Source organism: Rosa chinensis, chromosome 2 (assembly GCF_002994745.2).
Source record: "Rosa chinensis cultivar Old Blush chromosome 2, RchiOBHm-V2, whole genome shotgun sequence".
NCBI lineage: Eukaryota > Viridiplantae > Streptophyta > Magnoliopsida > Rosales > Rosaceae > Rosa > Rosa chinensis.
In genome coordinates this window covers 67,182,483-67,252,093 of record NC_037089.1, presented here as the reverse complement: position 1 = coordinate 67,252,093, position 69,611 = coordinate 67,182,483, and the positions used below count along the sequence as shown (strand labels likewise).

The window sequence follows — 69,611 nt, the reverse complement described above, 5'->3', positions numbered from 1 at the left end:
GAACCAAACGAATCTCAAGGAGCTGTGACAGACAAGCTACAGCCGAAAGCAGGTTTAATTGCCGTGAATCAAGGAAAAGAAAGGACGTGTGGGGGAATCAAACGAATCTCGAGGAGCTATAGCCGAAAGCATGCCATAAATCCAGGAAAAGAAAGGAATATTTACACGTGGGGGAGTTTCTTGGGCCGTGAACTATCATAACTCTTCTCCTTCCCGGAGAAGCTTTGTTAAAACTGTGTGCCTGTTGAGATTTCTACCCTATTTTGTGCTTTACATATACATCCTTTTTTGTCTCCTCCAGATTTTACTAAGGTTTGTCTAAGCGTGCAGTTTCAAATTTCTTCTACTTCCTCATGGCTCGAACCAAGATTACCCCTCGCAGGGGCGTCAATCAACGCCGTATTCTCTCTTTGGAGGAAGAAGGTCGTCAAGCGGCCACTAGAGCTGGGCTTACTCGTCCATGGGACCATCGTCCTATCCGTGAGCGTACCCGCAGTCCCCCTCCTCTGCCTCGTCGCTCTCCCAGACTGCATCCCGGAGAGTCTTCTTCCTCACCAGCTGCTCGTGCTCCTCGGCCTGTGGCCACCCTGGAAAGCTTGTCGGATTCGATTGATGATTTGCGCTCCTCTCTCCGCGATGGTATTATGGTGACAGATTGGAGAGTCAATTGCATGATCGATTACATCTCTGAGATGAACTGCTCTTTGATCCGCTGTCACACTGCAATAAACAAGCTTGCTCAGGAAGTCAATAACTTGCAGAGTTATCCTCCTGGGTTTCCTCGCAAGGACGCTACTGCATCACAACATGAGGACCCACCTCCGAAGGCTGAAACCAGCAAGAGGGCTGCCACTCACCAGCATACCGCTCCTCCAAAGGAGTAAATGGAGGTACAAGTCTAGGCTGAAAGACTTTAAACATTAAGCGCTGCATGGGAGGCAACCCATTTCAACTGTAGCTGTGGAGGAGACATCAAACGCAGATTTGCTTTCTTGAACTCTTCCTTCTATTTTATTTTCTTAAATTTTAAAGTTGTTTTAGGTTTCGTTGTGTTCATTTTCTCTTCTATGCTTGATTTATGCTTTGCATGATTTATATTTGTTTATACATTGAGGACAATGCATGAATTAAGTATGGGGGAAGGGTTATTGCTTTATTGTGTTTTTAGTAGTTAGTATATAAAGAAAAAAAAAAAATAGTTGATGTTGGATTGTGTTTTTAATTGATGTTGTGATACACTAAGGTACATTGGATTAAACATAGTCTTGAAAAAGGGTAGCTGTTTCAGTCCCATTGCACATCGAGACTCCCTGTTCCCGTACCTAAGTGTTGAAATTAAATTAAATTGTTGAAAAAGAAAAAAAAAAAAAAAAAAAGTTTTTACTTTTGTTTTTGTTTTTGAGTCTTAGGATGCCCTTTCAACTGTCTAGGATGATTCTATATCTCTGAAATCATGATTAAAAGAGGATCACAAAATTGAGATGATTTTTAAAATGGTATTCTTTGGTTAATTGAGATATATGAAAAATGCATGCATGTGTAGTGGATATGGATTTCGTAACCTTGGTACAGAATATGAGCATGTTAGGATGAGTTTTGATTCATAAAAGCCCATGTGAGATATTTGAGCCATGTCCCTTTTTCTTGGAGTGATAAATGAAAAACATATTCTTAATTTCTTGGCGATGTTTTGATGATCTCATTACTCTTTCATTTGATTGATTGCTTGCCATAGATTAAGTTTGATGGACTAGAGAATGCTAGAATTCGCTCTTGTGCTTGTTGAGACGTTTGTCAATACATGGCCCTGATTCTGGAAGGGATAGAGGCAACCTAGGAATTATCACCATTGCCAAATAAGCATGTGTCCCTATTTGTGCCCGTCATAGGACTCCCTTAGATAAACCCCTTTGAGCTTACATTAAGCATTTTCTTTCATCACCCTTAAATCCTTAACCCTGAACCTTAGTATAGCTACACTCCTACCCTTTGTTCTAAAAACTTAGTGGAGCTATATTTTGGGACTTTACTTGAGGATTTGGCATTGAGAAAGAAGATTGAGAAGAGGTGAAAGTTCAAGTGTGGGGGTAGACTTGTCCATGAAAAAAAAAAAAAAAAAAAAAAAAAAATTTGTGAAAGCCATGAAAAATGAAAAGAAAAGAAAAAATTGTGTACGGCTAGAAAAGAAAAGAAAGAAAAATGTTTATGGATTTTAGTCCCCCATACTTAGTGATTTTGGAGTTTACTTTGAACTGAAGGCGCACTACAGAAAAATTTGGCCTTTATCCATTCCACTATAGTTCTAGGGAATTTTACAATGAAGATTTGGCCCAACATGAAGACATTAGGCCCTTTTATGTTACCTCTAGGGAAAGTGACGTTTTTGCAATGCCTTGGTGGATTTCTTGAGGTCTCTACATCTACATGTGCTCTGCTAGGTTTTTAGGACACTTTGATAAATCCTTACCTTTCATTTCTTTAAACCTTGAGCCTTAGCCCCATTACAACCTTTGAGAAGACCTTCTTGATCCTTAAGATGGGACAGCCCTTGATGTGGAGATGAGTTACAAGAGTTGAACCTATGGCTTGGGTCCATCCGTGCAAGTAATTGATATCCTTCATGAGATCTTTTCAAAAAAAATTATATTCACAAAGTGCTTTTCGTTTCTTATATATGTGAGCTATTTGATTGCCTCAAAATATTTTCTCTCACATATAATTGAGTGATTATAAGCTTTTAAGCATTGTCTTGAATTCTGAGAGAAGAAAGAGTGGATATACCTTGTGAGGATATGAATCATACTTGTTCGAAGCATGCTTAACAGAAACCATCACCATTATTACAACCAAGTCCTACTTGTGTATGTGTGGATTATATGTTTTAATTAACTCTTGAATATCTACATATTGATTCTTGGTTGAGTGCTAATCTTGATGTTGTGAAAGTAGGAGATTTCTGAGACAAAAAGTTGAAGGGCAATAGAGTCATTGTTTTTGTAGAGTCTTTAATTTTCGTTGAGTCTTAGTGTGTGTCTTAGTGTGATTTTGCTAAGGGACTAGCAAAAGCTAAGTGTGGGGGAATTTGATAGGAGCATTTTAATGCGACGTTTTAACTGCATTTCCCTACATTTCTTACGTTATTTCCTTATTAAAACCCTGTTTAGGAAAGTTTCCATTCTTTGATTGGGAAAGTTCCTATTTGTAGAAAGTTTATATTTTTGTAGTTTCTATTTATCATTTTTAGTAAGTTTCCATTTTCAGTTTAGGAAAGTTGCCATTTTTCATTTTAGGAAAGTTTCTATTTTTCTTATTAGTTTCTATTTTTAGGACCTCCAAGCAAGTGGAAAATCTTGAGGAGGAAAATCAAAGTTGCAACCAAGTGGAAAATCTTGAGGAGGAAAATCAAAGTTGCAAGCAAGTGGAAAATCTTGAGGAGGAAAATCAATTCAAGTTGAACAAGTGATAAACAAGTGGGAAGATATTTTTTACAAATTTGTCTAACATATCTAGCCTTTCATTTATGTTCATCTCCACCCTCCATTCATCATTTTTTGGGCTATAAATACACTTCTCCTCTCACTCTCAAAATACCAATTCCTTCATCCATTCCATCTCCTTGTCTCTCCATTTCCTCTCCATATTTCTTTTCCATTCTCTAGTTTTCTTGTTCTTCATTTTCAAGCCAAGAGAAAGAGAAGCCATGCAATACATCAATTTCCTAACCGCCATCCACCCTTGTGTCGTCCCTAGAAGATTGCTTGCTTTCAAGGATCTTCAAGTTCTTCATTTCAAGGCTTTATCATTCATCTTTCAAGGTGTATTATATCCTTTCTCTTGTTTTCTTTGTTTGATTTTGTAAGAATATGAATTCTAGTTAACAAATAATATTAAGGGCAAAGTTTAAAGCCCGTTTATATGTTTTGAGATAAAGTTGTGATTTCTATATGTTGATTTTTATGTTGCTTATGTGGGTTTGTTTAATTAAATTTGCATGATAGAAAACTTTTGTATTTTAATCTTATGTGGTTGCAAACACTTAGGGTTTTGATATAATTGGTGCTAGGTTTAAGAACATGAAATCGACTTTTCGTTTTGTGTAAACTTGAATAAAAGTAGTAAAGGTTTTGTGCAAAGACCGAATTTAATTAAAGAGGATTGCAATTAGGTGGACTTTTCCATCCTAAGTTGTACACTTGAGTTGATAGCCTTTCTCTATGTGTAATGCGTTAAACATGACATGATTGACTAGCTTTCTAGGGCTTGATTGCATGTTTGATAGGATTAATCTAGGTGCTTTCGCTTAGGTTAATTAGCATTGAAAAGTAAAAAATGGGAATTCATTTGCTTTCGAATGTTTCACATGATCAACTCCTCTCTCATGACATTTAAAATCAACTATAGGAATTGTAATTGGATTTCTTGCATATGGATGTGGTTTTGATCTTTGTTCCTTGCGTTCCACCCTTGTATATATGTTTTTACGTTTTCTTTATTTTATTTATTTTAATTTTAATTTTAAGAATCATAATCCCCCCTTATTTGTGTTTACTTGTATATATTTATTCTTTATTTTATTTTTGTAAATAATACTTTATTATTTTAATTCTTTATTTGTTTATACAATTGTATATATTTATATTCTTTATTTTATTTTTGTAAATAATACTTTTCTTTATTTGTTTCACAATTACAAGTGTACCCTCAATCCCCGGAATAGAACGATCCCTACTTACTTATACTACTAACGATATTTCAGGGTTAAATTACGCGCTTCCCAAAAGCGACATCATGTAGCATGAGAATAAAGAAGGGCTTTTTTTATCATAAGAGATCTGGTATTTTGCTACAGCACTAGTGGAGTGAAATATATGGTCTGAAATTGAATTTCGGTGTTGAGTGGATATCGGATAACAAAACTATATATAGTAGTTTGGCTTTGATTTCTGTGGCAAACTTGAAACATGAATTTATCTTGACATAAGGTGATTTGGCTATGGTAGGTGAGGATATGGCTCATTGAAGGTTTTGGCTGATAGAGAAAGCATGTTTTAGCTTGTTGAGATTTGCTTGAAGATTTTTGAAGCCAAGAACATTAATGGAGTGATGGGTGAGAGAAAATAAGGGATCTAAACCCAGTCCCCAGCAGAGTCGCCATTTATGTTGGGGTGGATTTGTACAGAGGCTGATAGGATTGCTTGATTGGGTTGATTCCCACTGTTTACCCCTTCTGAGTTCAGGAACTGGGTCCAAAGCTTCAAGAAAGCTTTGTAGTGTCTTTCCTTATTCCCTTAACAAGGTTGGCCTGCTGCGGTGGCATGTTTCTGGATATGTAGCAGAAACTCTATATAGCTTTGATAGATGAATAGAATTACATGAAAAGGCTTGCAAGAAGGCATGTGGCGTGGGAGCTAGAAGCACATGAGTTGCAGAAGATGAGAGGATTGCTGTGGTGAGAGGATTGCTACGGTATTGCCTACTGCAGTGAAGAAGGAATGGATTTTTGGGGATGGCTTATGGGTATACGGATCAGCTAGAGCTTGAAAATGGTTTTGGATTGGAGGTTGGGAATGCTTGGCTTGTTGCTAAAGGCTTGCTTGAAAGGTGTGTTGTTTAGAGAATGTATTCTCTGTTGTTTATGTAACGTCATGGTTCAAATTACGAGATTAATAGAAAACCGAAAACTTAAAGATTTTGAGTCTAAAAGGGAGAGAAATGGAGTCAAACTAGCCTGAAGAAGATAATGAAGTCCGAGATTATACAGCTAATTTAAACTGTCAGATGTGATTGCGTCCACATGGCAAGCTCTAATTATATGTCAAAATATAAATCCAAAGATCAAAATTATTTGGGTCGTTGGATACAGCTTTTAACCCATGACGTTACATAAACAAAAGCTCGGCTAGCTCTCTCTGGGTCGTTAGATTCATCTTTTAATCCATGACTTGTTAGCTCAGCCAGTTCAGCCAAAAATAAAGCTCAGGAGTGGGGATATGTAGCCCAAGCAAATCTTCCACCAATCCCTCTTTAAATTTCGCACCCTCCCCCCTCTCCGCCTCCCAACCCAAACTCTAAAACCTCAGTAGCTCTCTCTCTCTCTCTACAGTCACTCTATCTCTCGCTAAGATTTTGGTTCTGCTGAAGCCACCGAACGTCGACGTTCCGTCAACCCCACCACACAGAGCGAAGATGAGGTGAGTCGCATAGTTGCTACTCCTCTCTCTGTTTGCTTCGATTCGGATCTTGTAGCCTCCTACTTGATATGTTGCTTCCTCTAATATATATTCTTGATATGTTCTCAAACTAGATCTGGATCTGATTGATCTAATATTGTGCAATTGTTCTGATATTATGTGTTTGTTGTGAAGGCGGTTGAAAGGGAAGGCTGAATTGAAAACAACAGAAGTGGAGGAGAAAGTTGAGAGTGCGAGCAGCATCTTTTATGCTCCCAGGATAGCCTGGTTGTTATTCTTGCTCATAGAGAAAGCTGGACTGAAAACAAAAGTCAAGAAGGACTGTCATGCTACCAAGCTTCCTGGTGGTGGAGCTTTGTTACTTTTCACGCGGTAGCTACCTAATATTCCACTACTGTTTTTGTCTGATTTCTCAGTTTGCCTTTGTGTTTTCATGACTGGTTTCATTTGGTGACTTTTGAAGGTTTCTGATGAACTCTGAAGCAGCTCCCACATTTCCTGCTGGAGCCTGGGTGACTTTCTTTGTGATGTAAGAGTTTCGTGTCCTTTGCCTAATTCAATTTCAATTTTTATCAACATACATTCAAGGTCGCTTTGTCTAATACTGTGCCTGTTGGACTTTGAAGGTTGTTGTTTAAAGGGAAGGCTGGAGCACTAACCACAAAGGTGAAGAAACAGAATGTTCATAATGTTAGCAAGAGCAATGACTGTAATGCTACCAAGCGTCCCCCAAGAGCCCTGCTCAATTTCATGAGGTAGCTACCTAATACTTCTCTACTGTCTTAGATTTGTATTGCCACTCAATTTAGGTTACTTTCAATAGAATCCGGAGGCTTTCAATTAACTTATCCTCACCCTTATACTATCTTTTACTTTACTTTTTATGCTTTATGCATCCCATTGTATTGTGCTATACAGGGAGCAGTTCCACAAAACCTTCAAACACACATTTCTTGGAGCGAAGTCTGGATTAGCAGTGAAGTTCAAATTCCTCTTAGCATGCACTTTGCTGCTCTTCACTCTTCCCTCAGTATATTCTGTTAATTCTTGGAAGCCTCCTCACTTGAGATTGGCTCTTAACAATCCAAATGCTTATTGCTCAATCTCAAAATATCCTTGTTTTGCACCCATCCCAGACCATTTTACCCTTCACGGACTCTGGGAACAGAATTTCGGCCGCTCACCTGCTGTATCAAACCACTTGACCTCCCATGATCTGCTCGGCTATGTTTAAGCTGAAAATCTGCTCAAGTTTTGGCCTGACCTAACTAAAGATCGGGCAAACGATGGGATTTCCAATTGCTTGTCCTTTTGGGACCATGAGTGGACAAATCATGGTGAACGAATATGTGAAGGACTTAAGTGGAGCAAAGAAAAATATTTCAGTGTTTCTATCCGTCTTGCAGCCAAATGCATCAGCGGTCTTACAACTATGTTCGCCAATCACAAGATTGTAAGCGACGGACAACACTTCTATTACCAGCAGCATATTAGGCAGGCTATCTTCAATGAACTGGGACTCTATGTCGTGTTGAGATGCACATATATGACGAACAACAAACTGGCTTTGGAGACGATACTTTTTTGTGTAGACCTCTCTGGAAAGTTAACGAGTTGCACCAAGTGGTACAAGCATGGAGAGTGCTATAGTAGATGCTATAAAAATGGTCATCTGCAGCCGATCATTTTCCCTCCTGCTCCTCTGGCGAGATCTAGATTGAAGGCTTTGTGAGGCAGGGTGGTTTCCCTGTCTGGGCACATGTCCCAGCCGTGTTTCCTTCTGTGTTTGGTTTTAGTTCACCCAATCTAAACCTTGCTTTCTCTCATCCCAATCACCCAATCTCTTGCTTTCTCTCATCCTAATCACCAGATCTGAGACCCTCCTCCACCGTCGAAGCTTCCTCGTGGATAACCGATTGCTTGTTCCTCCCTTCCTTTCCTCGGGTGACTGTCTAGTTTACCCATCTGTTCGGCAGTTGTCACAAGCAACCACAGGGTTGAAGCCCTGTGACAGCGGTGAGGCTGGGATCTCCTTCACGGGAACCCAAACCTCTTCGGATTGGGGAAAAAGAAATGGATATGGCATTCGGAAATCCATCAATTGGCGTCGGCGAGGAAGATTGAGGAAGATGTTGGTGGTTCTCTGATCTGGTTGAGGAAGATGAAGATTGTAGTTTTTGGGCTGGGCTTTGTCTCCCCTGTGTGGGATCTTGTTCATGTTTTAGGTTCACTCTGTTTGCCCTTTTGGGCTATGTGTATTATGCTAGGCTTGTTGCCTTTAATTAATGCATTTTACAATTTGATCTAAAAAAAACAAACTAGGCTTGTTTAATGAATCAACCATACATTTAGATCGCACTCAACCTCAATGTGCTTAATACATATCATTGGCGCAGGCCAACTGTAAATCATGAAGCAAGCCCCATAGTTCTGCACCTCTCTTCAAGAACTTCACCAATACCAATATTAGCAATAAAACCCCTACACTCACTACTAGAAATCTGACCTTTCGCCACAACCAATAATTTGTGGCCCTGGTCTATTAGGCACGGATTACAGTGTGTATTGCCTTTTACCCATGTACATTGCGAAGGCCATTGGCTCACAAGATGTCCTTGCTACTCTGCTGACCAATCTGAAGGTGCAGGAGCGTCAGAACCGTGTTTACACCACTGTCGCTATTGCAATAGTAGCGGAAGCATGTTCTCCTTTTACTGTCCGGCCAGCGCTGATGAGTGAGTACCGTGTTCCAGACCTTAATGTTCAGAATGGTGTTTTGAAATCCTCCTGTTTGATTACATTGGCAAAATAATGGGAAAAGACTATATCTATTCTGTCACAGGCAAACTGCAGCTTCTGCTGTCAAGCACATGGCTTGGGAGTAGCTGGATTGGGTTGCGAGGACGCGTAAGTTTCAGTAAAAATGATCACTGGTCCAAAAAGACAAGGAACCAGTAAGACTCGGACGAATGGTTGGGGTTAACTGCTAGAGCGAAAAGCGCAGTAGTGCATCATCGAAGGAGCACAAGTGCACAACGTCGTCGTCTCCATCATTGACCAATGACTCTAAGAATGGCCTGCAGCTAGCAGCTCAGCCATAAAAAAGCTGATGTCGACAGTGTAGTAAAAAAAGTGGGGTGGCAGTCAATAGTTACTATTTTCACGTGCTTTTGATTCTCTTTCCAAAACAAACACATAGAATCTCTTTCCCTGACGCAACAGAGCATTAACTGCTGGGCAAGAGCATGCCCTAGCTAGGGTTCTGCAGGAGGATTGTTGTCTTCCTTTTTTTTTTGGAGGCTTGCGATTCCTTTTCTTTGTGTCCACGCAGCTTGGGGATCGTACGGCTGCATTAGCTTTTGAGTTATATTGAATTGGCAGCCAGCTGATGATCGATGATCATGCACTGGTTCGTGTACTGCAAAAGCTTTAATGGCGTGTCTTACATGCATGCATTTCTAGGGGGAGATGGGATTTGATTTGAGTTTAGGGAAAATTCCACAAATGATCACTCAACTATGACTTATTCGATACTTTAGTAACTCCAGTTTTAAATATATCACTTTGGTCACTCAACTATTACACTGTCAATCACTTTAGTCATCCAAGGAGTATTTTTTTCTCACTTTAATCACTTCTCTCAATCATTCTAATACATATTTATCAATTTTTCACAATTGGTTGGATGAAAATATCATTAATATTGTGGCAAATAATTTTTTTTTAATGAAAAAAATTAACAAAGTGACTAAAGTGATTGACAGTGTAATAGTTGAGTGACTAAAGTGATATATTTGAAACTTCAGTAACTAAAGTATCGAATAAGTCATAGTTGAGTGACCATTTATGAAATTTTCCCTTGAGTTTATATACATCTTCTTGAAATTGAGAGATTATAACAGTGATTTGAAAAATTTTAAACCTTACCGCCTCTCTCTCTTGTTTATTACATTTTTCTCAAACTCATTTTTTTATTTCATTACATCATTTTTTTAACGAAGATTTGAGTCACTTCCTGGAAAGGATTATAGCATCAGAGATTATAGTCTATTGGTATGATTTGGTATTCTCTTTTACTGAATCTCATGTAGTTATTATTATTATTTTTTTGAATTTTTTGAAATTTTTAGAATAAAAAATTCTGTTTAGTTCGCAAGTTTTGTTTACTTCTCATTTCCAATATATGCATGTCAAAATGTTTTATTTTGGGAATCATCTTAAATAACCAAACCGGCTACAGAGTTAAATCAAAGTTAGTACGTGGTTGCTTTGGTTATTTAAGTATCACCGGCCTCTTATTTTTCTCTATCCTTCTAATAGTTTGTTGTAATGGGGTTCTTGTACTTGATTAGCACAAATTGAAGGGCCTAGCTTATTCTCTTGCGTGGTTCTACTAGTTCAAGTTCAAATTGGGGAAGACAGCTGGGGATGGAGCCGGTCCTGCAACAGTGGAAGACTAATGATCTTTTGCTTTTCAATCCGCCGGAGCTGGGGTCGAAAGCATTGGCTTTGCGTCCAGTAATGAATGGGAGCGGGAAGGAGAATATTTGTGTGGAATTCTCTTCCAAGCAGGCGATGTCAAATGGAAGGAAAAGAAGGGCTAGGTCAATGTTGAGCAGGTTTGGAACGAAGCTCTTAGCACTTCCGGACTCGTCGTTGGAGGATGGAGCGAATACTTCCTTGGTTGTGCAACACAAAAATGTATTAGTGGAAATTACAGTGTCAGGTTTACCAGGCGGTCTGCAGGAGATCCATTTCACTTGAGCATGATAGCTTCTTACTCTTACTGATCAAGATTGTTGGATGTCTTCTCAATGTGCTCGGTAGTCAGCGATTTGGCCTTCATTGGTGGTGGATGACAGAGATTGGGTCTCAGCTTCATATTCTACTTATCGGACTCTTTTATTTGTGGCTTAGGCTAGGTTTCTATCTTTCTTGAATGCACCTTAGAAAAGCATTAGGGAGAACTTAAAAGAAAAATGCTCTAACTATAAAATGACTCCTAGGAAAAAGGTGGTCTCATGGTCTGGCATAGACACCGAGTTTCACTTGAAATGTGTAATCGTTGTGGATCAAGAATGACACTGAATGACACGTACTTTTAGTCCAGAAAATTTATGAATATGCACCAACGACATTAAGGCAACCATACAAATAGCACACAACCTTGTTCAGCACAACCGTACGTAACATGTTGAAGTGCGATGCTCTGTAAAGAAAATTCTAGAAGAAAAATCACTCATTTATGTGTTGATCAATTTGAATATCAATTAGTATTTTTTTTATGAACTTGAAAGACTTCCTTACAAACGCACTACCAAGTTGGGGCTTCCGCGTTACCTTAATTGTCAAGTTTTCTCAGTTACTTTGTCCGAGTCATATTTGTAAACCCAGAATGAAAAATGTGCTTGTGAAGAAGCATTAACTTTTAATAGATTTCTCACTAGGTACATGGCACAATTAGGAAAACTAATCCTCATTACTTCAAATATTAAGCTAGTCATAATTTTTCATGTTAGAAAAATCCTTCTACTATCATCATACACAAGCCTAAGAGAAGACTTTTTGAAGTTTTATTACCACCAAGAATATTAATCACAAGGGAGCAACAAACACAACTCTCCAAGATTGTAAATCAACCAGCCACAGATGGGCTTGAGGTACTTTGACCAACTAATGTTTGCTATAGCGGCTTCCATGAAACACTGCAACAGCGAAAGCACTCCACAGCCGAACAGAGTAAGCATCCGACCAGTAAAGAGGGCAGCACTCCATACAAGCAGTGTGGAACAGCAGACAAAGTTGAACTTTAGAGCCCACAACACAATTAGAGATATAACCTGCACCAAGCAACAGTTAATTAGCAGGACATTTGAGACGGCCTACAACCCAAATATTGGCAAAGGTTGAACAAATGGCACAAATAAAAGATAATTGAGTGGCAAGTTGACTAATTAATCAGCGCAAGTCTCCTACCAAGAAACACTTTAGTGGCCGACCAATAGCTTGCAATCCTTTAACGCCAAAAGTTCGTTCTGCTATATGTTCGTCCAATAATGCATCCTGGTACACCAGAAGCAAACAGCCAAACAATCAAAATTAGCAAACTAGCACATAAGTCATTGAAAGCATAACCAGACTAGTATGTTTAGGCCAGTAACAAGATTCTATGCAAGGAATATATATATTATATAATATATATATATATATATATATTAAAATGGATGTAGTTCCTAGATGATAGTAAAAGGCCAGCAAAACAACACCAGGAAACACATAGTAATGAAATCACCACGGCTTCAAGTATTTCTGTGCACCACTTTTCAACAGCATCATCAGTTTCAGGCCATTTTTTAGTCACATGCAAGGCGCACGCGTGCACACACTTTAAAAGGCCAGCAAAACAACAACATGAAACACATAGTAATGAAATCACCTTGGCTGCAAGTATTTCTGTGCACCACTTTTCATCATCAGTTTCTGGCCAGTTTTTAGTCACATGCCGCTTGATGTACACATGCACCTGCAAGACAGTAACAACCGAGCAACTAAGCAGGTTTTCCAATATTACAGCATACGCACAAACTAAATTGGCCACTGCGGTATGAGTAACTATTATTGATATATAGTCAATATTCTTATAACACATTCAAAATAAATTCAACATGGTGGTATGATTACCAAAGGACATGGATGCTCGGTTTAAAAAAAAGACATTGCTTGGATGTGCTTGGATTTGAATCAAGCTGTTGAAAAGAAACCCAAAGGCTGATAATGAGACATGCCATTTATTGAGGCAAATGATTAAAAGGTTGATTGAATACCACATCATCCGAGCATGGTTTTTATAGCGGGAGAACAAGTGCGTGAGAGAGAGAGAGAGAGAGAGAGAAATGGAGACCAGTGCTATTAGAGGAAGGAGAAGAGCTTCAAATTCTGTAGACATTTACACTCAGAGATGATATTCAGCATTTTATAGCACCAAAGGAAAACTTCCACTAAGCATGAGTTGTGAATTGCAACTATGGGACACTGTTAAGTTTTTGTATAATTACCTCATTAATAATTGTCCAACATCTGATGATGAAAGAAGAAAAAAGAATTCTCATTTCCAGAACTATCAGTAGTTATGGAAAAATCTAACCAGAAAGGAGCAATAATGCCCATAAAAAACCAAAAAAAAAAAAAGGGAGGAAGAATGACTACAAAAAGAGCGCACTCAAGGAAACAGAGAGAATATGCACTCACCAGCCACTACAGAAAAGTTTAAAGTATACAGGATTTCCAATACTAATACAGCCATTGCAAAATGTGAAGTATGTTAGGCTTACCACAGAAAGTCCCCCTTTAATTACACTTTCAAGTGTAGGTGGAGGTGAAGTTTCAGGAATGGCCACTGTTATGACATAAATAACAGAGTATGCACATCTTACTGCATAGACCAAATCCTGGAAGCAATAGAATTTGAGATGAGCTAGATCACAAGTAACATTCAATACTGGTTCTGAAGCAGAACTCTGGAACACTATATGCTCTTATTGTGATGGGATTTAAAATAACTAGCCAGAAATGGAAAAGAAATTACAAGGAAATAACTATTATTATTTTCTTAAAACAGTAAATAAATAGATATAGTTATACCTTAGCAATAGGACTCAAAACCTTGCTAGGGATAGGAAGCCTCTGTGCAGCCAGTAGCTCTCCCTGAGTAAAACCAGTTCTTTCTAGGCCAACAGATAACCAAAAGGGCTGAGGGAAGTCCTTTAGATCTGACTGGAAATGTTACCATAGCATTCATAAATTAGTCTCAAACTGAGTTGATTTAACTGGATGAATGAGAGAATATTGTGCCATCTCTCTCTACATAAACATAAAATATTAAGTGATACCTTAAGTTTTCTTGCATCTTGGGCACAACTTCTTTTTGAAAAAATATATTCAGAAAACCACATTGACCACCCTATGGCCTGCATATATAAGACATAACATTACTGACAAGTAATACTTGAATGAAAAAGTACGATCAATAAACCAAAGAGTTCCTAAAAAGCAGGCCCTCTTTCTAAGAAAAGAAAAAGGACAATCTAAAAACGGATGTTTTAATATCATTGGAACACTTCGTGGCATGGCCCAACGATGTCGTCCATTTCTTTTCTAAGTAAACCCTTTAGGAAGGTAAAAAATTTAAAAAATTAAACCTGTTCAAACGGCCTTCTGTGAACTTTGTCTTGCTTTTTTTTTATAATTTTTTTTTTAACTTTTTTCATTTCATTTTGTTTTTCAGACAGACATATTATTACTTCTACAGTCTAGAGTCAGGTTACAAAGCTGAAGCGCCCCAAACCCAAGAGGCAGAAATTAACTATAAGACAAAGCACCCAAGAACATAAACATAATGCCACGCCATTAAGAAGTGAACTGTGTTATATACAGTATATATAAAAGCTTCACCTCCACATGGTGAAAAGACATCTCCGTTGGAACATACCGGAATGTACCTTGTTGATGTCTTTATTACAGCAAATAAACTGCCAACGCAACCTGACCACTGCATATGTAAATTTAGTTCTAAATCGGCATTTTTAAGTAGTGCACATCTGTCTACAGAGATTCTAAGTACAATGTCAGTGAGCTGATATCATTAATGGTCTAAATAAATATCGGGGCCAGTACAATGTCTTCATTATTGTTCAATGAGATTTTTAGATGAGTTTTTACAGAGGATATGTATCTGAAACCTATCAATCAGGCTCTTTTGTAAGAAAAATCAGATTCGATGAATGTTGAGTATTGTTACATACTTACATACTTGGTGCTTTGGTATCTCCTATCGTAGTCTCTTATTGTCCTTCCCTCGTTTAGTGCTTCCCTTGCTCCCTAGGTTCTCTGAAACTACAACAGCTAGAAACCTTATTTTCTATTTCTTAAATCTTCTATCTTTCTAAGCCACCATAACCATTATCACACCACCCTGGCTTTGTCCTACATCAGTAGCTTTCTGAGAATAGTATTAACATAAACAGGTCATGTGCCCAATCAAATAAATAAACCGTAAACGTATGGGCATGCTTCTATAGTAATGTATTGTGCTTTCTCTGGTTACCCACAAGCCATTATTCACTTAGTGAGTACCCGAGCAAGAACTGATTCAACTGTCATACGTATGGGTGCAACCAGACAAACTAACAAACTACCAATGTGTTTGCATTCACACATCTGATAAATTACTACAGAGCAAATTAAAGACATGATACATAAGCAGGCCTAGCAAATTAAAGACATGATATGTAAACTGAGTACCTGAGCGAGAACCAGTTCAACAAGATGATCGGCATTACTTCTAGCATTGGATATGACAAGTTCATGTTCTTTACCTATAAATAAGAAACACGAGCACATAAGTAACATGCATGTTCTGTCCACTTTTCACCATAATACAAACTTATTCTTAAACACAAACACACATGAAGCAATTAAGAAATAAATTTGTGTTACCCTTTAAATTACTGGTTTCCTGCTCTGCACACACGAGGATCTGCAGCAAGTAGAGTTAAAGTAAATCAAAAGCTAAGATTTCATTTCCAGCAGCATAAATGGAAACTTCCAAACCCAGTTATAAGTAACTCCTTTCGCGTAACCACATTATCACTACTACTTTAAGTAACTAATTTACAAAATCAATTGTAAATAAAATAATAGCAAAGAAAGTGAACGAAGAAATACTAAACTGAACTAGAGAAACAAAATCATATTTCCATTTTAAGGAAATACAGGAGAAAATTTTCTTTGAGGGCGTTTACTCTTTGCAACCATAGAAGTATAACAGTATATGTAAGATATTGATCTTTCCATGTTCCTAAACTAATGATTATTGATCCACAGTCTTCGAACTATTGCGACCCAAAGACAATTCGTAGAGTGTGATAACCCACTAACTCCTACTCATATTGGAGCTTAGACCAAACTTCCCGTGATTACTTATATACCTCAGATCAAACCAACATACAGTTCGTATGGAAAACGAAACAAGCTGAAGCAATCCACACACAGAGAAAAGCTGTAAATCAAGGATGCAGTAGCAAAATGTCCCCACCTAAAATCCAAACATACAATGCCAGCCAGCTCAATCAAATCTGGATCTTCTCGAGTTGCTCGAGCCCAGATGGCTGTATTAGGGGTCAGCTCCGACAAAATTGTCCTTACTTAAGGAAACAATCGCCACATCAGTGCAGATACCTAAAATTTGTCACTGATGCAGCTCTCTGTGTAGACTTACAAATTGACCCAATATGGGACTTGACACGAATGGCAAACAAAACTGAACTGTGGTAAACAGATCAATCAGCAAATCAACTTTCAAGGCAACACATAATAATCTGTATCACTTGACAAGTCCCTTGCACCATTGCTTTTGGAGGATAAAATATACAAAAAACTTTCAACCCCAAGCAAAGTCTTCCTTCTTTAGTCTGCATCCTAAGGTTATGGACTAGCTTATGTTCATACTTCATTCTTCAAAAAGCCAGCATAATTGTAATCATTGGTTCATACCACTGATACAAGTAAGATATAGCAGAACAAATCCGAAAAGCCGCAATACTCTTTGATATAAAATAAAATCATTGGCATCTAAAGACGTTCAATAAGCAACGATCACAAAAATCAATTAAGGTGTACCTTACCTTAACGCCACCCCACCACTCAATGAGGCCTAGCAGAACCCGCCAATCCAATTCTTTAACCACGGCGTTTATCCTTGTTTATGCATTCTTCGAGATCGGACAGATACAAACAAAGCAAAACGCCTGAAACAATTGAACAATTAGACTAAATCTACTAAAACCCTAAATCAAGAATTTCGAAATTCTAAGGAAAGCGGGAAGAAGAGGTGGTACCTGAACCAGATTGGCAAAGAGGCCTGAGACGCAGAGCAGCACCACCGGAATGAGATGAAGGATTAGCGGATAAAGGACCACGACCACTGAAAAGAGAATTCCGAGTGCAAAACCATCAGAGAAACGAATTGATTCACAATACACCGAACGATTCAAATCGCTGAGGAAAGAAAACTGTGGTGGACTCAAACCCCAGGGTTTCACCGTTTCAGAGTAGAGCGGGAAACATTGATGAAGACCAATATTTTTTTAAGAAAATTATATAGCTCTTTTTCTTTTTCTTTTTTTTTGGATTAGGGAAGTGAGTGGAAAAGACAACTGCACAGAAGAAATTTCACTCTTAAACCATTTTTTTTTTATTCTAAAAAAATAAAACCATAAATTTTTTTTAAATGCTTTTTAAATAAACAAGGGACATGAACGCATGATTAGTAATTTTTCGTATTACATCGGATAAAACATGTATTTACTTTTTTTTTTTAAATACAACTGTATTTCATATTTTTTAAAGGAATTGATTAAATTTCCAGTACTTTTGAAACCAAAAGTATTATATACGTACTATACACGATTTTTACGTTTTTTTTTTTGTATTTTACACATATTATTGAACAAAGATGAATATAAATTCAAAATTTTAATTCTTTAATTAGTTGAAAATATTTTGCTGAATTTTTCAACGAACTATTAATTTTTCAACGAACTATTTGATAAAATGTCCGAATAATACATGTACGTATTTTTCTCATACTATACACGTCCCGTTTTTTACTAACTATGCATAAACGTAATAAGCAAATTAACTTTCCACTACCGTTTTCAGTTTTCTAGTCTATTTAAATCTTTATTTCTTCAAAATTATGATAAACACCCAGTTTGTATTCTCATTCTAGTTACAGTTAAATCTCTATAAATGAATAGCATTTGCATTAAACAAGATACATATCAGTCATATGAAAATTAAAACCAACTCAAGAGCAGAAGCAAAACTCCTGTGGACAAGAGCAAGCAAATGGAAATGAAAACCCATAGCTGAAAATTGTTGAACAAGAGCCATCATAAATAAGTTTAATTGTCATTAAGCTTCTTTAAGAAGAAGAAAAAAAATTAGTTCTTGCTTTTCAAAAATGAGAGATGAATTCAAATCTCATTGGTAAGAAAGTGAAAAACAAAAAAAAAATTCACATGGGTTGTCAATGAATTTACTTTATGGTATTTCATATACGCGTTTTCACATTTTATCTGAAGATATTTTCTCATTCATAAAGGTACACATGTCTTGATAGTTACCTTTTGCGAACGCGTTTTATGGTTGAACATGATAAATGGCAAGATGAAACTTGAATTTTGAACGCTAATCAATGATGATATTTTCTCATTCATAAAGGTACACATGTCTTGATAGTTACCTTTTGCGAACGCGTTTTATGGTTGAACATGATAAATGGCAAGATGAAACTTGAATTTTGAACGCTAATCAATTATGATATTTTCTCATTCATAAAGGTACACATGTCTTGATAGTTACCTTTTGCGAACGCGTTTTATGGTTGAACATGATAAATGGCAAGATGAAACTTGAATTTTGAACGCTAATCAATGATAAGTTGGTTAATGGAGCAATGTTACTCTCCAAAGACCTAATGTTACTATCTTAGGTTAAAAGAGAGTGTGCTTTTTGGTTTTGAATATCCTTCGAATTATTATACTATGAATTTTTTTTATTAAGTTGATTACAACTCTTCATCTGTTGCTCTGCTCTAGGATGAAGTGTACAAAACTAAAAAAATAATAGAATACTTGTTCAATTTTGAAGTTTATGATTTAACCAACATCTCTCAATTGTCATTGGAAGGTCTGCTCCTCTGATATTCTTCAATTCTTCTGGTTTTGAGCTCATTGACTACTCCTTTAGTCGTGGGTTGGCGGGTGGAATCACATCGGTGGCATCGTATTTGATGATGTCTATTTGTCAAGTGGTGGAAAAAAAAAAAAACCTCGATTGAATGACAAGTACTCATATAAGGATATTTAAAACAAGGTTTAATTGGAAAAAAAATATTAAAGCATTAAAGATAAAAGAATACATACCGTATCCATTCACTGAGGTCAGACACTTTCTGTGTATTCTTGTTGTACACAATAAACAAAGCACTATTTATGTTAAAAACATGATAAAGCTCAGAAATCTCCTGGTTGTCTCTGTCTCTTCAAGGCAGCAATTCCATTTTCCAAATGCAAGATGGTGACAGAACCACCTGATTCGGGGTTCTGAAATACGCTATGCGTAAGTTCCAACCTAACTAGGTCTTTTGTCCGAGTTATGCTTAGGCTGCATCTTTTTCAAACAGTTCCTTATATACCCCCCTCCAGATCCTAGGACTGCATACTTCCATCCATGAGTCTCTGTTACGGTCATGGCCTTGCCATCCATTTTGTATGTCAATTTATGATCATCATAATTGACTGTAAATACAAAAAGAAAAGCTTTCTGCACCAAAAATAAATTATTAGCAACAAAAAAAGATATTGAAAGGGATTTATGTAAAAATATCACTTACCTCGTTGGTTGACCATCTCGCATGATCCTAAAACAGGCAGGCCATCTCGTACCATTCTCTTGACAATATCTTCACGGGAGTCATCAGGCTTAGCATTTGTATCCAAATACATTATAATGGCTCTGCCAATTTCAACATCTTCAGCAAATACAGCAAATGATGGAGACAATAACAAAATCCATGAGATGAAAATTTGGGTGGAAAAAAAAAAAACCTAGCCCGATTGTATGACAAGTACTCACATAAGCTTCTTTAAAACCAAGTTTTATTGGGCAAAAATCCAGCCGATGCTAGATGAAATCTCTAGAATTAGGCTGCACCAAAGTTATTCGGCACGATTCCATTCGTCATTGGCCAACAATATATTTAGGGAGATAGTCATCATCAAACGTTCTATAAGGCTGCCAAGCAATATCATTTTCCGCATTTTCTAAGGTAACTAGGATTTGATCATAATTCTTACTTCCGGTATCTATTGACAAGTTTTGTTTCCATGTTTGTTTTCCCAATCTCATCCAGATCACCTTTAAAAACGTTTGAAAATCCTGAAATGTGCTCCAATATATGCCCAAGCCATAAGGAAAAAACTATGGTCGTTAATTTCTTTTGTGCCATTTGGCAAACTTAAATGCAAATAAGAAAGCATTACGACTGTCAGCTATGTTGCGCAAGAACTTCAAATAATCCCGCCGCATATTTTGTAGTATAAAAAAACTGTGCTAATTTGTTTTGGATGGTGCTATTCACACGTACCCCTTCTATTTTCCTATTACTTTAATTCAATTTTTTTATATAAATTACCCTAACTACCGTCCCTTATAATTATGTTAATTTTTATTTTTTCTATTTGGCAAGTCAATCATGAATCAAACATCATTATACAATAAATCAAATTTTTTCACCTATATAAATGAAGAAAAAATAATACATTTATTAAGTGGAATGACCTGTATTATTAGACATTGTCTTTCCTAGGTAACCCAACACCCCAAACACTCTCTCATGCACCTCAATTAAAAAACAACTCATGTGAAGTTCATTGTGAACTTGTAACCATAGTTAGTAATTTTTTGTATTATATGCGAATAAAACAAGTACTTACGTGTTTTTTTCAAAAATACTTCCTTACTTCGTACTTTTAAAAGGAACTCGTTAAATTTATTGTATTTTTAAAGTCAAAAATATTATACACGATTTTTACGTTTCTTATATTTCTTCCATATTTTATCCATATTATTGAACAAAAATGAATATAAATTAATGTTTTTAAATAAAAAAATTATTTATTTATTTAATTAAAAATATTTTGCCGAACTTTTCAACGAACTATTTAATAAAATGTCTGAATAATACACGTACATATTTTTCACGTATTACACACATCCCATTTTTTACTAACTATGCTTATAACCCAAAAAAAAGGCTAAGAATCTTGCTGTATTATTCTAAGAAATATGATGAAACAGGAGAGCGCTCTCTCTCAAAACTCTAGCACTGCCTCATTTGGGCGACTTTCAGGGAGGTTCCCATCACCTCCACCATTCTCATCTCGACGATCGTGCCAAGCGGCTGATCTTTTCATTCCTCGCTTCGAAGGATTGCGGGCTGCACGTTGCTTGGTAGCATTCTTTGGTTGGCTCAATTTCGGACTGAGACCACGGCATGGACGTTTCCGTGGTCAAGGGAGGAGATCTGGGTTTGGGCAGTGACTTCCTTCCTACAGGGATTGGCGGATTTTCGATGGTGGAACTGGATTGTTGGTTGCGTTGGTGCAGAGCGGCGGCTGGGTCTTTATCTGGTGTTTGGGATTGATGCTGGCGTTGTCGTCGTTGAAGTGGCCAGCGATGGTATAGTCCAGAGTCAATAACAGCAAGGTCATTGCAGAATGGTGCTGTGGCCTTGCTTTGGTGGAAGGTCATGATTTTGTGGCTGTTGCAGGTGCAAATTGACGGCGGCGACGAGATTGGTCAAGCATTGAGTTCGGGTGCCATGTTCTTGGGTGTCCAGATTAGTGTGATAGGGTACTCACGAGATTTATGGAAGATTTGGGTTTAGGACCCAAGAATTAAAGATCTGCCCTTTTGTCTTGCCGGATTTTGGTGGTGTTCCACCACCAGGAGAGTAATCTCCGATCATATTCAAGGGCGAGGAGGAGAGGATCGAGCTTGGGTCGTTTGGGCCTTAGTTCGAATATGGTGGTTTACTCAAGTGCAGGCTCAGGACAGTGAACTGGTGGCTTGGACTTATTTCAACAAACTATATCTCGTGACCTGTAGACTCTTTGCAATCTACTAATATTTTCGTACACCAATTGAAGTTTCTAGGCGAACTTTCGAGTTATGTATCTTTCATTAGGTTATGATTTTCTCTTGTTTGTCGCTTGTTTAATTGTGCGCATTTATTTACAATGAGGGTCACTTATCATATGATCGGCGACTTGTGTCATAAAACTTTTAACATGAGACAACTTATGATGTAGCTCTGACCATGAATGAAGTTATTTATTTTCTAAAAGCATAGTTTAACCCAACACCCCAAACACTCTCTCACATTATCTTCTAGAGTGCTAACTACTATGACTACCCACAGCACTCTCTTCCACTTCCACCACACTTCACCTTCAAACCCACTGTCCTCCTCCACCACCGCTCCACACCTTCACCTCTCCTGCTCCTTCAAACCCAAACCCCCCAAACCCTCCTCCTTCTCCTTCGCTCCCACACCAATACCCGCGCGAGACAGAGTCATAGACTTCGGCAAACACAAGGGCAAAATGCTCGGCACACTCCCCTCCACCTACCTCAAATGGGTCTCCACCAACCTCCGCGCCCGCGACTTCGAGCACTGGGCCAAGCTCGCCGACCAGGTCCTAAGCGACGCCGTTTACCGCGACCGCATCGAGTGGGAGTCCGCCGAGAACGCGCTCAGCGGTAACAGAAGCAACGCCGGCGGAGTTTCGGAGCTTCTGGGGATCAGCGACAGGTTCGGGTGGGACAACGATGACAAAGTTGGCTGGAGTAAAGTGAACTTCGAGCTTTTGGGTACTTCGAAAGGTGGGAGAATTCCGAGGAGGAAGAGTGAGACTGAAGTTGCAGAACAGAGTGGTTTGGAGGAGAGAGAGAAGAAGGGTGAGGGTTTAGGGGAGAAGAGGAGGGAAAGGAGGGAGAGGAGGATGAGGATGCAGAGAGTGGAACGTGGGGTTGGGAAGGAGGAGAAGGTTGGGGGTAGTTTAGGGAATGGAGTTGGATTGGGGAGGACTAGCAAGGAGAATGGTGATGAAGATAATTGGATGGTGGATAATTCGAAAAAGTTTCCTGGACGCGAGTCTCTGTTGAGGAAAGCTTACAGCAGAAGGTTCTTGTAATTTTCGGATCATTCTTATAAAATTTATGTCCAATTGTCCATGTAATTTTGGTGGTGTTCGAGTAGTAAAATGGTGGATTAATGTGTGTAATACACTAGTGTTCTACTAAGTGATGATTGGTAAATTTGGAATGAAATTAGACCATTAGTGGATTCTGATTTTACATAATTTTTCGACAATTATCTTTTGTTTCAATATTGACAATATCAATTTTGAATTTCAGTTTATCTAATTTTATTAAAGTAAACGTTGAGTGATAACATAACATTGTTGTGAATCTTACATCTTTTAAAGAATGTTGTGATATTCGTGCATTCAATAATACAATTTTTTCCTAATATCATATAAGTCTGGCATGTGAGTCATTTTATCAAGCAATAGATGCACTCTTTTACAATAACAATTTCCTAACTGCTAGGGTGATCTCATATCTAAATTGGTGACCATGAAATAAAGTTTACCAAGTAATAGATGTACAGTTTTGCAAGAACAATTACCCTATCTCATATCAGTCATATGTAAATTGGTGACTATAAAAGAAAGTTTGTTGTTAGCAAATATAGCAAGTTTCCCGTTAATGTCATCCTTGCATCTAACCTATGATTGGTCCAAAACCAACTCACAGACGTGTGTCCTACTAGGCTATATGCCACTACCAACCACAAAGGGTTAATCTCCATTGTCTTTTTCTTTATTAAACCAAGTCCATAAGAAGCAACCACAGAGTACGAAAGGCCTCACATTTATAACCAAAGAAAAAAAAAAAAAAAAAAGCAATAATCTTTTATTCATTTGAATCAAAAAGATTTCACGTCGCTCACCTGAAGCAGCCACCTAAGCAATAATCAATATTCTACTGCAAACACCGCGCTGAGAATTCGACCCAAACAAGAGAGCTTTTGAGCTGGAAAGCTCATTCTTCCTTTCTCTCTCAGGTACTGTTATTCATCACTGTTCTCAAATATTGATTTGATTTGTGTAATCTTTGCTTTCCTCCTGTGATCTTCTTGGATAGTTGTTTATATTATTCAATTCATGTTTCCACCTTGGAATCTTCACTGAGCTTGAAGTCAATTCAGTATTAATTCTAAACTGTTTTACTCCATGTTATAATAGATATATAAGCAGTAATCTTTTACATGTGCTTAGATCAAGTAGCTGTCTTCAATTAGGCAGTGTTCCTTTTTCCTTTTCCTTCTTGCTATGTATGTATTGGGTTTGAAGTTTAAACTAAAATCAAAACTTAGATCATTGGATAAAATTTTTTTTAGGTAGGGAATGATTTGTGTGCTGTGTGAGTGTTTGGTAAAGAGTAATATGTGTTTGGTAGGTTAATCATGTGATAGTTCAATCTTTTCTCTATCCTTCTTTTACCTAGGATTTGATATATGAGTACAATTAGGGGATTCTTGGATTCATTTTCATGAAAGAAATATTGGTTTCTTTGTATTGATGTTTGAAGTTCTGGAGGAGTTTCTGAGAATCTGAGTCAACGGTTTTATCTGTCCAAAACAAGAACGATGTTTTCTATTAAAATTTATCATCTCCTCAGATTATTTTACTTTGAGAAGCTAGAACAAGTTAAGTTATCATTCAATTTTTGTATATTACAATGTTGGTGGCAGTTCATGTCCTGGTTCATCTCCATTATGGTCTAGTTTTTTCTCCAGTGGTTGTTTTTTTTTTTAGTTGTGATCTTTTGCTTTATTTAATGTTAACAAATCTGTTTTTGGTCTGAATTGTTAAGTAATTCAAGCTTGTTTTTCTTCCAAGGGAATTGTTTTTGATGAGATAACAATATACGTCCCCCATAGCTTCGTGCTGGAGTACCCTTTTTATCTAATTGGCAAGGTTTATTCTGTAGTGCTTTAACCAATAAGTGTGTTGAGTTTGTATTGATACTATGATTGGTTTGATTACCATCTGCACTTCTCCTTAATAGCTGTCAGTTTTATTGTTCCTTTTGGAAATTTGAGTGCTTTCAGAAGTTTGTTTTTGTTCACCAGAAATTATGTCTTTGGTTTTGAATGACAGTTGTTGTTATTGCTGATTTTCTTCTTGAAGGAACTTTTAATGTTTTTGGTTCTTGCATTGCAGAACGCTAATGACAAATAATAAAGAAAATGACACCTTAACATCAGGTGACAGTTCATTTGGAAAGCTTCCTGATCATCTCCTAATAGAGATCTTCATCCGGGTTCCCGTATCTGAATGGGTACGGATATGCTGTGTAAGAAAACAGTGGGCCAATCTTTTTCGTGGAGAATGCTTGTGGCGAGCTGCTCTATCTACGACATTTCCTTTGGCTAGCAAAGCTAAAAGTTGGCCTGGACCTATCCCTCGAGGTTTGAGCAAGAGGTAGAATAACATGTCTCCTTGCCATTTTAGTCTTCTTCGTTTTCCTGTTTTGTATTCTTTCTTGACTATTCAAGTTCTCCTGTCCCTCTCTTAGTAATTCATCTGCTCTGATTTATATTTCTTTATCTTTGCTTTTGAGAAAGGACACTTAAATCAGTGATGGTGTCTAATTATTACTGTAAGGTTAAACACATCGTGTCTATTTGAGCTTACAGTTTAAAAATCATATCAAACTACAAGTTTTGGCCTAGCTTAAATTGTTGGCATCTCAATAAAAGATACTACGACTTGTGTCTGGTTGTCTTGGACTTCTACTGGAGTATCTCCTTTGCCATTCTTAACTGATAGCTATTACTCAATAGACTGGGTTATTAATGTGCAGTGGAATCACTTATGTGGGGGAATAAATCTCTGAATTAATTCTTTGTTGCCAGTTAACTTCTTCCCTTGATACTCTATCCCCACTTCTCACACATTTGTAGTACGCAGTGCTGGATTCATATCATGTATATATATCACTGTATCAGTGTAGATATGCAAATTGATGCAGCATACAAATCATTCTTTGCTAACTATCATTTATATTGCACATCAGCATGGTAGATTTTTACTTTTCCACGTATTTTATTTTGCTAAGATTTTTGTCAAATTTCTCAGGAGATTTGCTGCTTTATATGTTAGTGAGCACATCTTTGCTCTAGATGGTGAGATTGATGAGATAGTGGGGCATACTTATTTGTTTCTAAAAGAGCAGCTTGAGCTTTCATCTATGCCTCCACCATCTGGTATTTTGCACGGTACCATAATAGGTATGTTTCTAAGTTTAGTTGCCTCTTTTTTGCTTTCTAGCCATATAATTCACAACTGAAAACTTGGTATACATAATCAGTATTTAGGACTCTCATCCCCATTCTTGAGTTTGATAGCTAGAGAACAGTATATCTAGGATAGTAATCTTGCATTTGCCTTTTGTCTTGTGGAAATGTTCCAAAAACTTCTTCACATGACGTGGAAGGAATCACCAAGTATACAATGTCATGTTTAGACCTCAGGTCCTCAGCAATTGTATCAATAATGGCATTTGATATTCCAGAATTTCAACATCTGTGTGCTGATGTTTAGAATACATGGTATTGGATTCTTTATGTCACCTTGAAACTGATGCTTAGTTGATTACTCTGTCTTGTCAGATCAGTTTATTGCTTGTGGTAAATCAAGAGACATGGCTCACGAGCTTGCTTCCCAGATATGGTTGGCTGTTCTTGACAATTTAGAGGAAACCGAACACACTTTTCAAATACTTAAACGTCTCGCACAAGAGGGGGATGTAAGCTCTCTTTTCTATTTATATTACCCTTGCAACAGGTATTATTATTTTTCCTTTCCATTAATGTTCCGTGGTTTACATGCTGCTATATCATTTTGGGCAGGTTTTTCTTCCATACCCGTACTCAAGATCAATCAAAGTCCAATGGAAGGTGTTTGAAAAGCTTTTCACTGATTTTCGTGACTGCCTCAACCATGTGGATTACTATGATGTCTTGGCTAGTGCAAAGAACAAGTTTCAGCCAATACCATCTACTTGGTTAGGTCACTAATCGACATCATCTGCATATTCAGGATTCACGAGAATCTGTACATGTGAAGGTAACTCTTGCAGGGGCCTTCTGTCTCATCCTGAAGATATTCACCATCTGAGAAACTGAAACGTCCTACACCATACGGGTAAAAAGAAACTGTAATCACATCTGTATTGTTAATATTTGCATCATTTGTGTTTATATTTCCAATTGGGGGAAAGGGATGGCTTTGAACTTCTTGTACATTGGCCAAATAAAAAGAAAAGGTGGTGTTGTACAATAACAATCAACGCACAGACTCTATCATTAGTTGTTATAGCACTTAGTATGCATACTCTTTGTAGAGGAAGCTAATTGTTCTTAGTTCTTACCACCTAGACCTGGCAAACAGATACACAACCAGTTACGAAATACCCCCGCATTGCAAATTCACTTTTAGAAATTGATAGTGTGGACTCGTTAAACACACGTTACGTTAACCGTTCAGTTCAACTGACCCGAAAAACCCATTTTAGTGACTGGCACCTATGACATCCAAATTCGAATTTTACAGAGAGTTGAGTGCTCTGAAGTCTAAAGCTTCAAAGTGGCAGTTTGCCTCATGTAGTAAGTTTAGGGTTAAGGGTTGAACGGTCAAGCTCAACTCTATTTTTCACTCTGTTCTCATTAGGATCTGACTAGAGATTTTCCTCACATTTGCTATCATAAGCAAGTTAAATTTAGCTACCACATTCGGTCAATCTATTAAGTTAGGTAACATATCCATTACATCTCAAAAAGAGCTTTTTGTCACGAATTTTAACATAAAGGGCTAGAAACTTATATAGTACACTAATTTGATTTGATGACATAAATGAAGATTTCTCATTTTCAAGTGAAAAACTTGAACTCAATTGTGATTTCAACCTCAGTCAGAAACGGAACTCATAATTGATTTTCGAGTACAAGTTTTATCGAACCTGATGTGTGGCATAGATTGCTGTACCCGATAATAACCAAAAGTGCCGTTACAGGTCATCAAATCCGTTGTAGTCTAGTTGGTCAGGATATTCGGCTCTCACCCGAAAGACCCGGGTTCAAGTCCCGGCAACGGAAGTATGGTTTTTTTCACCAAAATATATCAAACATTTTGATGGAAGCGGACTTTGGGAACAACTAAGGGTCCCTTTCCCCTTCACTGAAAGGGAAAAACTGAAAAAGTACCTGCAACTGTGTGGTACCCCACTGTAAGGCCCAACCTTTTCGGTCAATGCCATCAACTCCACGATTTCAACACTTTTGCTCCCTTTGTTTTTTTTCTCGTTGGAATCCAACTTTTCATGGAGTTACTAGAACAATCACATCCACTTAGAGAAGACCAAGTGACCAAACTATCCCTTCATAAAGTCCCTTCCCATTTGACTGAGCTAACTCTTTGCTTAGCACAGTGACTAACAACCTCCAGTCCCACCGTCTATAAGTCAGAGCATGAAAATCTCTTTCGTTTTTTTTTTATTTTTTATTTTTTATGAACAGAAACAAAACATGAAAATCAGTGCAACGTACATACATAACCACATTTAGCTTGCCATATTATATTTGTAAAACCCTATTTGTGAGATGAAAAATTCTATATAACCACTACTGTTTTCATATTTTTTTATGAAATTATCACTAATATTGACCCGACCTTTAAAAAAAAAAAAAAGTACATACAGTCCGTGAACAGCTAACCATCGTATTGTAAAAATGGGATAGGTTCTAACAAATTCATTGGGGCCTCCAAAACCAAAGTAAGCCACCCAGAGAAATAAATGAATTCCAAAGATCTTAGGCAAATTCAAAGAGAATTTTGTAATACGCTTATTCTAGATTCCAATAAACCCAATGCAAGAAAACTGCCAAACAAAACACGCTAGACAATCTAGGGTGCGATACTCCACATCTTTGCCTAGTAGCATGACACTTGTACTGCTCTCCGACAACTCTATTTTCACGATTTAGTTTGCTTCAATTTAACTCATCACTGCTACAAGAATCACTTTTGCTTTCTTTTCCTCTGACTTTTGTGAGACGAAAAATTCTATACAACAGTTACTCTTTCAATCTCTTTCATGAAATTATAACGGACATTCAACTTTTATCAATTAAGATACGATGATTCTTGCCATGTAATTAATCTCATTCCACCAATCTTGTGATATCATTGAGAATTAAACACGTGATCTCCACAATGTTTTACGAGTGCAAGCGAATGACTTAACATACATCAATCGTTTAATCTTTTCTGAGAGAATATTCAGTGCACCGATGTGCGCTTGCAACAACATAAATTAATGATTAGATATATTTTTTTGTCATTAAAAAAAATTATCTATAAACATCAACAACTGAGATCTACTAGTTCACTTGTCCATAAAGGAATTTTCAATCTTCTCAAAGGCTCAAGATGGAGAAGAAGATGAAGAATCCAGAGCCAATAACGGTCTCATTCCCAAAGCTCTAAAAGGAGGACAGTTATGTAATTCCAGTTGGGCAAAGAACAAATCAAACCCACTTTTGCGCGGCTTTTTTAATTTTTGTTAGGACAATATTCTCTGTACGAGGACTGACGAGTGTCTCAGTCTTCTGTCTCACAGATACAAGTGCCCACTGTTTGTGTGTTTCTATAGTAGAGTTTCGTGCTATTTCCCACTTCGAGAAAAATCCAACACCCAACACAATTGCTTTTATTAATAATCTGAATCCCCATACATTTTATTATTCAAATCTTTCATTACGTTTAATTGTGTCGCATTAAAAACCCAACCACAATCTGGTTTTATTGCTAAAATGGTGATCAGGATACTTATTGCTCACAGATGTAAAGCATTCACATTATTCCCAAACAGTTCCCTCCTCTCTCTCTCTCTCAGTCTCATCCTTTGTTTCTCAGCACAGCTTGCTATTTGGTTGTAGAGTTTTTGGTTGCAACCCCAAATTTCTCTTCTTGATGAATTGAAATTTGGGGGTTTGAGGGGTTTCAGGTTGCTCAAAGTGCATTTGGATCTTCTGGGTCTAAAAGTTTTCATCTTTTCCAAGTGATTTAGTTTCTGGGTCTTAAAGGGTTCACATTTTTCAGTATTGGGTTTCTTCTGGGACTTGTGGGGTTTATGGGTGTGGTTACTTTACAGTGAGGTGGGTTTCAGCTGTGGAATAGAGAAGAAAATCTTGTGAAACTGTTTTGGGGTGTTGATCAGTGTGTTGTGTGTGCTGCCTTGAGCTCTCAGGAGGTTCTGGTTTTTGGTGGCTTCTGGTTTAATGCTACGAAATGCTGGAGGAATTTGCTGAACTTTGAGAAGTTTTGTGGGTTCTGATCTCTCTCGAAGTTTTACTAAAGGTGATTTCTTGATCTGCTGTGAGTTCTATGAAAATCTTAGCTTCAGTACCTTGAGACTAATTTACTTTCATCATCTCTACACTGCTTTTAGGTAAGGTTTTTGAGTAGCGAAGTTTCTGGTTTTTACTGTTCTGAGTTTCTGGGTTGTGTAAAATTCACTGTTTTAAAAGGCAGGCTTGAATTTTTAGGTTCTTTGCTTAGATCTTGAGTACGAGTATGCTTACCAGATTGTAGCTCAGAATGGATCTGAGAAACATGAAAGGCTAACCAATTTTCTGGTGTTATTGTTCAGAAGTCAGTGCATATCTACTGGAAGGTCTTACAGATCATCCATATTGACCCTTGATCCGAAATGTGTTATTTCTGGAGCAACTGTGTGTTCTAGGTAGGTCAAGTTACTAACTGTTCTGGTGTCAGTTTGGGGTTTAAGGAGTTAACTGAGAAAGAAGCGTGGGGGTATATAAGACCAGCCTATTTGTTGAGGAAGTAGTTGATTATGGATTTCTTCAAAGTTAAGAAGTTTAGAAAAGCTCACAAACCAGACCCAGAAAATGAGTTGGAGGACAATCCTGTGCCTGTGCCAGAGGAACCGAAGGAGAATGGTGGTGATGAAAAAGGCAAGGCCGTTAATGTGGATCCTATAGCTGAAGCTGATGATGACGATGATGATTTCATAACAGAGGAAGTCAAGAGAAGGTTAAAAGAATTGCGAAGGAATAGTTTTATGGTATTGATCCCGGAAGAAGAGTCATGTGCTGAAGAGGAGGAGGAAGAAGAAGAGCAGGGAGAGACGAGCTCCAATGAGTGGAGGGATGTAGAAGCTGAGGGTCGGCAATGGTGGTGTGGCTTTGGTGCTGTATATGACAAATACTGTGAGAGGATGTTGTTCTTTGAACGGATGAGCACACAGCAGCTAAAGGAAGGTAAGTTTGGTAATTTTCAACTTTACAGTTAACTGTAGGACCTTACTTTTCTTTGACTGCATTTGTTTAGAATAGTATATCTGTATACTGACCTGTACCTGAATGAAATGCATTGTGAAGTTCTCCTCAAGTAAAATAGAATAAGAAGATGAGGTTGTCTGTGCTTATTAAGCTATCTAGGAGGTTAAGACTTAAGATCAAGTAAAGATAAGAGGATATATAGGCTCTACTTGTAAAAAGCAAAATGATTTGAGCATAGTTCTCTTTGAAAAGGTTGGCAGTGAATTAAATTATTCAATTATTCAGTCAAATATAGATATCTGAAAGATACTAGAAAATTGATTTAGTGAGCTCTAGGTACATGTAACATGATCTAGATTCTTTGTGTTTTGTTAATATAAGTTTCCTTACTGAGCCTAAAAATCAGTTGTACAGTTTGATTAAAAAAATTATCTTATAATTTTATGAACTCCAACACTAAGTTAGGCTTAATCTGTCATCTCGTATACTGGTGACATACCAAAGTTCACTAGGTGGCATTTGCTTTTATGCTCCAAACATATCTGGTTGAAATTTTATCAATATTGTTGCAATTTTTGCCTAGATGCATTCAGTACGGAATTTGAATATGATAAATTTCTCTACTCCAAGTTGATGAACTGTATAAGAACTAAGATCTATCAAGGAGGAGATAAGATTTGGATTCTTTGAAATTTTCATTTATTATTATTATTATTTAAATTTTTTTAATGAGGACTGCAATAGCTACAGCCTTTAGATGTTTATAGCTAGTAAGAATTATTGGTGCAACAAGTTCTTGATTACACTAGAGTCCAGTGTAAGAATGATGGACAGTTGTGATTAAATATGCTTAGAAAGGCTTTCTGTATCAAAATATCATTTCACAAGGGTATAGGATGACAGCTGAACATGCCATTCTCAGAGAATGGTGCATTTATCCTTCAACTTTGTGCTGCTACTAAAGGAAGCAAGTAGTTTGCTATAAGTCTAGATCTTTTAAGTTTCTTTGATATCCATTCCTTTGGAGTATTCCCAGATTACTGCTCAATGCAGTGTACAGAAGTGTCACTAAACTCATATTTCTGAAGCTTTTTCATGTGTTTAGTTATGGCTAGTTAATTCCACACAAAATATTACTAATCACTTGCTGATTAAACATACATTAGTTATACCTTACTTCTTTGGTGTACTGATAGATTATTTAAGTCTAAATGACAAATAAAGGTTGTCTGACAGGCATCCAAACCCCTACAACTCCATCACCAAGACCTGCATCTAAGAAGCTTTCCTCTCCTTTTCGCTGTCTCTCTTTGAAGAAGATTGAAGAACCTAATGACGAGACTGAGCATCTCCAGCAGCCAGAGATTGACCCTTATCATGATATTGAGACATCATATGTAGCTCAAGTTTGCTTGTCTTGGGAGGCACTGCACTGTCAATACACTCAACTGAATCAGCTAATCTCATGCCAACCTGAAAATCCCACCCCCTACAACCACAGTGCTCAACAGTTTCAACAATTTCAGGTTTTATTACAAAGGTTTATTGAAAATGAACCTTTTGAGGAGGGTCTCAGGCCAGAAATTTATGCTCGCACGCAGAGAGTTCTGCCTAAACTACTCCGGGTCCCTAATATACAAGGTAGAGTTATTGTGACAAAAAAAAAGTCTAGGGTGATAAGAAGCTTGTATGCGTTTATTAGGATTTTGAGGTAATTTAAACTGCTGAAATTAGGACATCTTCCGTGTGCTAGCAATTACAATCTATTCTGTTTGACTGTTCAGGTCCAATTAATAAAGGGAAAGAAGAAGAAGAATCAGATTCCTTGATTCTTGCCCCTGATCTGATCAAGATTATTGAAACCTCGATCCTCACATTTCTACTTTTCCTGAAGATGGACAAGAAAAAAACAAGTGCTGGTCTTAGCTTATTTGGAAATCAAAACCATGCTACCCCACTTCAGCAGATTCAAACTTCACTGGATAAGGTGAGGTCCATGGATGTATCTTGTCTTTTGTCTTTGCAGAAAAAAGTCAGGAAACTCCTAGCTTGCTCATCAGAGGAACACAACTATTAAACAGTCTACTGGTTCTTATTAAAAATGTTCATGTCTAGTTTCAAATTCCTTTTTTTTGTACTTGCTGAATTCAAGTCTTATACTTAATTGTTTTTCTTCTCTCAAACCTCTAGTAGGTGTTCACACAACTATGAGATACCATCTGCCTTTTTATATTTAAACAAAATCTGGCTTTTTAATGATTTTTATAACATTTTGAAATTTGCCTCTTTGTGCTACAGAAATGGATGAAATTAAAGGAACTTCGTAAAAAGAGGAAAAGTCGGAAGAAGTCATGGCCGCAATCACAAGAAGATGTTCAGCTGTTGTTTAGCCTCACTGATGCAAAGGTTTTGTCAAGGGTTCTCCGGATGGGAAGAATTAGTAAAGAGCAGCTATTTTGGTGCGAGGAAAAGATGAAAAAGCTAGATTTGGTGGATGGCAAGTTGTGGAGAGACCCCTCTCCCACCCTTTTCCCTTGTTAATATCTGCCAGGAATGGTGACTAAGCAGCATTGATCTGTTTGATGGTAAACTGCAGATTTTAGCTCTTTCTCATATCTGTGTTTTCGTTTATGTGCTCCAAGGAATTTTATCCTCTGGCGACTAAATTTGCCAACTCTGTACACCTAGACTACTCTCTGTGTATGAATATTAAGAGGAATTTGCCTTTTGCCACTAAGACTAGTAGAGTCCAGTTTCACATCTCACAAATAGCCCTTTAAATTCATTTTCTGTCTGCTATTTTTGTCTCACTACTTCAGTGTCACTGATAAATTTTCTATACTGGCTCCATTACTCGAGTCACTGATAAAGTTCTTATATGCACTTCCTCTGATTAAGCTGTTCATGGAGCATTCCTGATGTGCACTAATAAGAACATAGGGATCAAATTTGTATAGTATTGATCAAACACGAGAAACATTTCGAGCTTTCAAAACATGGCATTAGTGTCGTATGCTTTTGGTACATTTGGTAGTCCCTCCGAAAAACAAGTCATTCTCCAAAAAAAAAAAAAAAAAAAAAAAGAAAGAAAGAAAGAAACAAGTCCAACACATTGTTTTCATATGAGCTGATATTTTATTTATCTATACTATTACTGTTTTATTAATTAAAATTAAAAAAACTGTATCAAATAACCTTGAAATAAAAATAAAATAAAAAAACTGAATTATATTGGATCAATTGAAGGGGTGGTTGATCATGGTTGACCATAGTGGTAGCACTGTTGCCAACCTTTTCTTGTATCCAATACCAGGTGCCAAAGTCATGCTTCCACCACAAACCACCATTACATGAGGCGGCGGTGACAACAAACAAGCTTTCTTCTTGTGTAGAGTGATAGCCTCTTCAGCACCAACAAACCCTAACTCATGCCTTGTGGCTGCAGTTTACTCACAAGGTCGCGGTTTGGCTTTCTGTGGAGCAACCGACAAATCATGGACCCTGATTGAGGTTAATGAGTTTGTTTGGTCGCTTAGAGATGTTCATGTTATAGAAATAATTGATGGGAAATTATTATACTACAACTTGGTATGCACTACACGAACATTTACAAGTGTTTGACATCCACTTATATTAGAGAACATTAGGCAATCTTGTCATTGCAATTAGGTTTTCCTTTTCTAATTAGGAGTTGATACCACATTATGAACTTCCGGAGAAATCGGAGCTAATGAAATGTTTCAAATTACCAAAACTGCCCTTTTCTTTTCTAAAATTCACTGGTCTTCGCCTCCGGTTCTGTTTCTACTCTCTCTCTCTCACTCTCACAGTGAACACTGAGCAGCAGCGCCTCTCAAAAACTTGGGAGAAAAACGTATCGATTTTCCGAGAGGTATTTAAATTCCCCTGTTTCTTAATTATTCCTTTTTTCCGTCTTTGTATTACTGAATTGGTTGGAATTTCTGTTTGACAAACTACATTTCCCCTCGGCATCATTGGTTTCAATGGTCGAACATCTTTGGGGTTGTGTTTTGATGCTTGTGTGGGAAAAATTGCTCTTTTTACTTCCGATTATCTGCTATGATACCATTTTAGATTTATAGCTTTGTCGTTTGTGCATCCTTCCAGCTTCACTTTGACACATGACTTTTATGTATAAGAATTACTAGTGGTTTAATTCTCTCCTTCAGTTTGTGTATGTAAATAATGTGCATGACAGTTTGAGCTATTAGAATAAGTGATTTAGTTTGTTGCAGTTTCTAATAGAGTGAGCTTAAAGTCCTTAGATGCTTTGCCTTAGGATAGGAGTGATACAAAACGACAGTCACTTATAGATTATGGTGTTTGTGTGTGCATGTGTTTGTTTGGGCCGGAAAATAGTCTGTCAAGGCTTAAGATAAGAACAGTAAAAGGTCTGAGTGACTACTCTAGTGTTTGTTGTAATATCTGTTGGTTTGTGCTAATTATATGTGTGTGTGTGTAATTAATGATTTTGCTTCTGCATTTGTATCAAACAAGTCTGGCAGGAATGAGAGTTCTTTTTCCTTCATCTCTATTTTTTTATTATCTGAATTTATCTCTTCATCTTTTTCCTCTGATTCTGTCCTAAAGATATCAAAGTCTTCAGTCCTCTTTGTGAATGCATTACGGATATCTCTATATTACTATTATACTATATAGTTACTTCTCTTTTTGTTCTCAAAAGCATTTAATTGATAGATACAAATATACTGAAGGATGATTTCTGCCCAGCAGAGGAGGAGAAAACTGGCTCGGCTCAAGTTGCTGTTAGTAAAAACTTCCAAGCTATAAGGATTGGAAGGGTGAGAAACAAACTTTCTAAAGGACTCCCTGAAGATGTGATGCAACTGATTCTACGACGACTGTACTTGTCAGATTACTTCCGCTGTCGTGCTGTATGTCGTTCTTGGCTAGCAACTATTGATACGGCAATTGCCAGCAAGTGTTGTCCTCCTTCTCCTCAACTTCCGTGTCTTATGTTTCGTTCCCGCGGCAACAAAGATCATTGCTTCTTAAGTCTAAGTGAGGAGAAGAGAGTTTACAAATATTCGAATACCGCTTATGATGACATGAATAAACTGAATTGTATTGGATCAATTGAAGGGTAGTTGATCATGGTTGACCATGCTGGTAGTACTATTGCCAACCTTTTCTTGAATCCAATATTAGGTGCAAAAGTCATGCTTCCACCACAAACCACCATTCCATGCGATGGCGACAACAACAATCAGGCTTTCTTCTTGAGTAGAGTTATAGCCTCGATCTTCAGCTGTTCAGTACCAACAAAACATAACTCATGCCTCGTGGTTGCAATTTGCTCACAATCCCGCGCTTTGGCTTTTTGTAGACCCACCGACAAATCATGGACCCTCATTGAGGCCGATGGGAAGGTTGTTTGGACACTCGAAGATGTTACATGATATAGAAATTTTTGATCGGAAGTTGTATGCAAATTTGAATGCGTGTCTTATGTAGTCAAAGATGCTACATCAAAAGAGTTGTTCATGACTTTCATTAGTAAGAGTTATTCTCACAGGAAAGGTGAGAAGTTCAGTCTTTCTGTGAATGGTCCTCATGCTGATGGTTTTCGATGTTCAAGCTAGACCATAGTAATGGTCCTCGATGGGTAATGTTCAAATTACCAACTTTGGTAATCGGATAATGTCCGGGAAATTATTCATTCCATCTGTTGTAGGCCTGAATTATTATGGTCCTTGGGGTAAGACATTCGTAAGAAATCGCATCTGTTTTGTTTTCGAATGTGGACATGATCTTGGGGTGTTTTCCTTGACAGATGGAAGTATCGAACGTTACACGTACATTTCCTTTTCCCTATGATCATTATTCTACTGGATGGTCTCGCCCTATTTGGTTCACACCAAATCTGTGGTAGCTTACATGAAGTTAGCAATCTAATTATTATTATTAAGACCCTCTTGGGGTTCATGATCAATAGGTTGTAACCCTCCAGAAAACTGCTAGCTACCTACTATTAAGGGGTTCTGAACTTCTGATTCAAGCTTTATTCTTATTAGTTGATAGATAGCTCTCCAATTTTCTGCATCCCAATTAAGACTACTGTTGTTTTGGTACCGATTGATGAAGTTTTACATTGTCCTATTACTAGTATTTTCTCTACTATTACATCCACTCCAAGCAAAAAAAAAAAAAATCACATTCCTAGTTCTTTATTTTTACCAAATTAATTTTAGATTAATTTTAGGGGAAATGATCATTTACCCAATTTTAGCTTAAAAATTGCCCACTTGCTCCACTAACAGTTTTTTAACTCCATTTACCCAAAACACTCTAAGAGATTATTTCCCTAATACCCAATTAATTCTTTTTTTTAATTCTTTTTATTTATTTTTGGGACTTTTTTGCCCTCTCCTTCTTTCTCACTTAGAGAGAGAAGTCATCATCCACCTTGCTGTGCTCTGGTGACCAGTGGCTGGCCGCGGTCTCTGGCGACCGGGTGACCGGAATCCGGCTACCGATGATCGGAATTGTTTGATTTTATTACCCCCCAATAATACTCGGTCATCATATTATTGCCCCCCCTTCCAATAATCATATTATTGCTCCCCAATAACAACTTTATTAGGGGTTAATGATTTGTGAAAAATGAAGATGTTTTGAATTTTGAAAGTTTTCGGAGGTTTATCCAAATAAATATATTATTAATGCCCGGTAATCATATTATTACCCCCCAATAAATATATTATTTCCCTCCAATAAAAGTCTATTAGGGATCATTAATTAATGAAAAATGAAGATGTTTATAATTTTGAAAAGTTTTAGTAGGGTTATCCAAATAAATAATCTCATTATTACCCCTCCCCCCCCAATAATCTTATTATTGCCCCAATAAACATTTCATTGCCCCCAATAATCTTTTTACTTCCCCCGAATAATCTTATTATTATCTTCCAATAATCTTTTTATTGCCCACTAATGATCTTATTATTGCCCAACCAAATCATAATAAACAAAACAATCACTACTAGCAACATCCCATATTGAAATCGACCAAATGTTTGGAGAAACAAACCACCGCAATAACCATTGGAGGCCTCCTACGCATTTTACCCGAAAGAGGGGCAAAAAAAAAAAAAAAAAGAAGAAGAAGAAGAAGAAAAGCCTTAACTACGGCGTCAGAGCCCCGACCCGGAGCAAAGCCCGGACCCTAACTCCTGCTTCCGCGTGGAGATTTGGAAGTCTGATGACGACCTTGGCGTGGCGGCGGAGCATCAGAGGTTTCTTCTCGTGGCAGCGGTGCTCGCAATTGGAGATGCAGTCGAGGTCAAGCATCTCACCGTAGAGCTTGTCGGGTATTGCGTCGACGAGGACAAGCTTCAGAGGTCCTGGGTTAGAATGGGCTAGGCAATGGCCAGTCCGACGTTGCCGGCGCCGATGACGGAGATCTTGGTCTGGCCGTTGGAGGAGGAGGGAGGGCAGTGCCGTGGATGTGCTTGAAGAAGGCCGGGTTAGGTCGATGATGAAGGCGGTCTGTCAAAACCGGCGATGCATTCGGTCAGAGGTGGAGAGAGAGAGAGAGAGAGAGAGAGAGAGAGAGACTGGAGGTGGAGATCGGGGGGAGAGAGACAGAGAGTCTGAGAGGAGAGGGATGAGTTTCAATTTAATTAATAGGGGTTAAAATGTCAATAGGTTTTAGATTGGATAAATGAGGTTAAATAACTCTTAATGGAGTAAGTGGATAATAGGTTGTAACCCTCTAGAAAACTGCTAGCTACCTACTATTAAGGGGTTCTGATTCAAGCTTTATTCTTATTAGTTGATAGATAGCTCTCCAATTTTCTGCATCCCAATTAAGACTACTGTTGTTTTGGTACCCATTGATAAAGTTTTACATTGTACTTTACTAGTATTTTCTCTACTATTACATCCACTCCAAGCAAAAAAAAAAAAAAAATCACATTCCTAATTTTTTATTTTTACCAAATTACTTTTGGATTAATTTTACTCTTAAACTTGAGAAAATAGTGATTTTTAGAGGTCTCTTGGTTGCAATAATTTAACTCTACCAGGCATAGATGCAATATTTCTATTCAAGGAATCAAGGTAGTCGACTGAGAATTCGAAAATGCCCCTCCCGGGGTGGCTGTTTGAGGGAGAGACTTCTTGAGTCCTGAGGGTAACATGGTCACTGTAATAAGATTAAAATACACCATCAGTGGCCAAAATTGAGAAATACTAAATAGAATAGTAGATATATAGTAAACGGAGAGTGAGTGAGGAATACTAACATAACAGGGTGGTGAGGGTGGTGACCTTTTCACTCAGTAAATAGCCAAGTGGATAGTTCTGTTAATAGCCAAGTATAAAATGGCATCAGCTGAATTACAAACTCAATGACGTGTTTGGAGTCTGTGAATTAATAAAGCGAAAGTTCGTCAATAAACTCACGAATAACGTCCTCTGTTTTCTCGTAAAAAACAGAATAATGTCTTTCTTTGTTTTCTCGTGGAAAAGGAAATGTATTTGTCCAACTATGCTTAGAAAAATTTAATTTTGAAGAGGATGTTGATGTTGAGTCTCTGCGGCCAGCTTCACTAGCATGAATTGTCTAATACATAAATTATATAAATTGATATGAATCTACCGTTTTGAAAAATAGTTATATGCAATAAAGGAAGGCATTTGTATCAGACGTCCACTCAATTTGGAGACTTGAGGCAGTCGCATTAACGGAAGTTTATTCCAAGCTTCAAAAATGTATTACAAAATAGTCTCGTAATTTTATCTAACAACACACTATTTGTGAAAGAGATACATTTTATTAATTAGAAATAAGACTGAAATGTGAGTAAGTATTACTAATATAATCATCTAAAAAACATAGAGTTTCATAACACATCTTTAACTTTATGAACAACATTCTTAGAAATAGGCAATTTTGATGAAATTCAAAAGAATAAGTATGGAATTTCTCAAGAGACTTCAATCCGATTTCTAGTAAATAAGATTGAAAAGTCAGTAAGTACTACTAATATAATCATCTAAAGAACATGGAGTTTCATAACACATCTTTAACTTTATGAACAACATTCTTAGAAATAGGCAATTTTGATGAAAATCAAGAGAAAGAGTATGGAACTTCTCAAGAGACTTCAATCTAATTTCTAGTAAATAAGATTGAGAAGTTAGTAAATACTACTAATATAATCATCTAAAAAACGTGGAGTTTCATATCACAATTTTAGCTTTACGAACAGCATTATTAGAGATAGGCAATTTTGATGAAACTCAAGAGAAAGAGTATGAGACTTCTCAAGAGACTTCAATCTAATTTCTAGTAAATAAGATTGACAAGTTAGTAAATACTACTAATATAATCATCTAAAAAACGTGGAGTTTCATATCACAATTTGAGCTTTACGAACAGCATTATTAGAGATAGGCAATTTTGATGAAACTCAAGAGAAAGAGTATGGAACTTCTCAAAAAACTTCAATAACTCTCCATAAATTTTGGGGGCACACCTTGACCATGACACATCCAACTAGCCATGTACATCCAAACACACCCTTAAAGAGTTAAGACCAAACTAATGTCAACAAATTGCTAGGAATCCACGTGTTTGAGACCTTTCCTCGGGCAAACCTCGAACCAGCACCTGTCCCCACTCATAGACAATATTACCCCTTCACAAAACCCTCCAAAAAAGAACAAAATTTCGTCAATGGTGGCACCATTTATGTCATTTCCTATATATAACAAAGAATAAAACTCTTTATAATATTTGATTTGTTAAAGAACAAAACTTTATAATATTTAATGCTCCAAACCCTGGGCACTGAGACTGTTTTGCAAGCAACATTCTTGTACTTTTCATGGAAAGAAACTCTGTTTCTCCTCCCAAGTCTCAAGCACTTTCTTTCCAAGACTCCTGTTGCTTCTTAAAACCCCTCTTCTCAGTACTTCACAGCTCTTCCTGAGCTTCCAAAACACTCGGGGTTTCTGTTCTGTTCTGTTCTGTTCTGTTCTTTCCAAGTTCCAGCCTTTCAAGGATTTGCTGTCATTTCCTGGTGAGCCTTTTCAATCCTTTTGTTGCTCAAATTCTTAGTATTAGTTTCCAGTAGTGTTTATAGAATACTAGTCTTGTTTTTCTTAATCATCTGCAAGTTTATATCTTGTTCTGGATTAACATATGCGCATTTCGTTATCTGTTCTAGTGTCTTCTGTTGGGATTGTTTGTGTTTGTAAATTTGCGATTGTTTGTTCGTATTCTATGTATTGAGGCAATCCATGATCATAGGAATAATGGGTTATGGTTTATTTTTTGTGAAATTTAATTCGAGGTGAATCGGGTGACCATCTACGAGTTTTCTGTCAGATGAATGTGATTGTAAGCTTTACTTTTATGGAATGTAATTTGATTGTGGCATATGGGGTGTTGATTCCTTTCTATATTTAGAAAGATATGTGTATAAGAGTGTAGCTTGTTAGAGTTCAGTTTAAAGCAGATTCATGGGAAACAGGGTGAGCTGTATGAATAGCTAGTTTTGTCATATGTGATCAAATGCGATTTGGTATAATTTTATGGTCGATATAGGCAGTTGAAGCGATTCAATCACAGTTTGTGAATTATAGGTAGTACAATCTATACAGCATTTAAGTCTGAGCCTGTATAACATATCTGAATCTGAACTCTATGCAGTGGTTTGCCCTGTAATATCTTGACTTTCTAACAGAAGGAATGTTTATCAGACAACATTATTCTTATATGAACTTAGTACGTGTTTGAGTGGCTTCTTCTAATTGTTACTTATCCCCTTACACGTTATTTTCTCAAAATCAGTATTATATGCAGAATGAAGCTTGTAATGTATTTAATCACCATTCTTTAGCTAATAGTTCTGTTTCATACGGTGAAGGAAGTCTTGGCAGCATCAAATACTTTGTTACTTCTGGTTTTTTGTGTGTTTTACCTTCTTGGATTAAACCCCGGCCGGGAGTTGTGGACTGTTGAATGGAGCATAGGATTAACATGCATAGGGTGTACCAGACTAAAATTTTGTGAAGGCAATGTTGATAAAGTTTAGTATTTTTTAGGTAGGATGGCAACAGAGAGTCTCATGAGAACGGTGGAAAGCCGTAAAAGTGAAAAGTGGCATTCATCGATGGATGCGGCAACATATGGATCTCCACTGAAAAGTACGGCAGCAGAGGAATTGGGCTTCCTTACAAAGGGGCACAGGTTTCAGAGAGATAGAGCTGAGGCCATACCTAATCGAAGTGGTAGTGCTCCCCCAAGTATGGAGGGTTCCTTTTACGCTATTGGGAACCTTTTAAGTCAACAGAACTCCAGTATGATAACAAGCTCGACTAATTCAAGGAACACAGTTCAAAATGTTCAGTCTGAGGAACTGTATTCTGACCCATCTTATTTGGCATACTGCTTCGCTAATATGAACTTAAATTTAAGGCCTCCTCCACGCCATCCTGTTGGTTCCAGCACCAATTGGAGATTGACTTCTTTAGACGACAGTGGCAACGGATCCTTCCATCTTTCTCAAGGTTCTCTTTCCACTCACAAGGAGGAGCTTGATGATGCTAGTTCATCCAAGCAAGCTTCAGATAATTTGGCAGAAAATAGTGTTTCAGCAATGGCGGTGAAGAACACTCATTCTTTGGCAAGCCATAATAAGAGTGTGCTGGATCGCATACAGGTATGAGATTAAATGTAGTTGTTTCGTATGTAAATCATATTATACTTTGTATACTTAACAGTATTCAGAACGTTTTGTTGATTTGAATATTTTTATCAGTGCACTCAGCTGACAATATATCATTAGAAGTTCTAGAAATATAACTTATTTTCTTCAAAGGAGTAATTAGAAGCCTGGAATCCCCTCCCGCTGTTTGTTAATTATAAGTTCTCCACCAAAATAGTTATCAGTTTGTAGGGTGTGGGTGAAAATCATGATTGATTTATGTAAGATACTTTGCAGTTCAGAATTGATAGTTCATGGGTTGTTAGTTTGTTACATGTTACTGTTCATTAATGACTTATCTGGCCAGTTAGTGGTTTATGAGGTTTTTGATTACAGTTTATGCCACCATGATTTCATATTTTTCACTTTGTTGGTGGATTTTTAGGAAGACTTCCCCCGAACTCCATCTCCTGTGTATAATCAATCTGTCTCATCAAGTATTGCAACAGATGAACCGGTTGATATTGATGTACATTCGATTTCACCAAATGCTTCTTCTGCTAGCATACGACAATTACAGTCCTCAAATTCAGGCTCTATCGACATATATCCGGAGACAAGTTCCTTGACTACCTCTTCTCCTAGGACACTACATCCTAATGAGACAGGGAACTTACATGAAGATGAATCAAATATTGAGGATACTGGGGTGGGGAGTAATGGATCAATTGGTGGAGCCCTTGGGTTAGATCTTTCCCCAACTGGGTCTAGAATTAGAGCATCTAATATTAACAAACAACATGAGAAACACTCTTATGGGACGGGTGTGCTACAACACCTTTTGTCTACACAACAAGGGTTACCATATCAACTTCAGGCTGTTCAGGACCATGTAGTTTCACAAGGCATGAATCATTGGCAAAGTAGAATGGATCCCCATGGCTATCCAAAGTTCTCTTCCATTGAGGTACAGCCATCATTGCAATCACCTGGATTCACACCTCCCTTGTATGCTACAACAGCAGGGTATATGACTTCAGGAAATGCTTTCTACCCCAATTTTCAGCCGTCCAGTATATATCCTGCACAATATGGTGCGAGTGGATATACCATGGGTTCTTCATTTCTTCCCCCATATATGGCTGCGTACCATTCTCATGGTTCCTTTCCTCTGCCTTTTGATGCTACTTTGGGTCAAAGCTTAAATGGTCGAACTGCAGGTGTTTCAACAGGGGAGAGAAGTCCCCATGAAGGTGATTTGCATCACCTAAGCAAGTTTTACGGCCAGCCTGGGCCAATGCTCCAGCCATCTTTTCTTGATCCCCTAAGTATGCAATACTATCCACGTCCCTTGGATGATTCATACAGTGCTTCAATTCAGTATGGTCAATTAGGTCCAAGGGGTATTATTGGAGGCCAGCTTTACCAACAAGAGTCAAATGTTACTGCATATGCAGGTGACCAGAAATTTCAGTCTCCAACTAATGGGTCTCTGGGCATTCCAAGTCCAAGAAAAATGGGAATCAATGGTAGTGGTTATTATGGTAGTCCTTCTAGCATGGGTGGCATGACATTTCCAGCCTCACCTCTTGGTAGTCCTATACCACCGTCATCTCCAGTAGGCAGAACACATCACCATGGTCGGCCAAATGAATCGAGGTATCACCAAGGTTCGATAAGAAATGGTGGACTATATTCTGGGTGGCAAGGACAGAGAAGCTTTAACAACTTTGAGGACTCTAAAAGGCACTCCTTTCTTGAAGAACTGAAATCCAGTAATGCCCGTAAATTTGAACTCTCTGATATAGCAGGGCGCATTGCTGAATTCAGGTATTGCTCTATACTGAGTGTTTTTTTTCTTGCATGTATACAATATGGTTGGTTATACCATATGAATAATATATCTTATCCCCATATTTTGACCTCAGTGTGGATCAACATGGGAGTCGATTTATTCAGCAGAAGCTTGAATACTGCAGTGTCGAAGACAAGGCGTCTGTTTTCAAAGAGGTTCTTCCACATGCTTCAAAATTAATGACTGATGTATTTGGGAATTATGTTATTCAAAAGGTATATAACTTGAATTCTCTGTCTGCTTAATTGCTTGTTTGTTTCACATGCGGACTTGCCTTACATATTATCTTTCTGGACTTGTGAGCTCTGTGAATGGCCTATAAAATACTATTCTTGTTTCTGTGTTGCAGTTTTTTGAGTATGGGACTCCTGAGCAGAAAAAGGAGCTTGCAGATAAACTCAGTGGACAGATGTTCCCTTTAAGTTTGCAGATGTATGGTTGTCGTGTGATCCAGAAGGTATGTTGAAACCTGATGTCAGTCATGGTAAATTTGTACTTTCAAGTTCAATAAACATACTATTTTCTGCTAATTTATGTTTTAGATCTCCCAAATGAGACGATTTGTCCAAGTCACAAACCTTTCTGGGTTGTAAACTGGATTCCTCAGTGATAGTGTACAAATGGAAGTCCTGCTACACACATAAGGGTCTCATTATGTTTCTTCCCCCCACATATCATTATCCTAAATATTTAAATCTTGATTCCATGCTGAATGTTTGTAGGCTCTTGAAGTTATAGAGGTTGACCAGAAGACACAACTTGTGCATGAGCTTGATGGACATGTTATGAAATGTGTGCATGATCAAAATGGAAATCATGTAATACAGAAGTGTATAGAATGCATTCCTACAGAGAAAATTGGATTCATCATATCTTCTTTCCGAGGAGAAGTTGCCAAACTTTCTACTCATCCATATGGTTGCCGTGTCATACAGGTAAGAGCTCATCACTTTTGTTGTGAAGTCTCCAGTTAGATATGTGTATGATGTTTTTAGTCGGTAAATTTTTACGTGTGCTAGAGAGTTTTGGAGCATTGTTCAGATGAGCTTCAAGGTCAGTGTGTTGTGGATGAGATTTTGGGATCTGCTTATGTTCTTGCTCAGAACCAGTATGGCAATTATGTCACCCAGGTTGGTTTTCTTACTTTCTGCTCTCTGTTGCTTCCTTTATCTAGGCCACATAACTATTATTTTCTGTTTATTTCTGAAATATGATATTGTTTTTAAAAATATTGTATCTTGATGTTTGATTCTTGGTAAATGAATATATACATAACATAAGTTCAATATCTTTGGAGTTGGAAATTCTTTTGTTACACATATTGTTGCTTGAACCAACCTTGAGCTGCTACACATATGTTTTATTTCAAAACTTGAACTTTTACAACTTTATAGCTAAAGTGGCTCTATTTATGTCAATAGTTATACTTGCAATGGAATCAGATTTGCTTCATATAAAGTTTGGTACATATGTAGTGTATCTCCATTAAATATGTAGAGTAGAATGATGGGTGTCCTGTTATCATAAGCATATTTTTACCTAGTATCATAAGCAATATAACTAAGGATTTAGGAAATGTTGGTTGTTTCAAGGATTTACCCTTTGATCCAATAGTTAGCATTGTCCATAGTTTGGCTATGTTGAGTGTCTTTAGTTCTCATTTTTTCTTCTTCTTTCTTTTTCTGTTCTACCGGGTAGTTTCACTGCTTATATTGAATGCAATGTAAAAATGGATCACATCTATGCAGCATGTTCTGGAAAAGGGAAAACCCCATGAAAGAAGCCAAATTATCAGCAAGTTGATCGGGAAAGTTGTACAATTGAGTCAGCATAAATATGCATCAAATGTTATTGAAAAGTGTTTAGAGCATGGTGATGTTGCTGAGCGGGAGCTTATGATTGATGAAATCATTGGACAATTGGAGGAAAATGATAATCTATTGGTAAGTCAAGCTCAAGTGTTTTGGGTCAGGTTTGAATCAATTCAGATAAGTCAAGTAACGCAAATATATTTTGTTTTTGGTTTTTTGTTTTTTTTTTGTCTTCAACTACTTCTAAAATTTGTCAGAATTTCATAGTATGCATTAGCTTTTTAGTGGCTGCATGTTTCCCTCTTGATGTCCTGTTATGCTGATCATACATTGCATGCACTTGCACTTGATTCCTCTAAAAAATGATGTATTACCTCTTGCTTGTTTTATATGCTTTTGTATACAATTAGATATTAATTACTTGCAAAGGAATATAATATGCTTCAGCTTTGACCTTTTTAAAGATGTTAATTCTGAATTCTTGATAATTGATGCACATTGGAATGAAGGTTATGTGGCTATATAGAATGATCAATATATCGATATGAACAGAAATGACCATGCATGTCTATCTATGAAAGGTGTTACTCATTGGCCATAATTAATTTTCAATTCAATGTGAAATGCAAGAACATATCCAAATTGAATAAACACTGCATGGTGATGTGAATGAACACGTGTTCAATATTGTGAAGTGTAAGAATGCATGCAAATTGTCTGCATTTTCTACACACAGACACACATGTAAGAAAATATCTTGAAGACTATCTGTATTGAACCTGCCAAACAAGCCAAGGACCATTACCAATTAGGAAAGATGGAATTGATTCACAAGTTGAACTGAAGAGAATTCCTCTAAAAGTTGGACTGACAACTTTGTTTCCTTGATGAACTGAATGGTTTCTCATTTGTAGAGATACTGTCGTATTTCAATAGCAACAGTATTGAAGATTCCAAATGAACTTCTTTGCAACAGTCTGACTCAAGTGTTGATATTGAATGCTGCATGATTTTAGTTAATTATTGTTTTCTGCTAACCAAGTCCTGGTGTTTGACTTTTATGTTCTAGCCAATGATGAAGGATCAATTTGCAAATTATGTGATCCAGAAGGTTCTTGAAACAAGCAATGATAAGCAGCGGAAGATACTTCTGAGTCTAATAAGAGTTCATCTTGATGCTCTTAAAAAATATACCTATGGAAAACACATAGTTGTTCGATTTGAACAACTATCTGGTGAAGGTGCAATATTTCTCCATTTCCAATTTATGAACTTTTTACAAGCATCAGCTATCTGTTTCTTTATCTGGTTCTAACGAAATAAAGCCATCTGCCTAAGACAACTTGATCCTTTATTATGACCAGAACAAGATAGGATTACGTAGTAGTCATACCCAGATACTAATGTTGTATTTACCTTCTGACATGCAGATAGCCAAAATTTGGTAGCTAATGAGACATAGAGTGGACAGGCAAGACTAATCTATTTGGCTTCAAGGGCTGCTTGCGGATTACTCTCTTATCATAAGTACTGCATTAGAAAGTTTCCGCGAGTAAGAAAACTTGAAATGAACTTTCCATTGCATCTATTGGGATGCTGCTAGATGCTAAATGCTTAGTTGATATGTTTAAGTGTATAAATGGGTTACATAACTTCAAATTGTATGGTATATGTATTGGCTGGTGTAGGTATTAGGGGGAGCTTCTTTTTTAGTATATGTGTGCTTTTGGGAAGACAACAAAACTACATTGATATGTAATATGATGTAAATAGTTTTTATATTAATATATCTATCTATATATATAGTTGCGGTGCATTATTATTATTTTTATCATTATTGGACGAATAGTTGTAGTGCATTATGTAGTTTCACAAAAAATTGAAATGAGCTAGGTTCTGTCTGTCAAGGTAAAGAAAAAACTCTGCACATAACAAGTAGAAGAACAATTAGTTAAGACGATATCCAGAAGTTGAGGTTTTGAAACTCGATTGTTGGTTGAAAGAGGGAAAGAGAGAAAGAAAGAAAGAAGTGAATATGGACATAAGGCTGCTTTTCCGTAAACTAGATCCATGGATGTGTATGGTTTATGCTGGAAGGTATGACATTGTAGCAAAACAGGAATTAGGATGTTGTGAGAGAACATACATCAAGTAGAAAGCGAATTCACTTTTGTTAGATCCAGAGATTTGTTATTGGACTTATTTTGAGGAGTAGCTTGTCTAATATTATTTTTCGTTGAACAAGGGCGTCCCAATCCATTAAATAAGTAGAGAGGGGCATACAATACACAGTAACTCGCTTATAAAGAGCCCGTCAGAATCAAGTTATTATCTAAAGACTTTGATAGCCTAGAACCTTAAGTAATGACGGATTAGACAGTGATGTAAACCAAGTAAATCAAATGACATTAACATTAACGGTAGATGAATCAGACCCTTAAATTCAATTTCACATATTATCAATAAAAAAAACGTACCATAATTTCATGATTCAACGCATTTAACCTTGTTATTGTCATTCTTTATAAGTAACAAACTGTCGCACCATCCACGCCCTACCGGCCTGCCTTATTAAACCATTCCTCTCCTACTTTGATCCCTAGTCTTGACTTTTCAAAACAAAAATACAAGAAAAAAAGAAGAAAAAAAGAGGGTTTTATATTAAAAATATATTGGCGGGGATGATGAGCGAAAGTCATAGAGAGAAGAAGAAGAAGAAGAAGTTAGAAATGGTCAAAGAGTTTTGAGTTCTAGAAATAATTGAATGAAAGAGAAAGGGAAAGAGAATGAAAGAAATGGAGATGTACCGGTCGGAAATTGGAAAGCCGGTGATTGTTCTCATATGCGGCACCTTAGTCTACTACCACTGCGCCCATCGGAACTCGAGCCTCGTTTCTCTCGTCTCCGATGTCCTCATCGTCCTCCTCTGCTCTCTCGCCATTCTCGGCCTTCTCTTCCGCCAAATGAACATCTCGTCAGTTTCCCATTTTGCCCCCTTTTTCTTGTTTCTGATGATTTTTGGTTTTGGTGGGTCACTTGGGTTTTTGGGATATTAGGGTGAATTGGATGAATTGGGGTTTTGGGTTGGTTGTTTCGGGTTCTGGTTTTAAATGCTGTTGAGAAATTTGGGTTTGGGTTTAGTTCCGTGACTTTGATGATATGAGTTGCAAAGTTTGGTTTTTTTTCTTTATTGTGTCATGAATTTTGAAAGTGGATGTGCTTTATTGAGAAATTTGGGTGTTAGTTTACTGCTAACGATGGATGAAATGGGAATTTGTGATTCCTTGGATTATGTCAATGCTATCTTTTGATACTGTGTTGACATGTTGATCTTTGTGTCTGGTTATTGAATTGTGCTGTTGAATAGGGTACCTGTGGATCCACTTGAGTGGCAGATTTCGCAGGACACTGCGAATAGCATTGTCGCGTGGATAGCTAATACAGTAGGAGCGGCTGAGTCTGTGTTGAGGGTTGCGGCCACGGGGCATGACAAGAGGTTGTTTTTCAAGGTAATGGTCGATGAGTTCAGTAAATTTTTGTTTTTGATATTGAGATTTTGTGGAGTCTCTGGCCCTCAGTTGTATGGCAGGTAAATTTAAATTCCAGCTCCTAGGCATAGACTACTGCAGAGTATCATGAAGAGTCTTGAGGATTCTAAAACTTGCTGAAATCAGAACATATATTGAACTTGGATATTGTCGAACTTGACTTTCTTCTAAGTTTTAGCTGTATTACTATGTTGTTACGGGAGCATATCTTTAACTATATTTAGCTGCACTGTGTTTGTTCAGCTTTTTGTCTGGTACTTCTCCTGTATGGTAAAGCAATAATAGCATTATCCAACATCAATATCAGAAAAATTGGAAATTTCAATTCTATTTTCTTTTCTAGTTATGTCAGAGAGCTAATGTTAGGTTCACTAAGGTGTGAGTTTCCATGGGACATCCTGATCCAGTGTTTCCTTATTATTTTCCATTCATTTAAAACACCTAAGTGATAGGATACCAATATGAGAACTGCATTGGAAAAACAAATTAGTGAAAAGTCACAAGAGAGTAGAAAGCCAATGCGAGGATCACTAGGATGTGAGTTTCTGTTGGGCAACGGCAGCCGAGGTAAATAGGATATGTACACGAGAACTACACTAGAAGTAAGTTCAGTGAAAGTCACGAGGGAGTACAAAGGTAAAACGTGAGTTTCCAACTTTCCATGGGGCATCTAATCCGGTGGTTTTTTAATTTTTTCAGTAATCAAAACACAAAGTTGAATAGGATACATGCATGAGAACTACTCTAGAAGAACAAACTGTAACTTTAGTGAGAATTGACAAGAGAATAGAAAGATCTACTGCTGCTGATTTATGGGTTTGAGTGCAGAATATAGTTATATGCAGTGAGTAGAGACAGACCCCTCACACACTTATATGATTTGTTAGATATCATCTTTTTTGTTGGATGCTCACAGATGTTCCTTATCCTTATTGTGATAGCTTGTTTTCAAGTAAATTTATTATTGTAAATGTAGTTCTTGCAGACAGCTAACCACCTAACTTATCATGCAAATCTTCTCCAGGTAGTGTTTTGTCTTTACGTGCTATCAGTTTTGGGACGGTTGGTTTCAGGTCTTACAGTTGCCTATACTGGTATGTTAGGCACTTGAATCTATTACCTTATCCATTCGGTCTTTTAAGCTAAAGTCAGGGTGACAAGTGAAATCCTTTTGTGTCTAGTTCTCCTCTTGGTTTTACCTTTTTTTTTTTTGTATGAAAGTCTCATACTTACTGAAGAGAGGCTTGTTACTTGCATCTTTCCAGAAACTAAGCTTTTGTCTCGACCTGCTTTGTTTATCTTTGCTATAAAATCACGTATATCTTACTTTAAAGCTCTTTTTTTCCCTGAAACAGGATTATGCTTATTTTGCCTTTATATGTTTGCGGAGAGCAGTCAGTCGATCAGTTCATGTTTGTCTCGTTTTCTGGGGAGAAACAATGGCCTTACAGCAGAAGATACTGAAGAGCAGGAGGATACTATGTAGTCATTGTTTTTCTAATCGCCGTGTATAATCTTTGTATATCTTTGTGCGGCTGTAATTCTAGCGACTATAGTTAGCATTTGAAATATACACGACTTCGTGCCTGACCCATCTTAGTGTGGATCGTACAGTATTTTTGATCAAATGCTCAATTTTACCATACTAATTGTTAAATAAATGGCTCTATTGTTCTATAACATTTTCAGTAACTGATGGTTCAAAACTCTCGATGCAAATCAAATGTCAGTCTTTATTGGGATGAATTTTTTTTTTTATTGCAATTAGTACCGACTGGAAATGAAAAATGAAATTTTAGACAAGACTTCTCAAACAAATGGAACTCAAAAATGATGACTTGAATTCTTCTTTCCAAATTCCAATTTTTCAAAATTAAAAAACCATAAAATTGGCCGAGGTATACAGCTCTCTATTCAAAATGAATGATCAATCAAAGAATTACTATACATTTAATTAGCCTTTACAGTTACAGAACACAATTAGAACAATGACATTATGCCGCACCCAGTAGAGGAATTGCAGCTGGTCCTTGGCAAACCCGGCTTCTTGGAACCAATTCACCAGACGAGACTGTCCATATTCGCAAGCTGTTGCACACGAAAGGCTTCAAAAGCATCTCAGCCGTGTACCTCTCCAAAGGGTCCAATATGAAGCACTTCCCCAAAAAATCCTTAGCCTCATTGCTTAGCCTTTCAGGGATAACCGGAATCTCAATCAGAAGGCCCCAGTCATCTCTTAAGTCAGTGTTTACATCCCAAAACTCCATCCCAGTTAACATCTGCAGAACAGTGCAGCCTAATGCCCAAATGTCGGCCGGCGGCTCCTGAATGTTGTGAAGCGATACTTCTGGAGACATATACAACTCAGTGCCATTTATATAATCAGAACGCTTCATCACATTGTACTTGTCAGCCCTCTTTGCCAGCCCTAAATCCCCGATTTTCGCCACGTAAGATCCAAACCCGGTATCATCAGGACCGTCGCGCACTAGCAATACATTGGCGGGCTTAATGTCACAGTGCACAAAACCCTTTCCATGAATGTAATTGAGCCCCTTCAATAGTGACTGCGTATACCTCCTTACGTGCAGTTCATGCAACCCGAAATTCTTGAGTTTCTGAATCCAATCCTCTACGGTTCCTCTTTGAGCATACTCCAAGAAAACGTTGAACAACTCCTCACCTTCAACATCTTTAGTCACATCGCTGCCGTAAGTGTCAAGGATAAAAGGGCAGTTCTTGAATTTCTTGAGAAGTCGACTTTCTTTAACCAAGTCGGCAGATTCCGAGAGCATCGCCGACTTCACGGCCATAACCGGCGGCAGTTTGGAACCTGGTTTGGCCGGACTAGCCAAGAAAACCGTCCCGAATTGTCCTGCGCCGAGGAACCTTTGTCGAACCCACCGTTTGGTCCGACCGACGTTGCCAGAATCCGGTTCTTCCTCCTGGATTCTTTTCCTCTTCTTCTCGAGCTTTTCCATGGCCTTAAAATAGTCTGATGCAGTCATCACTGATTAGACAGAAATGATCAAATAATGAACTCAAAACACAGAAAGTTTGATTGAACTGGTAGGGTATTTTTGGGGTTCTTATATATCCTATGCGAATTAGGGTAAATGGTTTATCCTATTCCTATTGGTTTATGGATTACATAAATTTAGAAATTCTTCAGCATTAAGGTTTTGATCTTGAGCAATGTTACTACACGCACCCAGGGGCCCGGTGGGCCCCGTGCCCCCCCCCCAAAGATTTTCAGAAGAAAAAAAATTAATATATGTATATAGTTTAATATTATATTAATATCATATTTGTATTATAAATTTTTATATTATTTTTTCTCAACTTAATCTGAAGTGCTCATGTACTCTTCTTTTATTTGTTTTTTTTTTATGGCATTGTTTGGGGAGGTACACATTTGACCTTTTAGTAATATTATATAATATTTTTCTTTCCTAAATTTTTTTGACATCAATAATAGAATTTGTTACAATTAAAGATTCATATTTTCTTATTACTTAAGAATTTTAAATTCAATAAAAAATTTCTAAAAATATATAATACAAATCTGTGACATATGGTTCAGACAAAAAAAGATGTGACACATATTCACTGATGTACTTACTTTTGTTGTTAGCATTGATTGTACCAATTGAGATTGCAAGTGTAGAAATAGTATTTTCTGCTATGAACATTGTAAAGACTTGTTTGGCACCAGAAGTGTAGAAATGGGTGACGAGTTTATGAATGATTGCTTGATTTCATATATTGAGAAAGACATATTTACTAGTATAGATAATGAGACTATCATGCAACGATTTCAAAATATGAAATCTCGAGGACAAATCATTGTAATAGATAGAAATTACATTTAAAGATTTTGTATGTTTTTATATTTTTATTTTTTTGTGTGCCCCTGAAAACCTAAATTCCTGGCTCTGTCACTGCCCGCACCTATATTAGTGATGACGATAATTGTCCATTCCCACAAAATTTCAGATAAACCATAAACGATAGTTTAGCCATTTAATTACCAACTTTTACTATTTCAATTTTATCTCGCTCTGTATTCGTCTAAAATGTTTCACCAGTTTAGATAATCAGTAGAGCAAATATTTATCTTAAAACCCCGTCGATATGATCATATGATTATCTTTATCTCAATAAGTATGATCATTATGCTGCTTAGAGCAAGTTCACCCGTAGTCAAGAAAAGACAAAGTCGAGAAGTCAAGAATTCGACCGGTCAAGTTACTATTCACTACCACTGGACATAGGTTTACACCCGTTGTTTTTCTTGCCCGGTCAACACTGTTCATTATTATATAATTTTAAGGGGGTCTCGAAAATCGACTTTTTACACATACATAATTTGGGAAAACTTCCTTCATGAAAGTTATAGAGATCGTCGAATCGATCTCGTGCATATATGGAACGAAATATTCGGAGTTCGTATGAATTTATTATGAATTTTTGAAATCTGTAAATTTTCTATAGATAGCAAAAAAAAAAAAATTTCTATTTTATTTCAAAGGACGAAAATTTTTCATTTTTTCATTTTCCCCCCCCCTCCGGTTCTCTCTCTCGCAGCAGCACCAGACCTGTTGTTTTTCGTCCGACCCGACCCAGATTTTTCTCCGTCCTCCGGCGTCCTCGGGCCAAGGACCCGGCCCCCCCCCCCCGAGGTCACCTCACCTCGTCCTGCCTCTATGTGGCGTCAAACCACCCAGAAGCTGCCCCCAGGCTGAGATCGAAGCAACCCAGCGGAGCAAATCGTCCGGCCGCTCTGTGGCGTCAGTCGAGCTGCCTTTGCGGCGCCACGCGTCATGCGTTCGTGAGCCAGTCGCTGCCTTCAGCGCATCGCAGTGGAGGGTCTGGTGATGACGTCGCCCACGTGAATCCTTGGGCCGAGCTGGCAGCCCCTCTTCCCCAGTCAAGAAAAATGTCATTGTGTTGCCTTTTTTCTTCCCCTCAGTCAAGAAAAGCCAATAAATGGCTGGTCAAACTTTCACCGGTGGAGGACCAACTTTGCTTGTGACCGGTCACCACGTCGGTTTTCCTTGCTTTTGCCCGGGCAAAGTGCAACCGCTGCACTTGCTCTTATTAGAAAACTTATGCAGCCCACCGCCTCGTATGTCGTCCGCCGTACACACAGGCATCTACACGACTACACTCAACCACGCATGTCTACATCACATGGCCTAACAACTTGTCCATAATAATTGATCGCGTTCAATGCTACATACATATATATATATATATATGCATATATGCCTTAATTTTCTCTACCTATAAATTTTATGGAGTACATATATTTTTTTTTTTTTTAGAATAAGATAATATCATTAATAAACGAAAAGATTACAACGCATTGGAATAACCCGTTAGGGTATAATACCGCAACACATATTCCCACCATGATCACTAGCTACGGGTCCGTCCCTATAAGAGACATCCATGAGCCGAAAGAGCCCAACCCCTAACCAAGTTTTACGCCCATAATTGCTGGCTACAATAGAAGTTAACCAATCCCGAGTATCACGATACGACCTCGCCACCAACATCAAGACGAACTGCTTCACCCTCTTCAACACCGTGTCCCAAAACCAGACCACGTGCAAGGGCAATTCACCATCACATTGATAACCAGAAAGCACCGGCAATTTAACAAATAGTCCCCGGGGAGAACACCAAAAAAATGGCACAGCAAGAACAAGACTCCCAAACCCTAGCTGAAGTGAGTAGGGACTTATTATCAGACCTAAAAAACCAACAAAGAAAATCCTAAAAATAACCGAAAAGACACTAATGCAATCAACTTTACTTCCCATTGAAGCCACCAACAGCAACCCAGAAATTCTCACCGCCGGAGATATGTAAGCAACTGCAGCATCCCTTCCACCAGTTCCTTCGTGCACCACCAACTCACCACTCACCCAGCAACCCCAGCCTTGCCAACCGCCCAAAGACGCCCGACCTTGAGTCTTAAACCACCAACCAAGATCGGCCCCGAACCACCTCTGCCACCAACCCTCTCCACCTGCAAACCGCCACCCAACCTCCACCCAAGATCCATTAGAGGATGCCCCAAACCACCTACACAGCCACCGTAGAGAACTCCATCCCCGATCAAGTGCCAACACGATCCAACCCATGGTTCGTGTTCCAATCGGATTTGCCCCGCTGCCATCCAAAAAGAAGAAAAACTGATCACAAACTCCTTACCTACACCTACCATAACACGTTGGAGAATATCCCAAACCCGTCCGGCAGCAGCCACCTTACCCCGCCAAAGCCAAAGGCCCGCGTAGGCACAGGGACGCCGCCGGACGAGCAACCCAGCAAACCCTAGATGCGTCAAGTTTTTCCTCCGATTTTTGTGGAGCAGTTTTTGTGCCCTTAGGCAGAGTTTGACTGACTTAATTTATTATAGAGTACATATATTAATACTCAATCCACTTGAAAACTTAATGGATTGACAATATGCGCGCCTTTGTTACTTACACTTCTACTTAATTGGTACATTTGTACATTCAGTACATATACAAACAATTCCTTACTATTGAATTGTGCGAATAAATTGTTAATCACTTATTTTATATTTGTTTTTTTTTTTTAGAAGAAATCACTTATATTGTTTTAATTTGAAGGAAAAGCAAAATCACATTGCTTCGAACAACTTCTTGAGCAGACAAGGCCAAACAAGCAATTGGCGATCATTAGTGAGCACGTTATAAAACTCCTCCGCTCCAACATAAGTTTACCAAGCATATGTATTATTTATGTGTATATCTCGTCTAGTCTCCGGACACACTCTCCCCATGAGAAAGAGACCTCGCAGGTCTAGATTCCACGAGTCCATGAAACATGACTCGTTCATGTTCGTAGCTAGGGACAGGTTAACTGGCCCACGACCACTATTGATCCTGTTGTTAACCCCCGACACATGATCCTTCAATATTATGGTCGCAACCTAATGACCATAACCTAAGCGCAGCCTCCTCCTTATCAAACAATTCGCCTGACATTTAGGCTTTTATCTGCCAGGGAGTGGGAGACTCCGCGGAGGGCATAGCAAAAGGCCCACCCAAAAGGGTCTAAAGCGCGTGCCCAATCAATATGCACCGCACTTGCGCTAGTCATGCTTGATATACGCTAAGCATAATTAGCAACAGATACGCTTAGTCATGGCATAATCTCCGAGCTATCCGCTCATGCCTCATGGCATACTTGAGCTCTATGCTCAACCCCATGACATAATTTCTGAGCTTTACACTCACGCGTCATGGCACCACCCCTTAGCCATCTGCTCATGCCTTCTCCTACCATTAATGGAATATTGAATTCTTCTACCATTGTTGTTCCAACAATTGAGCTCCTTTCACCTTCCATTAATGCAACCTAACAATAAAACTAACATAAATTTTGATCGCCGTCTTTGTTTCGGGGACTTGATTCCTTGATCCTACATATATGTGCATCATTATATGCATCTTATGCACCATCGTGCATCACACATTCACGCATCATATGCACCATTGTGCATTACGCATTTACACATCATACGCACTTCATATGCTCGCATAACTGTGTGCATTTTTGACTCATGTGTCATTGTCGAACACACTCGAAATCATTCACATATATGCATCATCATATGTCCGCTACATATCACATGAGTTACACGGCATAACAATCATTCTACATGCACATGTTTTTTTAATTTTATTTTGTAGGTGCTCTAAGCCATTTGAGGTCACTTTTCCCACGTGACACCACCTTCGCAGAGAGGCACTTCTTGCTTATGGAATTGGGGGACTAGTAGGGTCATCGCCTGGATGTCACTCATGCTTATTGACATTAAGATTACAACTCCCCAACCAAGAAGTTCCTCTTACTTGGAGACTTCAGAGACTTGTTGATACCTCTAGTATTAACTATGTCACCAATCATAATTGACACCCTTTTAGAGGGCCCACGATCCATGGTGGGACCCGACCGCAACTTGGATCCTGAAAACCAACATACGAACTACTTAGTTATGGTGGAAGTCGGCCAAGACTACACCCGGAGGCCACCCTCCCGGCCACACCAAGTTGCTTAATGAATAGCCTCTTTGTACATTAGAATAGCATTTTTGTATCCCACATAGAAGATGAGGGAAATGATATAGCCTCTCTTACCTATAAAATGAGACTCTCTCCCCCCTAGATAACATTCATTACTCTAGTAGAGTATTTCAAGTAGATGTAGTGGTACGTCTAAAAGATGCACAACTTAAACCTTGCACTCAAATATCATCGTTGGTAATATAGTGATCAAGCAAGGGTCATTACCCGCTGAAGATTGTTCCTAAACTGCTAATCAAATGTCACAAACTACTCTAAACTATGCTACTGAACAGTTAACGAAAATAAATTATTTGACTAACCTAGACTCGATGGAATTTTCTGAAAATTTTACAGGACACTAAAGACACATTGAATAATATGTATAAAAAATTTCAGAACAATCGGAGTTGATTTGATATATGAAATAATTCAAGTAAAACTGAACACAGAAATATAACAAAGCAGAAACAGATTTATAACTTTAAACTATTGATAGAAACAAAGCTAAGAACTCATTCTCCACCACCAAACATACTCAATCATATCAAAGCTCAGTTATGGAATCCTAATTCTCAATTGAATTTACCCGAAGTTAACTCACAAGCTCGAATTAACCCATTACCCTTTCTTAGTTCCTCGTTAAGTGAATACAAGCTCACCACTTAATCTATTTCTGATTATGTAACCTAGACACAAGCTCGCTAAGTTTAACATATCAAAATCATTAAGCATTAAAAGGGTTTGGATAAATCTAGGGTCACAAGTACGTTGGTAGTCTTGCTAAACCTAGGGTTTGAGTCACATGTAATTCAAGAAAACATTTTGCTACTCAATTGGAATCAACACACGACATATACGAATCTAGTGTTACTCCTAGCATTAGAACCCTAACCTATTCATTTAGTTGCGCACCTAAACAAACAAGCAAAGATTCATCTTGTAGACACGGTGAAACAAACACTCAATTGATAATATAGAAAACCAAAAACTGAATTGTTTTCAATATGAATTGAACATGTTTGGGGCTTTGAAATCGCCCCTAGCTACAAAAGTATTTAGCTAGACATAGTCATGAATTTGTTGAAAGCATACATCAAGAAAATTGAAAAGAAAAATAGCGATGAATGAATGAGGTCAGATCACGGCTAGAAGATGCAGAAGATGTCGTTCTCTCCTCTTGTGCGGCAGAAGACGTACGTTGAGTCCACGTCCCCTCTTTTTTTGCTTAGGTTAAGAGATTTTCACTTCTTTTCCTTTTAGGATTCAAGTAGCTTCTCCTCTAAGATTTCTAATAATTTTCACCCATAAAAATATGTCATATATCTCTAATAAACAGAGATATTCAGTTAATACTCGTCGGTGGGCTTCTAAAAGGAATTCGGGCCTCAAATCATGGATTTCCGTCAAAGTGTCAGATTCCCGGACTGCCCGACCTTGCTGTACTAAATCGGCCATAACTTCTTGTAGAAAAATGATATTAACGAGCCGTAAAAATATTCGGAAACTAGACATCCAAGGCTTTCCATCAATATAAAGATCACCCTCTAGTTCCTTCTGAGCTGCTCTCAGTTTCATGTCGAAGTTGACTGATCTGCACAGGCAGATTTACTGATTTAGCTTCCTTTCTTCTACTTTGCTCCATAACACCTACAAAATATAAAAATAAAGTAAATGACTCAAATAGATAGAAAACTAGCTAAGAAAACATGAAGAAATCAACACAAAATCATGTACATTTATGAGCTTATCAAATTCCCCCACACTTATTTTTTGCTAGTCCTCGAGCAAAACAAAATAAACTAACTGCTATAACAAAAGACACGGACCTAATGTCTTCCAAACATCTCAGAGAACTTATAATGCCCACTAGTATGATCAACAAAATTCAAGCAGTCACATATCAGAATTCACAATTTCACTTAAGAGCTAATTTATTTTGATAACCATAGTGCTAAATTTATAATACATGAACAATCAAACTAGTGCAACAAAGGAGAACCGACTTATTCATGGGTCAAACATGCGTCAACTTAATTTCTCACAAGGATGCTCTCAATTTCTTTTCTCTCATGATTTTTTGACTTGATGCGTGAGCATAAGTTTTCACTCAAGTTATATGTGAGAGGAATGATGTAATAAGGCAAACAAATAGCTCACATATGATAACAAGAAAGAAAGCTTTTTCTGATATATTTTTTTTATTATGATCCCATGATTGGAATGCCAAAACTCGGATGAAGGCCAGTGACACCATATGCTCATCCCTCTGCACAACTCTCCACAAATCGAATGCACAACTTCAAAGATCAACAAGGTCTTTATTCAGGGTTGTAATGGGACCAAGGGTTAAGGTTAGAAGAAAGAAAGGATAGGGATTAACAAAGATCCTAAAGAACCTAGTGGAGCACTAGAAGAATGTAAGAGACAACAAAATCTTTAAACTCCTCAAGGTGATCAATCTTCGAACACATGAAGCAAGCAATTTTTTTCTTTTCCTGGGCCAGATGTCATCTTCTTAGGCCTTTGCTTCATTCTAAATCTTTCTTCTAACACTTGTGAAATAGGACAAAGGCCAAATTTTCTTGAACAGGCCTTCAACTCAAAATAAACTCCTTATTCACAAAGGGGGGGCTAAAATCCATACACACTTTTTCTTTTTCTTTTTTCACTTTTGTCGTATACTTTTTCTTTTCTTTTCGGCATACATATATTTTTTTATGGACAAGTCTTACCCCCACACTTGCTTACAAAAGTACCTTGAACATACATATATCTCTAAAAATATTTGCTCCACTAATTCCTTAGGATAGGGTAATGATACATCTATACTAAGCTTAGGGTTAAGGAATTTGTGGTGATGAAACAAAAGGCTTAATGTAGGCTCAATGGGGTTAACTAGGGGATTGCACATCTTGTGTGCATAAAAGGGACACAGGTTAGTTTGGCTATAGTGGTGATTCTAGTGCCTTTATCCCTTCCCATCCATCATGCAATTCAACCATCCGCTTCAAGAGGCTTTGGGGCAAGTTCTAGCATTTGTCCTTATAAAATATGCAAGTCGAATCCGAGTCTCAACCAAGATGAATAAAAGATGAGATCATTCAAAATCCTCGTCAAGAAAATAAGATGATTCTACACTAAGCACTCAGAAAAGAAATAGCACATATACAGGATCAAAAGCTCACAAGGGTTTAAATCAAGTTTAACCTGTCATAGCATGCATCCATCAATTCTCAAGTGTTACATTAATCCAACCATCAATGTATATAAATCAAGCACAATAATCATCAAAATCTATTAACAATTATTTGAAATCAAGAATCTAACACATGCCTGCAATCCTTTTGTGACCAAAATATAAATCCGAAAGTTCATGCTCATCATAGAGTTGGAAGACTCCTAAGACTCATTGAAAAATAAAACCTAGAACTAGACTCTTTTTTTTTTTTAATTCTTTTTTCATTTGTTTTTTTTTTTTTTTTGATTGAAAATAACAAAAAGTTTCAAATTCCTTCCCCCCACACTTAAACTAAGCATTGTCCTCAATGTTTGATCTAGATATAATCATGCAATGATATAGTTAAGTATAGAAGGAAAGAGAAAACACAACAAAAACAAAATAGTTAAGAAGAGTAGAGAATGCTCCCTCTTGTAGACCTCCCAATGCTAATGATCTTTGGATATCAACCTCAAGGCTATAAGTCTAGGGCAAGCTCTATGCCAAATGCGCTCCAAAGATACTCCAATAATGCTCAAAGTCAATAGGAAACATCACTTTTCACAAACTGATTTCAGCTAAAACCTTGCAGCATCCCTGTTTCCGAGGTTCATAGCTCATCCAGTAAGAACCGGAATCCAAAGGTTCCACTTGGAGATGAATGTTCATAGTCAGGGCTTTCCATACATATGTGGCACGCATTCCAACTCCAAGGGATGTATGAACTAGAGACCTGCAAAGTTAGCAAAAAAATTACAGAAAACTGGCAAAATGCTGACAGAATGACCTTCATCCATTCAAACCTGAATACCGGAAGTTACAGGGGTCACATTCAGAAACCCTTTGGTAGGAATGAAGTAGACATCCCGGGCTTCAAATCCATATAAGGTTTGTCTCATTTGGACCCCGGGAAGTATCCCCTGTTTTGCACTTTATGTGGCTCTGATGCCCAGTTTTCTGCTTCTCTGTTCCGACCCTCCTGTACTCAACTGAAAACTGCAGACGCTGTGAAACTTGAAATTTGGATCTGCCAAAGCCATTAGAAAATAGACACCTGGGGCTTTTGATCCATATATAGTACGTCTGTTGGTTCCAAAGGAGCTGTGAACGACATCTGTTCAAAGTGGACTGAAATCTGGGCGTCAGAAAAACTGGTTTGATAAAAAGTGACTCCTCTAAATCTTTCTCAACTATGAGACCTGCACACACACACAAAAACATAAAACCGAACAAAACAAGAAGCAAAGAAAGAGAAGAAAAGAATAAAGAAAACAACCCTTAGAAAAATACCGCAATCTTCCTCCTTCATTCATTGGGTTGCCTCCCAAGAAGCGCTTGGTTTAACGTCCTCAGCCTGACGGTTCCAAGAATCAATCTTCTTGTGACACTGGTTCATGAAGGGGTACTAACTCCACATTTTGCATCACAAAAGGCTCATAATAGATCTTGAGTCGATGTCCATTTACCTTGAACACTTTGCCGGTTTTTTCACTACGAATCTCAACCGCACCATGAGAGTAAACATTAGTAATAACAAAAGGACCAACCCAACGAGAGCGCAACTTACCCGGAAACAATTTAAGGCGAGAATGGAAGAGAAGAACTTTTTGTCCTACAACAAAAGTTTTCCTTGTGATCATTTTGTCATGAAACGCCTTTGTTTTCTCCTTGTATATTCTTGAACTCTCATAGGCATCGTTGCGTATTTCCTCAAGCTCATTCAATTGCAGCTTTCTTTGCTCACCAGCAGTTTCCAAGTTCATATTGCATCGCTTCACCGCCCAATATGCCCTATGCTCCAGCTCAACCGGAAGGTGACACGGTTTTCCATAGACCATTCTGAATGGTGACATCCCAATTGGTGTCTTGTAAGCTGTTCTATATGCCCATAATGCATCATCAAGTCTCAAGCTCCAATCCTTCCTACTAGGATTCACGGTCTTTTCCAAAATTTGCTTTACCTCGCGGTTAGAAACTTCTACCTGGCCACTTGTTTGAGGATGATAAGGCGTTGAAACCTTATGTGTGATGTTGTATTTCCTCAACAATGCCTCGAATGATCTATTGCAAAAGTGACTCCCTCCATCGCTGATGATAGCTCTTGGTGTTCCAAATCTAGCAAAGATGTTAGATTTAACAAAATCTACAACAACCTTAGAATCATTAGTCCGAGTGGCTTTAGCTTCCACCCATTTGGAAACGTAATCAACAGCTAAGAGAATGTAAATGTTACCATACGAGGACAGAAAAGGTCCCATGAAATCAATGCCCCAAACATCGAAAAGTTCAACAACAAGAATAGGAGTTTGCGGCATTTGGTTTCTAGCACCTAAATTACCTGTTCGTTGACAACGATCGCATGACTTGCAAAACTCAAATGCATCCTTGAACAAGGTAGGCCAATAAAATCCACTCTCAAGTACCTTGAGAGCTGTCCTTTTTGCTCCAAAATGACCACCACATGCATAGGAGTGACAAAAAGTAAGAATAGAGAGAAATTCAGAGTTAGGTACGCACCTTCTTATCAATTGATCTGCACAATGTTTCCATAAGTACGGATCATCCCACACATAATACTTGGCAGTCTTAGCAAGCTTATCCTTTTGAGCCTTTGTCAAATCATCTGGAAACTTCTTGGTTACTTTGTAGTTGACGATATCTGCATACCAAGGCTCCAAAACTTCTAAGTGAAAAAGCTGCTCATCCGGAAAGCTTTCATGCAAAGGCAATAGATCCTCCTCTGCGTTTGAACCATTTACAAGTCGGCTTAGGTGATCTGCTACCACATTCTCACTTCCCTTCTTGTCCTTGATTTCCAAATCAAACTCTTGTAAGAGAAGCATCCACCTAATAAGCCTCGGTTTTGCATCCTTCTTTGTAAGAAGATACTTCAAAGCTGCATGGTCAGAAAACACAATCACTTTAGTACCAATTAAATATGAACGAAATTTCTCTAAAGCGAAAATAACAGCTAAAAGCTCCTTCTCTGTAGTTGAATAATTCAACTGAGCATCATTAAGAGTCCGAGATGCGTAGTAGATAACATGTGGAAGCTTGTTCAAACGTTGGCCCAAAACAGCCCCCACAGCATAATCAGAGGCGTCACACATTAGCTCAAAGGGCAAATTCCAATCTGGAGGAGTGATGATAGGTGCTGTGGTTAACAACTCCTTGAGTTTCTCAAAAGCTTCCCTGCATTCTTCATCGAACTCAAATGCCACATCCTTTTGTAACAACCTGCATAAGGGTCTTGATATTTTCGAGAAATCCTTGATGAATCGCCTATAGAAACCTGCATGTCCAAGAAAAGAACGAACCTCTCTCACACTTGTGGGAGGGGGTAAGGAACGTACAAGATCTATTTTTGATTTATCAACTTCTATGCCCCTAGCAGAAATAACGTGCCCTAAAACAATACCTTGATCAACCATGAAATGACATTTTTCCCAATTTAAAACAAGGTTAGTTTCAATGCAACGATTAAGCACAAGAGATAGATTGTCTAAGCATTTATCGAAAGAATCACCATAAACACTAAAATCATCCATGAATACTTCTATGATGTTTTCGACAAAATCTGAAAATATACTTACCATACATCTCTGAAACGTTGCAGGAGCATTACAGAGTCCAAAAGGCATCCTCCGGTATGCAAAAGTCCCAAAAGGACAAGTGAATGTCGTCTTTTCTTGATCCTCCGGAGCAATAGCAATCTGATTGTAACCTGAATAACCATCAAGAAAGCAATAATGAGAATGACCAGCTAACCTTTCGAGCATCTGATCAATAAAGGGTAGCGGAAAGTGATCCTTGCGAGTTGTTGTGTTTAATTTTCGATAGTCAATGCACACCCGCCACCCAGTTTGCACACGTGTAGGCACTAGCTCGTTGTCTTCATTCTTCACAACCGTGATACCAGATCGTTTAGGAACTACCTGCACTGGGCTCACCCACTTGCTATCTGAGATGGGGTAGATCACACCCACATCTAGCAACTTTAATACCTCCTTCTTCACCACCTCCATCATGACAGGATTCAAACGACGTTGAGCTTCTCTTGTTGGTCTTGAGCCTTCCTCAAGAAGTATCCTATGCATGCAAGTTGCCGGACTAATGCCTTTTATATCTGCTATGCTCCATCCAATAGCAGTCTTGTACTCCTGGAGCACACGAATCAACTTCTCCTCCTCCAACTCCGTGAGGTTTGAGGCAATGATCACGGGTAATGTTTCTTCCTCTCCCAAAAATACATATTTCAAGTGATTCGGTAATGGTTTAAGCTCTAACTTGGGGGCCTGAATCACAGAAGGCAACAACTTTTCAGTAGACAAAGGAAGGGAAATAAAATCATTAGAATTACCTCTAGACCGTGGCAGTGACTCAAGTGCAGCCACGGTTTCCTCAATATCCTCCCTCAAATCGATGTCCCTTTTTGGGTTCTTGAATGTTTCAAACTGCAAACTTTGAGAGATGGTGGTTTCCAATGCATCCTCACTTATGACTTCAAAGAATTTCTGAGCTAAATCATCAAGAATGTCAATAGAAAAACAAGAATGCAACTCACTGGGATACCTCATAGCTTCAAAGACGTTGAAGCTTATTATATCACCATCGAACTCCATTGTCAAAGTTCCCTCATAGACATCAATTTTGGTTCTTGCAGTTCTCATGAAGGGGCGGCCAAGAAGGATAGGTGTAGATGTAGATGAGGGCTCCTCCTCCATCTCTAACACATAAAAGTCTGCTGGAAAGATTAAATCATTTACCTGCACCAAAACATCTTCCAACAAACCCTTGGGATATGCATTAGAACGGTCAGCCAATTGAATAACAACACCATCTTTTTTTAGTTCACCTAGACCTAGAGTTGCATAAACTGAATAAGGCATGACATTTATAGACGCACCTAAGTCTAACATAGCACGCTCAAACCTGGTGTTACCCATTGTGATGGGAATAGTGAAGCTACCGGGGTCCTTACACTTGGGTGGAAGTTTTCGTTGAAGCACTGCTGAAACATTCTCACTCACCTTTACAGTTTCATTCCCCTTTAATCTCCGCTTGGTAGTGCAAAGTTCTTTTAGAAATTTGGCATATTTTGGGACTTGTTTTATTGCATCTAAGAGCGGTATGTTCACTTGGACTTTTCGAAATGTTTCCAAGATCTCCTTTTCAAGTTCCTCTTTCTTTGATTTAGCAAACCTACGCGGAAAAGGAAGACATGAAGTAATCAAACTTGGAACTACATTACTAACCTTAGAATCTCTTAAACCTGTGGGTTTAAGGGCTGCCTTTGATGCATTTATGTGATTAGGGGGCTGCCCTAAAGTGTCCAAGCACTCATGGTTGTCCTCCTTTGCTACCGTAGCTTCTCCTTGCTCCTCCTCATTATGCATGGCTCTCTGAACTCTCTTTTGCCCTCTTGGCTGCTCCAAAACTTCTTTTCCACTTCTTAAGGTCACAACACTAGCATTCTCAAACCCCCCTTTTGGATTGATCACAGTCTGACTAGGGAGCTTTCCTTGTTGGTGTTGTTGTCCAATCATGTTTGCTAGTTGACTCACTTGACGCTCAAGATTCTCAATAGACCTATCTGTTTTCTGTTGAAAAGATTGTTGAGAGTTAGCTAAAGAAGCAACTAAATCCTCAAGAGACTTACTTGGAGCTTGTTGTTGAGGAGGAGGTTGATAAGATGTTTGCGGTCTAGCTTGATAGAATCCAGGTGGGCGGGTGTAATTACTTCCTTGAGGTTGCAAAACATTGTCATTGTTGCTCCACTTAAAATTTGGATGATCACGCCACCCCGCATTATAGGTATTAGAGAATGGATCATATTTCGGCCTTTGTTGCCCTTGAAATCCAACCGCATTAGCTTGCTCAAAACCACTTTGCTCCATCAATGATGGACATGTATCAGAAACATGTCCCACCATTGAGCACACACTGCATACTTGCTTTGGCGCTATCACAACCTGTTTTACAAGATTAGTTAAGTTAGCTAATTGTAATTCAATATTAGAATTAGTACTTACCTCTTTGACGCTCTTAAGTGACAGTTCATCTCTCCCTCCAAATTGTCGAGTATTTTCAGCTATGTTCTTTAACAATGCTTTAGCAGTAGCTTGAGTCTTGTCCATGAATGCTCCCCCACTTGCTGCATCAAGCATCACACGATCTGTGCCACACAATCCTTCATAGAAATATTGTATGAGAAGGTGCTCCGATATTTGATGATTAGGACATGAAGCAACCAAGCACATGAATCTCTCATAATATTCTCCAAAGGACTCTCCATGCATTTGTCGGATTGCACATATATCCTTCCTTATGCTTGCAGCCTTTGTGGCTGGAAAATATTGCTCAAGGAATGCTTGTTTCACTTGATTCCATGTGGTGAGTGATCCGGAAGGTAAATTGTAGAGCCACTCCTTAGCCTTACCCTCCAATGTGAATGGGAAGGCCCTTAACATGACATGGTCTTCATGGACAGTTGCTGGCTTCATTCCTGAACATACCATATGTAGCTCCTTAAGATGCAAGTTGGCATCCTCTGTTGAGAAGCCATGGAACTTAGGCAAATAGTGAATCATGCCAGACTTAAGCTCAAATCCTCCATCCCCATTCGGATTTGGATAGGTGATGCACAATGGTTGTTGTTCTACATTAGGAGTTGCCAACTCCCTCAAAGTACGGTTAGCCATGTCTTCTTGCCTCTCTTCTTCCTCTTCCCCAGAACTCAAGTGTGGTGGCGATGGTGGTGGCAAGGATGCCACTGCTCGAGTCTCCTTGACTGTTCTTCGAAGCTCTCTAAGTGTACGTTCTAGCTCAGGATCGTACTCAGCAAGATCAAGGCTCTTATTCCTTCGAGTGTGCATGCACAATGAGAGGTATCTACAAAAATAAAAGCAACTTAAGTTACTAAACCAATTACCACAGAAAAATAAAACAAACAAAATAGATTAGCTATTTAGGGAAAAACAATCCCCGGCAACGGCGCCAAAAATTGGTACGTCTAAAAGATGCACAACTTAAACCTTGCACTCAAATATCATCGTTGGTAATATAGTGATCAAGCAAGGGTCATTACCCGCTGAAGATTGTTCCTAAACTGCTAATCAAATGTCACAAACTACTCTAAACTATGCTACTGAACAGTTAACGAAAATAAATTATTTGACTAACCTAGACTCGATGGAATTTTCTGAAAATTTTACAGGACACTAAAGACACATTGAATAATATGTATAAAAAATTTCAGAACAATCGGAGTTGATTTGATATATGAAATAATTCAAGTAAAACTGAACACAGAAATATAACAAAGCAGAAACAGATTTATAACTTTAAACTATTGATAGAAACAAAGCTAAGAACTCATTCTCCACCACCAAACATACTCAATCATATCAAAGCTCAGTTATGGAATCCTAATTCTCAATTGAATTTACCCGAAGTTAACTCACAAGCTCGAATTAACCCATTACCCTTTCTTAGTTCCTCGTTAAGTGAATACAAGCTCACCACTTAATCTATTTCTGATTATGTAACCTAGACACAAGCTCGCTAAGTTTAACATATCAAAATCATTAAGCATTAAAAGGGTTTGGATAAATCTAGGGTCACAAGTACGTTGGTAGTCTTGCTAAACCTAGGGTTTGAGTCACATGTAATTCAAGAAAACATTTTGCTACTCAATTGGAATCAACACACGACATATACGAATCTAGTGTTACTCCTAGCATTAGAACCCTAACCTATTCATTTAGTTGCGCACCTAAACAAACAAGCAAAGATTCATCTTGTAGACACGGTGAAACAAACACTCAATTGATAATATAGAAAACCAAAAACTGAATTGTTTTCAATATGAATTGAACATGTTTGGGGCTTTGAAATCGCCCCTAGCTACAAAAGTATTTAGCTAGACATAGTCATGAATTTGTTGAAAGCATACATCAAGAAAATTGAAAAGAAAAATAGCGATGAATGAATGAGGTCAGATCACGGCTAGAAGATGCAGAAGATGTCGTTCTCTCCTCTTGTGCGGCAGAAGACGTACGTTGAGTCCACGTCCCCTCTTTTTTTGCTTAGGTTAAGAGATTTTCACTTCTTTTCCTTTTAG

General features: G+C 37.9%; 8 protein-coding genes and 1 non-coding gene across 15 annotated transcripts; 6 read left to right on the top strand and 3 right to left on the bottom strand.

The window, feature by feature from the left end:
• Positions 1-11,692: 11,692 nt before the first annotated feature.
• LOC121051322 (1-acyl-sn-glycerol-3-phosphate acyltransferase PLS1-like) lies at positions 11,693-19,759 on the bottom strand. The gene is made up of 14 exons (XM_040513548.1): positions 19,648-19,759; positions 19,450-19,552; positions 19,178-19,240; positions 17,087-17,172; positions 16,874-16,902; positions 15,687-15,726; positions 15,492-15,565; positions 14,680-14,739; positions 14,081-14,158; positions 13,833-13,964; positions 13,523-13,639; positions 12,628-12,714; positions 12,168-12,254; positions 11,693-12,031 (listed from the first exon to the last, which is right to left on the bottom strand). Exons 1-14 carry the CDS (start codon positions 19,757-19,759, stop codon positions 11,783-11,785), a joined length of 1,317 nt encoding a protein of 438 aa, XP_040369482.1. The 3' UTR covers positions 11,693-11,782.
• A 2,334-nt stretch (positions 19,760-22,093) lies between these two features.
• On the top strand, positions 22,094-23,179 carry LOC112189521. The gene has a single exon (XM_024328862.2). It carries the CDS (start codon positions 22,223-22,225, stop codon positions 23,009-23,011), a length of 789 nt encoding a protein of 262 aa, XP_024184630.1. The 5' UTR covers positions 22,094-22,222; the 3' UTR covers positions 23,012-23,179.
• A 593-nt stretch (positions 23,180-23,772) lies between these two features.
• Positions 23,773-27,298, top strand: LOC112187884. 2 transcript variants are annotated; one of them, XM_024326847.2, is made up of 5 exons: positions 23,773-23,946; positions 25,109-25,369; positions 26,027-26,178; positions 26,560-26,696; positions 26,800-27,298. In XM_024326847.2, the coding sequence occupies exons 2-5, from the start codon at positions 25,116-25,118 to the stop codon at positions 26,965-26,967; spliced, it is 711 nt and encodes a 236-aa protein (XP_024182615.1). In that variant the 5' UTR covers positions 23,773-23,946; positions 25,109-25,115; the 3' UTR covers positions 26,968-27,298. The 2 variants fall into 2 exon arrangements, with proteins under 2 accessions (XP_024182615.1, XP_040369780.1); XM_040513846.1 differs by lacking the exon at positions 23,773-23,946 and adding an exon at positions 24,332-24,857.
• A 673-nt stretch (positions 27,299-27,971) lies between these two features.
• On the top strand, positions 27,972-28,044 carry TRNAE-CUC. Its single transcript has one exon. It is a non-coding gene; the product is annotated as a tRNA-Glu (tRNA).
• A 1,543-nt stretch (positions 28,045-29,587) lies between these two features.
• LOC112186051 lies at positions 29,588-34,045 on the top strand. Of its 3 annotated transcripts, none has more exons than XM_024324402.2 (5): positions 29,588-30,307; positions 30,600-31,230; positions 32,476-32,892; positions 33,036-33,238; positions 33,550-34,045. In XM_024324402.2, the coding sequence occupies exons 2-5, from the start codon at positions 30,804-30,806 to the stop codon at positions 33,790-33,792; spliced, it is 1,290 nt and encodes a 429-aa protein (XP_024180170.1). In that variant the 5' UTR covers positions 29,588-30,307; positions 30,600-30,803; the 3' UTR covers positions 33,793-34,045. The 3 variants fall into 3 exon arrangements, with proteins under 3 accessions (XP_024180170.1, XP_040369786.1, XP_024180172.1); XM_040513852.1 differs by having other exon boundaries at positions 29,588-30,398; XM_024324404.2 differs by having other exon boundaries at positions 29,594-30,307; positions 32,488-32,892; positions 33,550-34,041.
• Positions 34,046-41,066: 7,021 nt separating this feature from the next.
• Positions 41,067-48,420, top strand: LOC112186470 (pumilio homolog 5). Of its 3 annotated transcripts, none has more exons than XM_024324914.2 (10): positions 41,067-41,321; positions 42,349-42,965; positions 43,396-44,780; positions 44,879-45,020; positions 45,155-45,262; positions 45,528-45,740; positions 45,825-45,935; positions 46,554-46,748; positions 47,686-47,857; positions 48,047-48,420. In XM_024324914.2, exons 2-10 carry the CDS (start codon positions 42,354-42,356, stop codon positions 48,076-48,078), a joined length of 2,970 nt encoding a protein of 989 aa, XP_024180682.1. In that variant the 5' UTR covers positions 41,067-41,321; positions 42,349-42,353; the 3' UTR covers positions 48,079-48,420. The 3 variants fall into 3 exon arrangements, with proteins under 3 accessions (XP_024180682.1, XP_024180686.1, XP_024180683.1); XM_024324918.2 differs by having other exon boundaries at positions 42,175-42,965; XM_024324915.2 differs by having other exon boundaries at positions 42,171-42,965.
• Positions 48,421-49,240: 820 nt separating this feature from the next.
• LOC112183575 (reticulon-like protein B22) lies at positions 49,241-51,856 on the top strand. Of its 2 annotated transcripts, XM_024321949.2 has the most exons (4): positions 49,246-49,590; positions 49,984-50,125; positions 51,189-51,258; positions 51,520-51,856. In XM_024321949.2, exons 1-4 carry the CDS (start codon positions 49,403-49,405, stop codon positions 51,648-51,650), a joined length of 531 nt encoding a protein of 176 aa, XP_024177717.1. In that variant the 5' UTR covers positions 49,246-49,402; the 3' UTR covers positions 51,651-51,856. The 2 variants fall into 2 exon arrangements, with proteins under 2 accessions (XP_024177718.1, XP_024177717.1); XM_024321950.2 differs by lacking the exon at positions 51,189-51,258 and having other exon boundaries at positions 49,241-49,590; positions 51,520-51,846.
• A 302-nt stretch (positions 51,857-52,158) lies between these two features.
• Positions 52,159-53,172, bottom strand: LOC112184820 (mitogen-activated protein kinase kinase kinase 20). Its single transcript, XM_024323054.1, has one exon. The coding sequence runs from the start codon at positions 53,170-53,172 to the stop codon at positions 52,159-52,161; it is 1,014 nt and encodes a 337-aa protein (XP_024178822.1).
• Positions 53,173-62,859: 9,687 nt separating this feature from the next.
• Positions 62,860-68,190, bottom strand: LOC112184819. Its single transcript, XM_040513547.1, has 4 exons — positions 67,522-68,190; positions 66,508-67,461; positions 64,003-65,565; positions 62,860-63,507 (listed from the first exon to the last, which is right to left on the bottom strand). The coding sequence occupies exons 1-4, from the start codon at positions 68,188-68,190 to the stop codon at positions 62,860-62,862; spliced, it is 3,834 nt and encodes a 1,277-aa protein (XP_040369481.1).
• Between the last annotated feature and the right edge of the window lie 1,421 nt (positions 68,191-69,611).

Bases quoted from the DNA above. Each gene is read 5' to 3' on its own strand.
- LOC121051322 (XM_040513548.1), bottom strand. From the start codon at position 19,759: ATGTATTTGGATACAAATGCTAAGCCTGATGACTCCCGTGAAGATATT. The intron at 17,173-19,177 runs GTATGTATTCTT...TTCTCTTTTCAG, and splicing joins GACCTCAGTGAATGGATACG to TGGTCGTGGTCCTTTATCCG. The intron at 16,903-17,086 runs GTACCACCTCTT...GGGTTCTGCTAG, and splicing joins TCTTTGCCAATCTGGTTCAG to GCCTCATTGAGTGGTGGGGT.
- LOC112189521 (XM_024328862.2), top strand. From the start codon at position 22,223: ATGACTACCCACAGCACTCTCTTCCACTTCCACCACACTTCACCTTCA.
- LOC112187884 (XM_024326847.2), top strand. From the start codon at position 25,116: ATGACAAATAATAAAGAAAATGACACCTTAACATCAGGTGACAGTTCA. The intron at 26,179-26,559 runs GTATGTTTCTAA...CTGTCTTGTCAG, and splicing joins TTTGCACGGTACCATAATAG to ATCAGTTTATTGCTTGTGGT. The intron at 26,697-26,799 runs GTAAGCTCTCTT...CATTTTGGGCAG, and splicing joins GTCTCGCACAAGAGGGGGAT to GTTTTTCTTCCATACCCGTA.
- LOC112186051 (XM_024324402.2), top strand. From the start codon at position 30,804: ATGGATTTCTTCAAAGTTAAGAAGTTTAGAAAAGCTCACAAACCAGAC. The intron at 31,231-32,475 runs GTAAGTTTGGTA...TGACAAATAAAG, and splicing joins CACACAGCAGCTAAAGGAAG to GTTGTCTGACAGGCATCCAA. The intron at 32,893-33,035 runs GTAGAGTTATTG...TTGACTGTTCAG, and splicing joins CCGGGTCCCTAATATACAAG to GTCCAATTAATAAAGGGAAA.
- LOC112186470 (XM_024324914.2), top strand. From the start codon at position 42,354: ATGGCAACAGAGAGTCTCATGAGAACGGTGGAAAGCCGTAAAAGTGAA. The intron at 45,936-46,553 runs GTTGGTTTTCTT...ACATCTATGCAG, and splicing joins ATGGCAATTATGTCACCCAG to CATGTTCTGGAAAAGGGAAA. The intron at 47,858-48,046 runs GTGCAATATTTC...TCTGACATGCAG, and splicing joins TGAACAACTATCTGGTGAAG to ATAGCCAAAATTTGGTAGCT.
- LOC112183575 (XM_024321949.2), top strand. From the start codon at position 49,403: ATGAAAGAAATGGAGATGTACCGGTCGGAAATTGGAAAGCCGGTGATT. The intron at 50,126-51,188 runs GTAATGGTCGAT...AATCTTCTCCAG, and splicing joins ACAAGAGGTTGTTTTTCAAG to GTAGTGTTTTGTCTTTACGT. The intron at 51,259-51,519 runs GTATGTTAGGCA...TCCCTGAAACAG, and splicing joins TCTTACAGTTGCCTATACTG to GATTATGCTTATTTTGCCTT.
- LOC112184820 (XM_024323054.1), bottom strand. From the start codon at position 53,172: ATGACTGCATCAGACTATTTTAAGGCCATGGAAAAGCTCGAGAAGAAG.
- LOC112184819 (XM_040513547.1), bottom strand. From the start codon at position 68,190: ATGGCTAACCGTACTTTGAGGGAGTTGGCAACTCCTAATGTAGAACAA. The intron at 65,566-66,507 runs GTTTCAGCAGTG...ATACTTCTTGAG, and splicing joins CTGTAAAGGTGAGTGAGAAT to GAAGGCTCAAGACCAACAAG. The intron at 63,508-64,002 runs GTACCTAACTCT...ATCACACATAAG, and splicing joins ATCAATTGATAAGAAGGTGC to GTTTCAACGCCTTATCATCC.